Genomic DNA, 72,089 nt, shown 5'->3' on the forward strand with positions numbered 1-72,089 from the left:
ATTTAGTGTTGACCCGTAGGAAATTAGGCATCCTTTACTTCAATGTAAACCAAATTCAGGTTAAAAAGTAACGCAATATTTGCGTTCTGTGGATTTAACAGTGTTAGAAACACATTCCTCAAGGTACCAAAGAATTTAAATGTTTTTAGTCTGATGACATTTTAAACATGGAATGCTTTGATCTGTTTAACCACACCAACCCTATTCTAGAGATGCCCAAAGTGTAGTAATGTTATGGATTGTATAGCTTTGGATTTAAGTGGAGTACATGTTAACCAGCCATGCATTTATTGTAGGCTGACATGCAGCTTGCCTGCTAGCATATAACACCCCAGCACATACCATTACAAGAATATATCTCTGTAACCTGCTTTTATTCCAAGACAGGCCATGGGGGGAGCATTTTGATTTCCCTGCTGATACACCACACTTGCCTTGCCAGTTTGGTTGTGAAAGTATATCTGGGAACAGACCTCCCTTCCCCTGCTTCCTGTGAAGTAAGAGCTTGACATCATAAGTCCACATTCCTTCTAATAACACAAGGGAGTCGAACAAAAAAGACCAGACACAGTGGTCTCAGGGGATGCAGCATCCTCCATGGATTTGCAACCCAAAGTAAAGTTATTATGGTGCCTTTTATTTCTTATTTGATATACTGAATCGCTTCGTGTTTGCTGACGTGTTTACAAGCCAACTTGTAAAATAACACAGACCTACGTGCTAAGCAGTAGTTACAATGAAAAGGCAGATTTTATAAGAAGTTATGGTTGTATACTACATAACTATGGTTTCTTGAACCTACTGATTCAGTTTGGCATTGCCAACACATTGTTATATAATATCTATTCTGATACATAGTTATAAATAAGTACTTTTCTACAAGACATGTCTCCTGCCCTGTTAATTCTTGTCTGATTAATTGTCTGTGTATGGTGTTGCACGCACTCACCCCACCCACTCTTGTTCTGGGCTGAGATGTATTAGACAATGAAGGAGTCATTCTCCTGCCATCTGCAACTTCAGAGGGAACAGATAGCTGTGTAGCTGCTCTTAAAGTACTGTATGTGTGCATGTATGTGTATGGTGTTTGAGTGAGTGTGTGCGTGCGTGTGTAAGTGTATGGTGTTAGAGTGAGTGTATGTGTAGTATGTGTGAGTTTGTGTGAGTATGTGTTGTTAAAGTGTGTTAGTTACAGTATAGTGTATAGTACTAGCATGTGAGGATATGGTGTTAGTGTGTGTATGTGTGAGCATTTGATGTTAGCTTGAGTATGTCAGCAGATGGTGTTATAGTGTGTGTATGTTAATGTATGTGAGTTCCTGTGTGTTAATTTACAGTGTTAGTGTGAGTGTGTGTCCATGAGGGTGTGTTAGTATTTGGCATTGGCATATGCCACTTGGATTACAGGGAACTCCTCTATAAGTTGTTCTAAAAACTACTACAATTTTAAAATACAGTTTCACCATTATCATGTACCAATCAATAACATTCTAACCAACACTTTTCATCTGGGAAAACTGCGAGTTAGGAAAAGGGATGGTGGACAGAGGGAGTGAGTGGGAGCGTAAGGGAGAGAGTAAGTTTCTGTAAGGGAGAGATGTAAGTTTCTGTAATTGTGTATACTTATGTTTGCCAGTGCATATAGGGGAGGGCATTAAGGTTTTACTTTGAACATGGGTTTCTATAATTTCCCAGTGACAAAGGATGGATAGCTAGTTGTAATTAAATATTGAGAAGTTGTATGAGGAGAAGGCATGTTTTGTTGTGAAATATGAGGGCACCCTAATGCAAGAGCAGATGCTCCTCTTTTCTAGGGACTGTTTGGTAAGTATGAGTCTATTAAATCATTATTTATTTATATTCCTGTTCTTTCCTTTTGGCACACATATATTATGTTTTCCTTTTTTAATTTTCTTGAATGCATACTGTATTAAATAAAATTTGAGTTTCTGCATGTTCTGCATATTAAAGTAGTCGACTGGACTGGGTGTTTACTTGGGCCTTGGCCAGGAGGCCTGAGATAACATGCTCTCTGGCACCCTAGTGGTGAAGAGTTTTCTTTTAGTCTTGGGCGGCCTTTAGGTTACAGTGGGCCAGCCTCACAAAGCGTTCTAATTTTATCCAGCGTTCAATTACATAGGTAATAGCCAGCATTTCTACAGACTCATGTGATGCCCTACTCGGGAAAATATTTTAAGCATGGCATCTACAACGTACTCAGCAGCGATGGTGGAAAGGGCAGCAGCCTCTGGATACTGAGTAGCGAAAAAAAAAAAGCCCTACAATAAACTGAGCACAATGACTCCATTCACTAATAGAGAGGGCGGAAGCTGTGCTGAAGGAGCATTATTGGATAGCTGTCCCGTTTACCCTACAAGCAGTGCCCCGCAGTAATAAATACATGCATAACCAGGGCCAGACTGGCCATAACAAGGCAGCCCTGGCACTGGTGATATAAGTGTGGCCAACGGCTAGACATGTGCGGCCGCATGTTACGTTTTTATGGTCACGTAGTACATGGCCAGGCTTATCCAGCTGGTAGCCACACGCTAAAGCGGCAGATTTGATGAATATTTGTGCACTGTGCCAGATGTTCAGTCCACGCTTGTGAATTGGGACTAGGGTGAAATGGCATGTTTTTATATAACTGGTTTAAGCAGAGATACTATACAATACTTCGCTGAACTTTGCATCCAGTAAGGTAATTTGGGATTATGGTATTCCTAGCAAGTGCAAATCAGTGACATCATATTTTGCAAAAGTAGCATTTGTGTGACCTGTTGAGAGTCTCACTCAAGACCCAGGCACACCTTACAAATAGCCCAGTCTCCATAGCAACGAAACACAATGGGGTTTCCCCAATAAACATCACCCACAATTTGAAATACATCATCCCTCCAACCACATGGCTCCCTACGTATTATTTCTCTTTTGAGTCATAAATCTGTGTTTGGGTAAACAAACTTGATTCCCAAGGTTTCATTATTCAGCATAGCTTACGTTTAGTCATTCATTTTTTCCACCAAAAAATAGCACTCTGACTCAGGACTTCATCCCTCCCTTTCAATGCTACTGTATAGCTGCCAAAAGAACAGGGTGTAGCCAAATTCCTTCAGTACTATTTTTTTTCATATAGATTTCTATAATACACACACTCAGGCGCCTCCCTAATTGCATCACAGAAAGCCTATAACTGTATGAGAAGTACAACTATATCTTTATTACCATTCAAAGGTAGCCACCGAGAGGACTTCAAGTTACTGCCAGGTAAGGACTGCTGGATATCAGTATCTGCCAAACTAGGCTTCAAGCTGACACTTGACTAGGTTGATTGCAAAGGTTAATACAAAAATAAAATTATTCTTACAGGAAAGTGTTTTTTTCATTAAAAACTTGCAGGTTGCAAACTTTTGACAGATAATTGTTCATGAAAGCAGATTAATACTAGATCGATAACTAAAAAAATAATGTAGCCACTACAACCGTAGAAATGTTACAGCTTGTACATTGTACTAAACATTTGTTTTAATTAATTCTGGTTTCTTGTTAGATCTAAATAGCTACAAAACAAACAAAATGCTATTTTGCACAAATTTTTTTTTTTTTATGTTGCACTTGTTCAGAACAATATTAAGTAAATATAATTACGCAGCTGTTAAAGTCAGTTTTATTTTATACCATACTGGATTTTAGCATGTCTTCTAAGTAGTTAGTCCTTAATTTACCTGGAGAGTTTATATACATATCAGCTAAAAGATGTCATATAATCAATCCAAGGGCAAATATAATTACTTAACCCCTTAAGGACAACCGGTTGTCCTTAAACCCATTAATGGCAATGCATTGTGAGCTCGTACATGTAGATGTGGCTAATATTATGATGATGGTGATGATTATGCTGATCATAATGATGATGTTATAGCAACTTGGATACACATTTGTAGTTCTGTGACTCCAAGGCACTGATTATTAGTGCAAACCGTAGGCTCCTGCCTTGCACGGCTTTTAAAGAAATAAATAGTGGGGTCACCCAGGACATAAAAGTTGATAGAATGATTGCGTAAATCTTTGCTGTATCAAATGACAGGGAGTCTCATGAGGTTTATTCATGAACCAACATTACTTTGTTCTAAGCAATGTTCTAAATATTTGTCAGGTGGGATATCCATAAAACCATAAACATTAGATATCCTTATGACTGGTTTACAGGGCCATCAATATGGGACAGAAATAAGTTAAGCAACAATGCAACAAGTAAATGCATATGCACTGTATTCTTCAGGGAATTGGATGTGTGCTTAAAATGAACCTAATTTAGAAATATGTCGAGAGCCCTATGGAGTTTTTGTGTAGCTGTGGATGTGGATGTTTAAATTAGAACAAAATGTCCAAATAATTTAAAAGCCCTAAATGCATGATTGTTCCAGCTGGTAGATACGATTCTATGTGAGTACCGGAACACAAAAATCCTAAATCTAAATTGTCTGCACAGTTCTTCTGGTGTCTTTGGCAGGCAAACTAGGTGATAAGCAGACACTAGGTGATAAGCAGACACAAAAATGAATGCTTTAAATAACATAGATCTCACCAGTGCCTGGTATTTGCTTTTGGAATTGCAATTGGATGCCTTCAGTTGCCCAATTCACGATCTATATATATATATATGAATGGTAGTGTATCTTAGATCAGATTTGATTGATCAACTTGATTCTTCTCTTTGCACAAGGCACTTTGATTTTTAAAAGAGGCAGAGGAGATAATGCGTGCAATGAAAATCTGAGTTCCTTCAAGCTATGAAAATTGTATTCTGAATAATTCTGTACTCAAGAAGGTCAGGAAAGCCTGGAGGTTCTCAAAACTTCATGAGGCAATATCGGTAGCAATCTGATCTCATCAACTAATCCACATGTAGGAAACCCCTAGTTTTCTACCTGTTGTTGAACCATACCATGTGTGAACCCAGCCAGCCATATCTCAAAATATTGTATTACCAACATGAAAACTGCTGCATCTGCTAGCAAAAAAATCTATAATGGATCTATATTTAAACACGTGTACTAGTATGTGTGATGGGCCTTTGCAAGTACATTTTAGGGTGTGTATGTGTCAGATCTAGGTGTGTTTGTATATAAGTAACTAAAGAATAATGTGAGACGTAAAAATAGGTGTGTAAGGGATGTGACTTCCAAGGTATTTGCCACTGCCCTCTAATCTCAATGAAATAACACTAAACTATGTACAAACTGGCCTTCCCACTGATACTGTGTTTGATTGGGAGAAGAATGTCCCACAAAAAGGCTGGGTTGCTTAGGATTCTGTTTTGCAATATACAGTGAGTCACATTACTGTGGATGTGCCAGCAGGGTGGAGTAGGCTGTTGAGGTTGCCATCAGACAATAGTTCTAAGTCATTGCATAGCTTAATTGTTCAGCCTCGCTTTAGTTTGCAGAACATATGATGCTATACACTACCCAACATACTTGATTGAAGAGGATGTGTTGGTGTATCAGGAAATCATATTTACTTAATACAGACCGCATGTTAAGCACAGAATGCATTTTGTTATTCTTTTAAAACATTTTGTTGACAGCATTGATTTCCTTAAAATGTAGTTTATTAGTAAAAAAAAAAAGCATTGATGCCTACCACTACCAACTGTTTGCTGTGTACCTAATCATTTCAGTGTAGATCGGTGTTTTTTTCTATATAGTCATTTTTATAATGTTTAGCACCTTCCATTGCTATAGCATTCACAAATACATACATCTAGTATTACTTGTAAGTAAATTGAGGTGAGTCTTGTGAGAATTGCCTCCAACATTTTGAATATTTTTGCAGACTTACAAAATGAATGTGAGCATTGTTTGATTTAATAGACATCGATTTAAATGTCATATTGCGTTTAGAAAACACAAATGAATGTAAAAACCTTATGGATGAGAATGTGGGAGAATGGTCAAAAGTAGGTGTGACTAACATTAAACAACTCTTAACTCAGGAAGCACCCGTTAAAGTTAACCTGGCAGCAGCATGGGGAGTTTCCATGTTTTGAAAAGTTCCAGTAATCAGAAAATTTTACTTTAATTCGTGCATAAATCCACATTATAAAGTTAAAGATGATTTCCCCAGTTCTGGAAAAGTATTGGGAGTGTTATAATGCAGACATCAACATTAAAAAATGGGGGGGGGGGGGGCTTTAGGGGACAGTGTCTCTATGCTGACATCAAATGGGTCAAGACTGGGTGACTAAATTCCTTTTGCCTTTTATCTAGTATACAGCATATTTTAAAAAAAAAATTAAATAAATCCGTTAAAGTTCTTATAATAGTAGTTTCTGGTATGAGTGCCCATTGAAGTCTGGTGGTAGCAGACTCCGGTGGTAGCAGGCTCCTCGTCATTTTGTAAATATCCTATATAGACCCTAGTAAGATGATAGCATATTATATGTTCAAACAAGCACAATTTGCATTTTTAGGTAAAGTACATCTTAACATATACAGCCATTTACAAGTAAATTTTCATTAATTAGCTATTGCTATAGTAGGGTCTTGAACATAGATTTACGACATATTAGAGCTTAATGAGATGATTAAATGTGACAGTTTTACACTACTAGAAAATAATGAAGTATTTAATAGCTGAACTGATATATGAGCTTTTTAGGGTGGGGCCTGAGGAACATGCAGAATCAAGTAAGATTTGAGTTATTTGACAAATTAAACTTGAAATAAATGTGTTGCACTCAATAAAAGGGAATAAAATATTAGTATTACACAATAAGACATGCAGGCATAAGCATTACTGTCCTAGAATCAAATTTAGTCCGGGTTTTCAAAATATCATTTTGCAAAGTAATTACAGGAAAATCATGAACCACAATTTGGTAGTTCTCAGAAAAAGAAATGTGAAATACTTATTGAATGACAACATGCAGCTAGAATGACAACTGCTAGACATGTCTAAAATGCATTAAAATGCATTAAATTGGTTACCTTCCTGGAGGCATTTTGATTTTTCCCTGTGGGGAAAAACTGCAGAGTGTACATTTTACAAAGCAAAATGCTTGCTTCCAGTAATTAAATACCCTGATGTTTAATCGGTTTTCAGCTTCTGCTTTTATTTTTACATAAAAAAGCGTTGCCAGTCTGTACAAATGTTATATCAGGCAAATCGTTAACCATCGCTGGAAACATTAAAAGCTTATCTGCAAATTTGGCAGCCATAGTCACCAATATAAAAAGAGAGAACTCCAGGAATGACTAAGTTCCCTGGTGATAATGGTGATAAGGGTCTGAATCACTGCAGATTTATTCAACGGACTGTAGTGAGCTACAAGAAGGGCCATATATATATATGTATATATATGTATATATATATATATATATATATATATATATATATGTGCCAGAGATACCTCTAGTGCAGGGGCATAGGATTTAGGATTTAGTTACCATGAGACTCCTAGAAAATCAAATCAGCATACTCATTGTTACGTGAATACAACCAAGACATTTTCATTTATCCGAATACATCCTTATTTGTTATGCTTTTGCCATTATATAGGCTATTACTCTATGTATTAGAAAATAGTTTTTAAACTATTTTTTTTATACCGTGTGCTGGAAGAACAAACTGTGTGCTGGAAGAACCACACCCTTTGCAGGCGGACGTGGGCTCAGTCCAAAAACTATTAGGAAGTGTTCTGTGGAGTAACCAGCTGTAGCTGAGCAAAACATATCAAGGGCGTTGAGTTACAGAGTGCAGAGTAAGTTTGTGCCAATACTTGTACCCTAGACATTTCTGTAGACTTTCCATAAGGTGGCTCCAAGTTGATCTAATATTCGTACAGCTCCATTCATCATCACATAGAAATGGACAACGCCTCAACATCATTGTCCTGTTTTTTCCCAAAAAAGTCATTGTGAATGTGAACACAGAACAAACCTTTTATGTTTCTATTGCAAAAAACCTATCAGTTTCTTTTATGTCACATGACAAGTGCAAACATATGAATGTGGCAAAATTTTACAGGATTAAAGAATAATTTCTTTGAAGCATTCACTGGAAATTGTGGTTTTCATCATGTACATAACTTTCATGGGGCAAGAGTTGCAGCAGCCCCAAGAGCCCCAAGATAAGAAATGCGACTGAGCCACATGGCGGCAATGCCCTTGCACCTCCCTGTGCTATCTCCACTTCTGGAAGTTCATATGACATTAGAGGGGCTATCACTGTTTCTAATGTTATATTTAATTCCGACATTGCTAAATACAGCCAACCTTGTGGGATTGTACTTTTATTGTTCAAAATCAAATTATAATTCATTTTTGCCCAGAATTGGCCCTCTAGCTGTTACAGCTGGAAGGTATGATCTATGAAAAACAGAGAATACAGCTGATATGACCCATCAATTGCTAAGTATGGCCTAGTACACGAAATTTCATATGTAATGCAGTACCATACATCATTTATTGTAATATAGTGCATTGTGAGCACGATGTTTATTCTTATTTGAGTCTATTGTGGGGAAGTTAACACTGGAACATCGTAGGCTTAATGCAACATTAAATATTAATATTGCAATCTCTAAAACATTGTGTCAGCATTTTCGTGAAGTGTGTATATATTACATACATAGAAGGAAGCTGTTTTATAAGTGTAAAATCCGTTTTACTGCTGCAGGTTAAAGTCCTTGTGGACAAAAATAAGGTCTTTAACATCTTCAGGTCTGCGGAAAAACAAATAAAATGAGAACCAAAACTCTAAAAATGCAGTTTTCTCATTGTAATCGAAATACTATCAACTATGTAGTGCTCCTAATACCGCACTATTGAGCCACATATAATTTGTTAACGAGGTGTATGTTATAGAAGGTTTTGGCGTTCAAACGGCTATTTGTGAACACCAGTCACCTTTTTAAAACGTTAAATAAAAAAGTGTTATGTGAGCTAGAATCGAGACATTCTGTAATATTTGTCAGCACATCATGTTATACTCCAGCATTTTTTTACTCTGTGTGCTAAAAATCCATTTATAACAGCGCCATTACTTTTCATTCAGTAAAAGACACTTCCAAAAATGATGTGTCTGTTTTCATGCAGCTGATATTCCATAAAAAAACTTTGATGACAATGTAAATCTGATTTCACATATACACTCAACATAGCATTATAGAAACAGAATAAATGTCAAGTGGTATTTGGTATAATTCTTTAAACTGTACCATTATGTTGTATTTTTTTTGTTATACTATTTTGTTGAAATTGTAACCACAATGCTAAATAAATGTACCATGTTCATTCTTCATCACTAACTGCACACCTTAAAAATATCATTTTTAAAGTGTTCTTTTTTTAATGAAAACCACGTTTTGATGCCTGACGTAATTTAGAGATAGATGTTAAAAGCAAAATAATCATTAACAAAAAACAACTTGATGAATGGTATAAGGCCTGTCACAGCATACCATTGAATTATCAATGGAGAGGTTTATGATGCAATAAACAAACAGTTATTTGGCCAATTATCTTCTTATATCACTATGAAATGTTCAGAGATCCCATGAAGCCTGTGGCCCCCTGTTTTTGTTATTCTTTGCCCTTAAATATAATATTAAATAGCCCTGACAATTTTAGTTTTGGAAAATAATGTAGAAGACTGTTGGATCCCTTGGGCATTCTTACCTACTTAAATAAAGTGCATTTTTAAAAAATTTGGCGAAAGCATGAAAAATAGTCATCATGTCTAAAATTAGCGTAACATTTTAAAGCCCGAGGCACCATCCTGTCACTTTAGAGATGTAAGGTTATTATTTCTAGGGCTACTGTAAAATCGTATCGACTGCTATGCACAGAGGATTGAATATTCATCGTAAACTAAAATATAAACTATTCTCTAACAGCAGTCCAAGAAACATCATTTATTGGCAATAGTTTCACACTTCCACATCGTTTCAATAATGTTGTGCTGCCACAATTGTATTTTAATTGCTACAGTTTTAAAATAATGAGGGGGATTATCATAACTGGAAATGTCAGAAACTCACTAAATTAGGTGGCTTATTGACATCTTCCCAGGGCAGGTCTCCCTCTTCTGAGGGATTGGCTTTATAGGAGGAGGGAAAGCCCATATACAAGCTCGTGTTAAGTTGGAGAATAGGAGGAGAATTGGGAAGGGAGTGGCCATGGCTAAATTCTAAAATTGAATTATTTTTGTACGTACTTTTTTAAAATGCAAATAAAGAATAATAAAAAAAAAAATTCTAAAATTCTAAATTTCATATTTGTAGAAGAAATTTGGGATCTGTGTACTGTGTTAGCGGCATGGTTATGCGTGAAAATGCTTTTCAGAACTGGGTAGTTGCAAAATGTTAGTAACGATAAATACACATTATAAATGGAATCCTCTCAATGCAGTTTCTGAAACTAATTAGATTACCATACTTGTGTTTACACCGATATCTTGCATTGATTATGTGTAAAAGGGCTAAGTGATCACATAAAGTGGCAGTCGATGAGCCCTCAGCAATAACATTCCTTGGGATCTGGTGTATTTTACATAAACCACTAAATCACACCATAATGTGGATGTCATTCAAGGTGACAACCCAACAATTGTATATACTATCGCATAAGAAAGTGTATTACCTTTTTTTATTCAACCCAGTGAGCTATAAACTTAAATCACTGTTAGTACAGAAACAGCCCAATATATTTTTACATACAGATGTAGCAGTCATTATTTTCAAGCTAATGGCATAAATACGTATTAATTGTACAAATGTACAGATGAATCCTGTAGATTAGGGGTTTCTCTACATTGTTTCTCTGGCTAGCACCATAAACGCTGTAAGTTGTAACATGTCCTTGTGGTACCAACAAGCCAAGGAATGAACCTGCCATAGCAGGTTAAGACGGAATATGACATAGCCCAACCCCAGTGCCTGTGGCTTAGTATACTACGTGGGATGGGACCATCTGTCTGTCAGTTTCCCACATTGGGGCAGACGTGGGGAGCGTCTCTTGGACATAGGTGAGTTATAGTTTAAGGGAGTGTCTTAGGTGTTGTCAACTTAGCTGATATTGACAGCCATTCCTCTTTCTTGGTGTTTATACATTTTAATACAATGTTATAAACTGGTACTTAAAATCCACCATATATGTGGATAGGTCATTTTTACCCATTAGGTGCACATTAGGGACAAATAACAAAACAGTTTTAAAAACATCTGCTCCCCAGGAGACCACTAAGTTTTATCATGTATTAACCACATTTGAAGTAATGCAGAAAATGATAGAAGTACAAATGATTAGCTTAGTAGTAGTGTCACTCCTAGTGTTTTTATCCTTACAATTTAATAATTAATGTAAAAGGCATTAGTGCCATAACAATTTCTTATTGTTGTAAGAAAAAGAGAAAACAATTGCAACAATATGGACTTCATATTCCATTAGTGCCAGTAACATTTTATTGGATCCTCAAATCCAACATTATTACTAAAAACATTGTTTCATGTCCTAGACAATGCACAATAATTGTTCTTCTTCACACATATCAATTTCTAAAAGACAAGAGGAAATATTAATGCTTAATTACATTTAAAGACAAAATATCCTAGATGGCTTCAGATGTCAAAGAGACTGCATAGCAATGATTGTGGGGCCCACACTGCAGATCCCTGGGTCCTGCAAAACTAAGAGCTTCACACTCTCCATATTTCAATGCTGCACAAATATAAAACTGCGGCGAGAAAGGACACTGGGTAGATCTTCTCCCTATCTATCTACTTACCCGACATCCTAAATCACATTAGATTTTACACTTTTGCTGTCTTGACCCGATGACCAAGAGGAAGGAACTGTGATTCATGCATTTCAGTATTTCCACTTTTTTTTTCTAGATATGGTTATTACTACCAAGATTATGTGGCATTTGAATGAAACAATGTGTTTCTATTATTAATGCAATGGCGTGACAGATACTCAGCCTTGGTTAAATGCATGTTTTCATGGATGAGTCACTGGCATTGATAGAGAAGACTCCACCCTGTTAAGCACATGACATTCAGTACAGAATTCATGTCTGTAAGTGTACGTGTCTTGTTCTTTTTCAGTTCTCAACAGATTTCCATTGTACAATGCAGTGAATGATGTCATTTTGTCCAGTGCCTGGGATTAAGCATGGCTCCCAACCTTTTTTGTATAACTTTCTTTTCGGCTAGCCATCAATGGGGTAACATAAGTGCGTTTAACTTGATTGACCTGTCCAAGTTCACACTTGAACTTCAACTTCTACGGATAACTATGTTTTTCAAAATAGTTATGTGAAAGATTAGGTCTTATATCAAAATGCATCACACAATTATTTTTTTTTTTTAGGTTTTAGGAGGGGAGGGTGCTTAATGTAGGATGTCTGTGGTTTATTTTGTAAAACATAATTAAATAGCCTTATGGGTTGTAGCAGTTGGACATACGTTACTTGTTGATATCAGATTCACAAGTGGAACATCTTTATATATCACTTAAAAATTAAAAATCTTAAACTCGTCTTCTTTTACACTAGTCTCTGTTCCCAAACACACATGGGATAGACTCCAGCCTTAAGGCATATCGTTAACCACACTCAGCATTTCAATCAAAGCCTCTCTTTACTTTTTAACAGTCCACACCCAGTGGAACAGCTTTGGCAGGTTATTGCAAAAGATATTGGCTGGGTCTCAGAAAAGTTTTAGGCTAAGGCGTGTCCCTTCAGTCTTTCTATCTCTTGTGAAAACATGCTCACAAATCCATAGCATCATTATTTCTCCCAGAGCCTTTCCTTGCTGTTCTGTTTAACATTTCCATTGCTGCAAAATGCTGTGTATTGACTAACACAAAAAAAAGAAGAAAAAAATGTGTGTGCTGGTGTTTTTTAGTTATTAGAGTTAGAAAATGAGACATTGTTTCTTTTACGCTCTCAACTGGCTGTCTCTACTGAAACCAGAAAGCATCACTGTGTAAATGTCATGCACATGCTTGGTAACACTCCAATTGAAGTAAACAAAGCAGCAAGCAGTCACATGTCTGCAAACACATCAGTGGTTGTTAGATAGCATATGTGTAATCAATTTAATGAAAAAACAGCTCCCTCTGGCTAGAATGGGAGTTCTTCTGAGCATGTGCAGGAAGCATACCACAGTATGCTCCCAGCTTTCAGTAGAGGCAGCTACAGGGAGGAGTTATATGAGGCAGAAAACATCCAGTTAACTGAAGAATAGCTGCACAGTTTTACATACAATAACATTGTACGTAAAAATAGTGATAGCATGCTTATTTAAAAGACTGTTTCAGTTAGTTAATGGTACGACCACTATACATAATTCTTAATATTGTATTGACACAAATGAATATATATTCATATTCATATATTGTCTGCACTGCTTTCCTCTCATGATGTTTGAAAAACAAATAGCAATTTTGTAGATTCAGATTCTGTAACCAGCATTTTACTTTGGGATATCAATCATAACAGTTTCATGGATGGTTTCAGCTATGTTTTGCCTGTGTCATACATAAACCTCCAAAAACAATTGAACACATTAGTACTGCTTGACTAAAATGTATTCACAAACAATTCTATATGCAATTATAACATGAATTTTATGAGGTAGTCAGCATAATAGAGGTTAGCCTTTACAATTTTGCTTACAATGCTTTTTTATATATATGTTGAATATTGTATAGTATTCTATAATGTAGCATGACGATGTCTGTTACAATCCAAGTGTAATCAGTCCTGCAAATGTTTCCTGTGGACAGCATTATTAACACCCAGCAACATGTCAACAATTGAAATGGATGAAAAAACATCTATGGAAAATATTTTTTGTATTTGACAGGCTTGCTGGTATTAGTCATGAAGGAATTTAGATTTATTACACATAAAAAAAATAGCAAAGGCAAATATTCCTTCCGCTTAGGAAAAATAGCAGAAGAAAATAAATGCACTAAGACTTGGTTCTACTAAAGTAGAAAAGTTTATTCGTTGAAGATAGCTCCTGTGGTATCTTACCGAAACATATGTTCCAAGATCTCTTCCGTAAGACTTGAGGTTGCAGAGAACAATTGAAGTGATTTATCACACCTTTCAGGGCTTTGCTTTTTCAAACCCTACATTAATTTTATATATAACCAGATATATATATATATAGGTAATTAAAGTTGACATGGGTGTTGCCCAGTTGCAGTTTTAGCCCACACCTAGTTAGTAAAGGTAGTGCATTGAGCTTTAAGGTTAAATCAAAAAGAAACGTTGCTAGAATAATTATGAAGCCAAATTGGAAAAACAGCCATCGAAACTAATGGAATGTTTCTACTGCTGCGCCAAGTTCTTTGCCCCAGATTTTCCTTGATAGAGATGCCAGTGTCATGTCACATATTTAAAATGACTGTTTTTTTTTTTTAATTTGGTTGAGAATGCTATACATTCTGCCTTCCTTCTTTGTATGTATCGGAGGGTCTGGTATTTTCACCACTTGAGCTACAGTGCATTATGCACCACATTGTGCTCCACATTGTTGTGCACTCAAATGGATAATGATTGTTTTTTTTTAACTAGTTTTAAGACATAATAGGCTTCTAGTCAAACATAAGTACCACCAGTATGTTTTGAGCTAAAAAAAAAAAATGGTCTTAATGGTTTTATAAATTTATACAATGAATCAAAGGGTAGTGGTGGAGCAACAATGAAGATCCTTACTTTTCAAATTTGGTCTAGAACAAACAAGAACAAGTGTTTATTTTGGATGCATTCCACTATCGAAAATATTACAATGTTCCCACTTAACACCATGAATATATGAATTCATGAATGTATCTATTTACTGAGCAAATAAGATACAGAGCTTACTGGCTGTTGGTCAGTCTAAATGTATTTTTCTATTGTTAGAAAACAGTTAATTGGGAATTCATACAATGAAAGTTCTTATTCTAAGCGTTTCATGCAGTCAAATAAACAGAAAGAATGTTGAGTAAAATATCAACTCTACAGCTTTTATTAGTGGCTACTACCAGGACAATGTAATTGAAGATGGAAGCTACTTGTTGGCACCATTAGATTCAGTAGCGCTTTACAATCAGAGTCGGTAGAATAAAGTTAAAGAAGCAAACTGGTACAAAAGGAGAAGAGGGCCTTGCTCTTGTGAGCTTACAATCTATTCGGTTAATGGGGAAGTGAAACAGTAGACTCAAGTCGGGCATTGATGTTGGACAAAAACGCCTGGTTTGTAATCCCCGTTCCAGTTCATCCCAAAGGATTGGGTTGGGATTAGGGCTTGAAAGGGACATACCAAGATATTTTGGTCCCTGCTTTGCTTCCAACTTTGTGGGAACGGTTTGGAAAAGGCCTTTTCTATTCCAGCATGACTGTGCCCCAGTGCACAAAGCAAGGTAAAAGACATAGATGGATGAGTTTGGGGTGGAACTAACACATTTGGGATGAACTGGAACGGAGATTGCGAGCCAAGCCTTCTCGTCCAACATCAGTGCCTGACCTCACAAATGCTCTACCTCACACAATTCTCACAGAAACACTCCAGAATCTTGGACAAAGCCTTCCTAGAAGCTGTTATAGCTACAAAGGGGCATTTAAATGTATGAAGGGATTTGGAATGCTACAAATAAGCATTGTATATACATCCATTAAAAGTAAAAAAAATCAAATGGTGAAAGTCAGAATAGATAAAATGTCTCTCACGTTAAATCATAGTTTAGATATCTAGTGTAATTAATTTCAATTAAATCCACTTGTAGCTTTGTCTGCTGATCTATACATCAAGACACATACAATAAATATAATCTTGTCATTTTAATTTCTCTGTATTTAGTGAAGTGTGAACCATATGGCAAATGTTCCACATTTTTTGGACTGTGTGGTCTCAGATTGTTCTACCAGTTCTTCTGGTAAACAGATAATCTGATTTTTTTTTTCCAGAGGTGTTGTGGTAGTTTCAATATTATGAAATACTGTATTCTGGTGACATAATAAATAAACAATAAGTAAAATAGCCCACAAACCACAGAGGAAGTTGAGTAACCAGTTTAGTGGTGTGTTCTCTTAAAATAATTAAAAACTAAAGTTAATTCATTTGTCTCACACCAACCATCTCATGTTATCATGCAAGACATTCCTTAAGAACATAGGTTGAAGTTCATTATGGAAGTAACTAATTAAGCCTTAGCATTCTTTGTATGTCAATCATTTATCACCTGGAAATTATGCCATTGAGATGTATTTATATATAGTACTGTGTAGGAAGGAAATGCAGAACTTGCTGAATGTTATGTGTTCATGTTTTTTGGTGCAAGACATGTAGACAAAAATGATTAAGAATTTAATAACTTCAATGACCATACTTCTTTTTTCCTGTAGGTTCTCAAGTGCTGACACTAAGTAATCACCAACATGTTGGTCCTTCTAGCTGGTATTTTCGTTGTTCACATTGCCACGGTGATAATGCTGTTTGTATCCACCATCTCCAATGTAAGTGTTTAAGAAATAGATGAAACAAAACAAAAACGTAATAATAAAAAAGATCATCCAGATCTCCATTAGGGTTGCTGTATAACATGAAAACATGGGCTGCTGTATAACATGGTGGGGCTTCATGAGGTTCTTTCTTACATTAGCAAGCACAACAGACAGGAAAGAGGAACTGGAAGCCAAGTTCCCTTAGGAATGCAGAAATCATAAACCCAACCCTTTTCTTTATTAATGCATTGCATTGAAGTTTATAATAATATTACTGTATCTACAAAGCATGTGTCCCCACTGTTGCGATTTAAGCAAAAAAATCGAGATTTTCAGTCCCTGTCCCTCTGTCGTTCCAAACTCTCCCCATACTGCTGGAAGTGTGTAACATGGGCTAGTTAGGGAGATCAGAGGATCCCCTTGAACTGGACTAGATCTTGGACTGAAGCTGTGTAAATGCACAAATTGCATTCTCAGAGAACTAAAAAAAAAAGGAGACCCATGTTCCTTTCCTTTTTGTGTTAATTTTGAAATGTTAATGTTCTTAATAATTTGTAATATATTTTAGTGATCTAACACATTTATAGAACACCGTGCAGAGACACAAAACCTTTTCTACAGCTCCAAGGGTCAATTTGCACATAAGGCCTAGAAAGTAACACTAAAGAGTCTTCTCTGGGAGCAACATGCTAATATGCCGCCCATAAATTAAAATAAACATACAATATATGTATTAGGTATGCATGGTGTATAGCGTATCCTTTTCAATGTATCTCACTTTAAATTGTGTTGCAACAATAGAGCATAAAGATAGTTCACTCCCTACTGCTAAAGCTATTCAGTTTTCACAAAATGGCAGTAGACAAACTTGACCAGAGATACAAAAAGTAATGTGGGGAGACAAATCAATGCCTACTTTTTGACTAGTCTTTAGATGAAATGAACATTTCAGCAAATATCCTGACTTATACATTGTCAGTTGTTATATCCTATAACAGAGCCCTGATGGTATATTCCTGTAACAAAAAAAAAAATAATGTCTAAAAATCATTTTTTTTAGGTATGGTTGCAAGGTCAACAGGGTGGTTCCCGAGGTATCTGGTTTCAATGCAACAACTCAGAGTGCTCGAGTATAATGAACACCATGAGTGAAGGGGATCGTAAGTTGCATTAATTTTCTCATTAAACATATATTTGGGACTATGGCTTCAATTTATCGATTTATTTATAGCTCCATATACTACTGTTCCAGGTAAACTCCCCATCTGGCAGAATAAAAGTTGATACTGTGATAGACTCTAAAGATGAAATAAGGGTATATCAGGAAGATCTATATAGATAAATCTAAATCTATATACTAGCAAGAACAAGGATGATTTACATGGAGGAAAGGCGATAATAGTAACAAGCTACTGTTAGATCAAGTAAATGTTGCAGTTGCACTATTATTATTATTATCTTTTATTTATATAGCTCCAACAGTTTACGCAGCGCTTAATACAATACATAAATTTAAGGGATATGAAAAGACAAGAATTGACAGACTAAGACAAACCGATACAGTCGGTGGAGAAAGCCCTGCTCGCAAGCTTACCATTCACCTATATAGATTGAGCACAAAAGGACAGTTTCTAAAATAAGCATTTACACAGGCTATTCACAACAGTACTGTCCTTTACCATTGCCTTGTTGATGTTAATAAAGCTTGGGAATTTTCAAAATACTATATGTTCTTGGTATATTAGTGGTATTTTAAAAAATATTAACTTTCTATTGCCATTAATCTAGTAACATAAATGTATCAACAAATACATTGGCATTGTAAAATTGATTGATTTTGATTTGAATTGTATGCGTTCGTAATTTTTCCAACATTTAACGATTCATTTCTTTCTCATTAGAACCGTCAATGAAAGCAGTTGAAGCATTCATGGTACTGGCCATCATCTTCTCCTGCTTCGCTCTGTGTGCCTTCATTGGTCAGCTGTTTACTCTGGATAAGGGAAAGCGTTTCTACATCACTGGAGCCCTTATGCTAGTCTGCTGTGAGTTCCATACATGATCTGTGCTGCTAATTTATGGAGTTTCTATTCATAAATGTCATCAATTAAGCTTTTCAAGCTATATAAATGTTTACCTATGGTTGATGTAAGATGTTCCAAAAGATAACTTGGATTTTAGACATAGCTTGGCTTTAAGTAAACTACAGTTGACATAAATCATTCTTTTTTTTATTCAGGGTTGTGTGTGCTGATTGGAGTTTCTATCTACACTGCTCGATTTTCAAGAGCTGATGGCTTCTACCATGGATACTGCTTTATTTTGGCATGGATCTGCTTTTGTCTTAGTCTTCTAGTGGCAATCCTCTACTTTGTCCTGCGAAAGAAGTAAAGAGCTCCTGACCTCTTTCCCACAGCCTCTGAACATTGTTCTTCAAGATGTCATCCCACACCCCCCCAAACACATACATGCTTCAGCAGACTTTGTCTTAACATCAAAAGGTTGCGTGTGATGTCAAAAGCTGTGGGCAATATTTTTCAGGAAACAAAGTCCTAGAAGAAACCTCCATATAATAATGACAAATCATTTTCTCCTCTAAATATAAACATTTAGTTAAATACCACATATCAATGTTTTTTTTTTTCCATATTTCAGAAATTAAAGTGTTATCCTAAAATGATCTATCTCCTCTACAATGCCTGCACAGCAGAGAGATGCAGAAGCAATCATCTCACAAATAAGGCACAATTATAATATTTGGACCAAAAACAAAGGATATTTTTCTTCCACAAATTATTATAGGGAGCTGCTGCGGAACATATTTGCAAGCACCACTGTTAATCTTTATTGTAACATTTACTTTTCAAGATATTACGCAGCAGTTGCTGTAAATTTATTTTCTAGCAGGCATAATCTTGGTTTACATGTTCTTCATAACAAAATAAGTCAATTGTATTTATTTAAATTGTAGCTCAACAAGTCCTGTCAATGCAGTATCTTGTTATGTGGTGTTACAGGAACACCGTGTGGATTTCTCTCCGTACTGCATGTAACTACAATTGAAAGACATTCCAGTATCTTCAACTAAAATGGATTTGTGTGTTTTTTTTGGTGCCAAAAGTGATTGATGTTATTCAAAGCATGATTATTTTAGAGGAAATACACATGTATTATCTTCTCGTTAAGGCTTATAAGGTATTCAGGTAATATTAATAAAATATACATATTAATATGAATACATTTTAATTGAACGTGTTTTATACTTCCTCTTCTTATCCAATAAAAGTCCTAAATGTTTAGAAACATTTTATTTGCATTTTATAGCTCAGTAAAAGGATCTATCGTTTACCAGCACTTTGGGGAAGTATCGTGTGACAGACGGAGTGGTGGCTACGTAGAATTGTAATTTGAGGGTATATCCTAAACGTATCCTAAACAAGTAATATTAGCTAAATAAGTAGAACAGTCTGTAAATTAGATTAGTAACCTCACTGTCACATTGTTTCTACGTTGCACTTAAGGGCAACTTTTTTGTGCTGTTCCACCTTGAGCAAAAGAAGGACCAGACTGAGACCAAAATAGGATCAGGTTTAGAAAAACACTAGCAAGCTTTAACTTAGTAGCTGATTTTTGCAATTACAGCGATGGCTGATGGTTTCCCTGCGTCGAATTCTATCGTTCCAGGCCTAAGGGATTATTTTATTTTTCGGAATTTGGAGAGCTCACTGGAAATTATTTTTCATTATATTTTAGCAAGCCATTTTGAGGGATAATCCTTTTGCAAACACATAAATATTCCTTTACTCAAGCATTTATGGTCATTGAACCTTAAGTCAGACTACAACATGAAGCCTCTCAGTCTCAGCATGAACGCTGGTTTTAACCTTGTTTGTTTATGATGGGTAAATTCTCTTACCAATAGAGGTTTAATAATAAATATTTATCACATTCTTATATGAGTTAAGTTACTTTTTTCAAGATCCCCCATTACGAACATCGGACACTTCTTCTGGAATGTCTAATTGAACCCTGTTCCACTCCATTACAACATCCACCCATTTAAGTTAAGTCCGACTGTTATTTAGGCAATGCGTCACCCATTTTTGTTTAGGCTTTGCCTACTAGTCTCATATTTTTAAACATTTTAGGGGGGGTCTAGTGCCCCAGACACTTTTGTGCATAATAGCGCATGGGATATAATTCCTGTTATGTGTTTTGGCGTGATTGTTAGCATAATGAGATGTATTTGCCCATTGGAATTATTTTCTTACTGTTATTAGCCAAGTAGGTTAATTAATCCACATATGACTGAAAAACAAGAAAACCCCTAAAAAAAAAAACACATCATTGCAAAGGCTCTTCTGATTATGTACTAGGGTAGGTAGGCAAGGGCTATTTTTCTTCTTTCTTATATTCTAATTCATATTGTATATTTGACAGGGTCTATTGCTTTTTGTCTAGCGGAACAAATATGTATTGTATGCACTAATTGTAAATATTTTGATACCACAGTATATATCTTACTGAAAATACAATTCTGCTTAAAGCACATGGTTGTCTGTTTGTATTTGTGAATTGATAAGAAACAAACAACATCAAATGTGACAGCAGATAAGAACAATTCATCCCATCTAGTCTCCCCATTTTTCCTGATGTATGACTCAGGTACTTAATCATGTCTTTAGATTCAGGATAGCTTAATGTGTATCCCATGCATGTTTAAATGCCCTTACTGTATTAGCATCTACAACTTCTCATATGAGGTTGCTCCATTCATATACTACTCGTTCAGTAAAGTAAAACCTCTTAATTACATCTTAAACTCTGACCCTCTAGTGTCTTAAATGTGACTTGATGTACTGTGCATAAACCCAAATAAACCATTACTGTGGGTGTATATTATGAGACATATTTTTTCCAGCGAGGGCTGGTATCATCTGGCCCAGTGAAAAACCCAGCCAATTGACCCATTAATGTGTCGATCTAGACATATTGTAGTTCTTGTTATTTTCTAAACACTCTTTTGTTGAACATGCAGTAAAACATGCAAAAAAAAGCTTCTGAAAGTAGCTAAGAATGTTCAAACCCCAGAGGGAAATTGCGTCCTTTGCCCTTCTGAACACACACACACAGAAATTTACTTATACACACATCACAATACTAACATACTTGCACATACTAACATACACACTGACGTTAAAAATACAAAGAGAAACTCCAGACGCTGAAAGAGTTAAACACAATAATATATCAATATAATAATAGAGATTCATTTATAAAATAAACAATAGTTATGTTTATAATAGTATATAATAATGTAACGTTATCCATTATAAATATACTTTATTTTGTATCCCTTTTTTGTGTTTAACCTCTTTCAGTGTCAGGTGTTTTCTTTTTTTTGCGTTTTGGGAAGTTTCATGCAGGAATTTTTTTTCTGAATATTCTTTATCCAGCACTTCTATATTTGAGTTTACACACCACCCAGTGGACAAGTAAAGCCAAGTGGCAACCAGGCTCCCTTGCCCCTTGAGGGAACTAATATATACTCTAGAGCATACACACTCATCATTACAGACAGGCACTAAAACATTCTCACTCTGCCATTACACATCACTTTCATTACATCATACAGATAACATTCCACTACCTTACGCCTATGACACATCACATATCACTCTCATTTCACCTATCGCACATAACACATCATTCCCATCTCATGTATCAAACATACCACCTCACTCCTTCACATCTATCACATATCACAATTCCCTCCCATCACAACTATTACTCATACATCACAACTCACTCCCATCACACCAATCACATATCACTTTCTCAAACTTTCCAACTCCCATGTGACATCTATATCTTACTGGAGCCCTTCTTTACAGCCGCAATATTACCATGTGGTAATGTATTATTACGTGACCCTACTTTCCTCCCACCCTCGCCAGTGGGCCAGTCCAGTTTAGACTAGCCCTGTTACAGACATAATATTACCCAGAAGTAATAGATTATTTTCTGTATTAAGGAGACAGCTAGAGACTGGTCATCAATTTTTGTCCCTTGAATCTGAAAAAGGAGTTAATTAGGAGGATATCCCATAATCACTCTGCTTCTTGATATCTTTCATTCCATTTGGATGGGAACGCCTAATCTCAGGATTAAACAGAAAGGCCTTGATTTGTTTGCCCAAGATTATGTAGACAAGACTGAAACATGTGCAGAGGAAGGCGGCAAATCTCCTCATGTAGAACACTTTTGATAATGTTTAGCCTCATGCAGAAATATGTAGGAGTATTTTAGGCCATTAACACGTTCCTGCCATAACAAAAACATGTCACTGTTAAATGCTTTAATATATTGTACATATTGCCATTGCACTTCTATTTAAAAATATAAGTCAACAGAACCAAAACACATGTGAAATAACAATGGCGCTGTTCTGGCCTTTCATAAACCTAAAATAATGCACGGGATGTTAATTACTCAAGGGATGATGTTAAAAAAGTGGATTTCATTTTAGCAGTTGTGCCTTCACAATGGATTGCTATATTGTTATATTTTAATTTTATTAAATATTGTGTTATTACTGTTATTATTGTGTTAAACAAAAACAATATAAAATGTGTGCAGGTACAATATAAGACCATCTATAGTTTACATTCACACACATACTTTCTCACTCGCGTACATGCCTTTTTCCCTCATACACACTCACTCCCTCGCATTCATGCTCTCTCTCACGCTCAAGCATAATTTCTCCCAAGCTGCTGTGTGAAGAATATATACTGGTTTAGAGAGGCTATTGTCCCCTGCACAGGCCTACCCCCCCCCTTGATATGCTCCAACAATGAGCAATAAAATAGCTCTCATGCATGATGCTACAGTGTTACCTAAAATCCATATTGGGGACCCTTAAAGAAGGACACGTCACAGTTTTCACTAAATACCACAATGTATTTTTAGCTATAAAATAAGCATGCTACAAAAACAAAACATTTGCATATTATAGGTTTACATACAATATGTAAAAGACACCGTTAGATGCAACATTGAAGGTGTATACTCTGAACACTATTTTCTGAACACTAGCCACTGAAGACCTACCAAAAATACTAAATAGAAAAAGTGCCAGTGTGCTGAAGGTTTGGTATATTTTATTATAGTATAGTATCAGTCCTGTGGATGTTTTTACACAAGTGCACCATAGTTTTGATCTGAAAATAGGTTATTCATTTAGCAACATGTAACAAAACACACTATGCTGCAACAAGGGATTTGAAATTGCCCTGAAATGCAATATTAACCACCTGAAAGAACGAACCTGTCATCAGAAAAGTGTTTCCTTCACAGCAAAGTATAAATGTGTCCATTTGCTCACTCCAGCCATTAGAATCTGTGGTTTTGTTATCACTAGCCATCTATATACAATTTCACAAATATAAATCTCCAGTTTTATTATTTAGTTTTAATATTGTCTAGCAGTGTTCTTCGTCCATGGATTCTTCTACATCCTCGAGATCCATTGAATGGTCTCTCAGTAGGACCTTTTTCTGAAGTTCTGAGTAAAAGTCCACACTTTCTGACACAGAGTGAATAGGTTTTTCTCTGTAAATGCTCATCTCTTTGTGATTAAGGAAGCAGGCCTGTTCCTTTAGGCTACGCTCAAATGCCTTTTGGTTTCTGCGGAACTCCAGTACAGTTTTGGTATATGTGTTAAGTGTAGTGACTGCAGAAGCCATGCAGCAGGTGAAGGACGCCCAAGCAGTGCTAAAATAACAGAACAACTAATTAGGCAATTATGGTTTCCGAAAAATACAAAACATGGTCAGCCTAAGAGTTAGCAATGGAATTTTGTCTCTTATAAAACTGATACTGGTACTTACTAGAAGGCCCATCCGTAATCCCAATAATGTGGCCTCCAGTCTTCTGGACCAAGGCTGACTGTGGCTTGAAAAACCTGAGTATACATCATATGGGCCACCATTCCAAGAAGGCCTGTGGACAATACAAGGTAACTGAATAGTCAAAAAAGTAGAAGTGAGACAAACAATACCATGCAATGTTCCTCACTTTGTAAATCCAATCAAGGTGCAGGAAGTAAGCAAAACCATGGTGGGCAGTAGGCTGAAACAAAGGCCAGACCTTCACTCACCAACTCTCAAAACCATTTAGGTATGGTAATGACCCAAAAGCCCCATGAGGTACAGGTCCCTTTAATCAATATCTGCACGACCTTAACCCTAAAAGTGCTAGAACTATAGTATAGGAGTACTATGTTAAAAGCATGGTATCATTTAAAAAAAACACCTTGATACATGTCTGTCAAAACTGTCAACAAAGTCAGAAACAGAGTAAACAGAAGAAAGATGGTAAAATAAAATATTGTTAGTAGAAAATATTATTAATAGAAGAAATTATTATATATAAAAAATATTGTAGGATGATGCTATTTCCCAGCAGCCTCATACAAGCAAATATGACAATTGCACTGGGAATGCAATGTGAGCCATATGTTTGATTGGCTAGAAATGATATGCAGGATAATCACAACAGAGAGATCGAAACAACCAAGATAAGAGGCTGGAATGACCAATCATATACTATGACAAGCCACAGACAAGACAAGGGGTGATTCCACACAATAATAGCAGCAGTGCAATGGGTAGACTTGAATCAATGTCACAGGTTAAGCCAGAAATCAATCAGGAACAAATAGCAACAGTGTCAGGGAGAATCTGGTGACAAAGTCCAAGATCAAGCCAAGATGTAATATCTCAGAGGACCAATCATATGTGTGCTTACTGACAGCCATCAAAGCTAATGTCTTCTGTCAGCAACTCTGCCTCTCTCCTTGGTGAGTTGGAGAAGCATATATTCTGCCTACTTCCTGCCTACTTTGCTTTGATCCAAAAGAGGGATAAATCTGGGCAGCCTGCCCTGGGAAGCTCATCATCAAGTGGTCCCCTCTATAGTCAGTTAAAACCTCATTGGGATCTCTACTCAATCTAGCAATACACTATAGTGGAAAAATAAAACCAAAATGTAAAATATGTTTAAAAAGAATGCCCTTTACCCCTCCCAGTACATAATAATATATATACACCAGAGTAGGTGGGTGTACCTACACACTTACTTTTCTATAACAGAAAGTTGAGAGTTGCCTGGGTACAGCTTTCTAATGGTGGTTGAACGTGAGCATGGGCTTAAGAACCCCTACAAATCTGGGGGAATAGCATTCTCCTCAATCCTGTCCCTGAGTCTGTCATTTCACACCTCTTTTTTAGTGCTCCCTAATCATGCGCCGGTTATTGATGCAGAGCCCGGGGGTATGATGTCATACCTCACGCTTCCTAATGTTGGGCCGGTTAGAGGGGGATTGTGATCTCCCCAACTAATCCTGGAGGCTGCAGCTGCTAATTGGGTGGCTGTGCGCCCCCTCATAGCTGTGCCCTAGGTGAGTGCCTCTCTCGCCTCACCCTTCCTACGGCCCTGCTACTTTATCTGGTGGGGATTTCTCCATTACCTTTCACAAGTCTCTCTTCTCCTGCTTCCAATGTGCTCTGGACAGAGATAAGAGAGGTGCCTGGTTAAAATATACTCCTTGCCAATGAGTTGGGGACAAAGGATCTGTATTGGCAGAGGTACACATCTTCCTGAGTTACAGGGTCTGAAGTGTCCATAGAGGAGTTTCATTAACATGTTGTTAGAGAGCCCGGGAACCAGGCGGACACAAAATGGGCAGAAACAACACAAGGGCAAGGAAGAAGTGAACCCTAGCTTTTCAGAAGGGGCTGGCTGCGGGCTGGATCCAAAAGGAGAGTAGCCATGGTAACTAAGGAGGAGAAGTTATCAGACAGGTGAGTAACCCTGACAGGCTGTTAATAAGCCTTCACCAGTAACTCTGTCAGAGAGCAAAAAAGCAGCTGGACCATAACACATGCATCACACATAACACAAATGCTATCAAAACTATTATCATAGATCCCTAAGTGTCACAAAATCACTACCTTATATAATGTTAATGAGAACCGGAGGCAGAACATGAATGTATGAATGAATAACATACTGGGACCAGAGCTCAACTTGTAAATAATTGATGACATTTATTTTGCTGAAAATACTGTTTACATACAATATTAATGGAAATGAAAGCCTTACCTAAAAGTGCATAATTTAGCAAAGATATTCATAGGATAAAACAAGTAGTATTTTAATACTGGTTTCTAAGAAAATATCAGACCATTTTCTTTGTATACTATTCAAAGTTAATTTGGAAATGGTAGATTTGAATAAATAGTCCATAAACTATTTCCCCCATATATGCCGCTCTGCCTCCCTCCCTCTGCCTCCCCGATATGCCTTATACCTCCCTGGTGTCTAGTGGGGGCAGCCAGTGAATGTCTGCGCAATGTGTGTAGACAACCTCCTCTGTCGCTGGCCAGCACTTCCGCTGGGGCTTCTATGATGGAGCTCCGGAAGGTCATGTCATGCCGGCACTCGGTCATACAAGCCCCAGCGTAAGTGCTGGGCAGAAGCGGAGGTTGTCTGCGTGCATCTGAGTGGAACCTGTCCTGTGAAACCGCTGTATAGTCTTGCCCACTGTGCTGCAGCTCGGTTTCAGGGTCTTGGCAATCTTCTTATAGCCTAGACCATCTTTATGTAGCGCAACAATTCTTTTTTCAGATCCTCAGAGAGTTCTTTGTCATGAGGTGCCATGTTGAACTTTCAGTGACCAGTATGAGAGAGTGTGAGAGCGATAACACCAAATTTAACACACCTGCTCCCCATTCACATCTGAGACCTTGTAACAAGTCACAGGACACCGGGGAGGGAAAATGGCTAATTGGACCCAATTTGGAGATCTCCACTTTGGGGTGTACTCACTTTTGTTGCCAAGGTTTAGACATTAATGGCTGTGTGTTGAGTTATTTTGAGGGAACAGTACATTTACACTGTTATACAGGCTGTACACTCACTACTTTACATTGTAGCACAGTGTCATTTCTTCAGTGTTGTCACATGAAAAGATATAATAAAATATTTACAAAAATGTCAGGGGTTTACTCACTTTTGTGAGATACTGTATATTTAATTGTAATGTAACACTGTGATACACTTGCACTGGTGTTCTAGCTTCTAGCTCCATAAATCACGGGTTGCACTCCTTAAATCTGATGATGCAAACATGCCAGTTGTAATGGTAACATTAGATTCTTATTCATACCTGAAAGCACTGAGGAGACAGCAGCAAATGCATTGAGCTTCAGTCCACAGACTGGGTTTGCAGTATAACACATTTCCAGAATTAGAAGTCCAAAACTAATTATTAGCAGGGTGATGTAAGCTAGTTCAGACCCTAATGAGAGCCACAGGATACCTGTAAGACAAATTATAACAATGACAATACCTTCACCAATTTTGCTTAGCCAGTGAGCTGCCATAACATGTTCACATTTTTTACACAAGAGAATAAAAGCAACTTCGACAATTTCTTAAATCATTTTATATCATTTTTATATTATCATATCATTCATACAGTATTCTTCTGACAAACATTTTCATTGTTGTTGTAGCCCACCACTATGTCAAAGTATCCCATGTTGGCCAAGTATTAAAACTCTTAAAAGTATTTTGTAGTGGTAGTAATATGGTTTTATGTGTACCTCTTTCAGCTGGTGGAGTTAATTCCAGGAAACTACGGCACTTTTCATCTGCGCAAAAACAAAAACAAAACGTAATACATCTTGAGATAATAAGCAGTACAAAGAAACACATTATATTAACATTATCACAGTACAGTCAAATTAGGTAAGGGTCCTCCTAATATGCTGGCTGGTGATACAATCCCATAAAATCAGTGTTCTTCTTTAATCAATATTCTGCATAAAATCAATATACTACCAATGGTTACATTGAAAGAAAAAAGCCTTATGTGGGCCAAAAAAGTAAGTACCCAGTGGATACAATATACAAGTAAGTGGATGATGTGACTCACAAATTACTAATATTAGATCAGTAAAAGTAACCTGCTAATCCTTATTAAAAAGTTAGTAAAAATAAAAAGAACTAACACATCTACACTATATGGACAAGTATTGGGACATCCCTCTTAATTATTGAATTCAGGTATTTTTAATCAGACCCATTGCCGCAGGTGTATAAAATCAAGCACCAAGCCATGCAGTCTGCATTTATAAACATTTGTGAAAAAAATGGGTAGTTCTGAAGAGCTCAGTTAATTCAAGCTTGGTACTGTGATAGGATGCCACTGTCACGTCTGCCCACACCAGAGGCACTTACTGTGGAAATTCTTCTGTCCAGAATATGACCACCAAGGGAAAAGCCCTCGGTAGGATAAACCAGGACTTAGAGGATCCCAACAGTAAGAAGGCTTCCGTGGAAGCAGGTAAGTATAGGTACTGAGCAGAGATAGGTTCAGGCTCCAACAAAGGACAGGCTTCACAAAGATGTTAAACATCTGGATGCCAATAGGTTTACTGCAGGGAGATCATGTCAAACTAGCGTTAAGAGACCAAGGAGAAGCAGTAGACATAACCTATCTATATTTCAGTAAGGCAATTAACACTGTCTCTTACAGAAGGCTTATAAATACATTGCAGTGTTTGGGGTTGTCTGATGTTACTAGTCTTGTTACTAGTAGGTTACCTCAAGGATCAGTATTGGGAGCCGTATTTTTTAGTATTATTATTAGTGATATTACAAAGTCCCTTAATGGTAAAGTATATCTTTTTTTGCAAATGTTACAAAGATCTGCATCAGGGCAGACATGGCATATGGTAAGTGATATAGCTGCTGTAATTTAATGTTGGTACATGCAAAATAATGCGTGTAGCAATGATGTAAGAATATACTGAGGTAATTTAAATATGAATGACATAGGCATAAAGCTATCTTCAATCTAAGACAAGACCAAGGACTGATTAAGAATAGCTTTACGCCTATCAATGCATAAAGCTATCCTGAATCTAAGACAAGACCAAGGACTGCTTAATTTCTGAGTCTATACGTCAGAACAAATGGGCAGATGACATGGGTTGAATGGTTCTTATCTACCAGTAAATTCTGTTTCTAGGTTTTTATATAAAACAATATCCCATGATGAAGTACATGGCCATCAAATAACTACAATCAAGATTAAAAAAAAAACACTGTGCCTGTTTTGCGTTTTGGCAACACTAATGGTGGCTTTGTGTAAAAGCTCCTCATTTATTTAGCTTTTCATGTTGTTTATTGTTTTTTTACTATATCGCAAATACAAATTCTGTTTTAGATTTTACAGTTCGTGAGAGACATCATGTATACTAGCAATGGTTAACCTTTTCCTTTCTCCTCCACATACACCTTTTCTTTGCGTAGGAGGGGCTCTTCCTCCTTTTCTACTAGTCTTGAAATACTTAATTCAATTTTACATACAGCATGTTCATTCGAAGAATTAAAAACAGGAGTGAATAACAAGTAAAGTTAACTCTTATTTTCATGCACCTGGCTGACTTACTAGAGAGTGCTTGTATATGCTACAGATCAATAAAGATCCTGGATCAGCTGGGATTCATCCATTATTTTCCTAAAAAGAGAAAATGTGCTGAACCTAAAAATCATATACCGTATTGGCTCGGATATAGGCCGCCCCCGTATATAGGCCGCACCCTAAAAGTTTGGTGCTTTTTTAAAGAAAAAGTTTTTTTCTTTAAAAAAGCACCAAAAAAAAACATGCTGCCACTCTGTCCCCCCCCGAGATATGCTGCCACTGTCCTCCCTCCCCGAGATATGCTACCACTGTCCTCCTCCCCCCCGAGATATGCTGCCACTGTCCTCCTCCCCCCCGAGATATGCTGCCACTGTCCTCCTCCCCCCCGAGATATGTTGCCACTGTCCTCCCCCCCCCCGAGATATGCTGCCACTGTCCTCCCCCCCCCGAGATATGCTGCCACTGTCCTCCTCTGCCCCCCCCATCTTACCGGAGCAGACTCCCGGGTGTGTTGCGGGGCCGGCGGGGGACATCTACGCAATACGCGTATATACGCGTATATACGCGTTGTATACGCATATTGCGTAGATGTCCCCCGCCGGCCCCGCAAGACATCCAGGAGTCTGCTCCGGTAAGTCGGGGTGGGCAGAGGTAAAACGCATCGTGCGCACGATGCACTTAGACATCCTCCCGTGCCGGCACCAAACCCCCCCCCCGTGGGAAGTGCTGGCAGGGGAGGCTGTCTGAGCGTATCTGGGAGTAGGATGCAGGTCCCCTGCACCGCTGCGGGGGATCTGTATCCTAACCCCGCTGCCTGCCCGGCGCCTGGGACTGCATGTCCCGGGCGTCGGGCGCTAGACCCCGAATATAGGCCGCACCCCCACTTTAAAGACTTAAAGTGGGGGAAAAAAGTGCGGCCTATATTCGAGCCAATACGGTACTAGAGAGTTAACATCCATAATGCAAAAGCTATTGGAGAAATTGGTCTCCAGGAAATTGTTCTATGCAAGAATGTCATTACTAATGATCAACATAGCTAGTTATGTGAGTAATATGCCATGTCAAAGTCTTTTCGAAAGACATGATAGTTGAAGAAAAGAAAGATGAATAAAGAAAGATGGTTGCTGATAAAGGAACATTTTCCGATTATAAACTATTTTCAGTACAGTACCTGAAGGGTCTATCGTTAGTCTTATTCCATTTAATTTATTTATCAATAACCTGAAACAATAAAAATCAATAGCTAAATATTGGTGGATAACCGAACAGGGTTTTGAAAGGCAATTCAAGAATCGGAAATGGATGCCATATCCCTGCAGAATGATTTAGACAACATGAGAGGCTGGCTAATAAAATGGAAGACGTGTTTCAACATTTCAAACATGCAAATTACAATAGGATTTGGAGAAAATATACATATATGATGAAATATACATGTATTTTCAAGGACATTACAAAGGGATCTTTTCATTCGTATAACTTTGTACAGAATAATAGGCATTTTCTGAGCTAAGAGGAAAATATTTTTAGTTAGTGCAGATATGGAGTGCTCTGCTAAGTGAAGACGTATTGGCAGATTCAGTTAATACTTAAAAGAAGAGTGGACAGGCAATTTAACTTAGCAAATGTTATGCTGAATGCATTTTTGAGCCAACTAGCATATACTCACAAGAGAGTAGAGTTGATTTTCCAACTCATATATTAAACCTCTTTAAAATACCTTCTTAAGAACATATATATAGTAATCAGTTGACAAAACTGCAGCTCTATACTTGTCACTTCCAAAATAGATTCTCTGCTTCTCTCTATGGTTTTGGTGAAAAAAGGTCTGATCAGCAGATATTCCTGTTTGAGCCTCAATGGTGGATAGACTTACAGATGAATATAAGTAACATGATAACTTCCCTACATTTAATGTCACTGCAATTTTTGCCTATTAATAATATAACTGTTTTTTATTAAATATTCACCACAATCTTAGCATATTAGTGATTTCATGTAAAATACTTTGAAAGAAACAGTTGCAGTTGCAGCTGCATCCTGCCTTTTGGTTCATATTTATTGTACTGCTTGCGCAAGGCTTGCATAACAAACCTGAGATTGGGATCAGTAGTTGACATGCTCTAGCTTGAACTTTTGTAGTATATCTTTGCAGGACTGCACCTACGCCTAGTTCCGTAACAACACAACAAGGAACCCAGGTATCATCTTATTCAGGGACCACAGCTAATGCAATCTTACAGTCCTCTCCACTCCCACAGGTTTTATACCTATCAAAGAGTGGGAGTGCAGCGAAAAATGTGAAAAAGTAAAATAGTAATAGTACGTAAAATTGAATTAGTATAGTATAGTGGACCAATAATATTATTTAACCCCTTAATGACAAAGCCTGTACATGTACGGGCTGAAAGTAAATCTCCCATTAGGGTCCTCTTTAGTGGCCGTCAGGAGAAAAGGGGTATGTCGCGAAAACAGGACGGCCATCCCTCTAGATTTAGAGTCCGTAAAATTGCTAGTAAAGACCAGTGGGAAAGCGGACACCAGCACCTCGAAAGTGAGTTTCTTGCTGTAGAACCACAGACGGGATAGCCCGTCTGAACACTCAAGATCTCTTTGCGGAGGTATTAAGACCTCGAACATTAAGGCTAAGGACCACCAGGAGCCGGGGCGAGACATGTTGAGAAGCCCAAGAAACTTGAAGGGGAGAGCCAACGAGCAGGATAGGAGGGGTGGGAAATAGGGAGACGGTAAGTAAAGAGCGGGACAAAGGAAACTGAAAGCTTAGACGGAGGGAGAAGAAAAAAAATAAAAAAGGGGGGGACAGGTGGGGAAAAGGGGAGGTAAGCAGGGGCGGAAACACTAAACAAGAAGCTAGTCGCATGGGGCCGAAGGAGCGGGGGAGCGCGGGTAGCATAAAAAATGTATTTTCTACGCTGCCTTGTCATTAACTGCCCCTTGTGTATTTTTGCCCCCTTGTGTACTTATGCCCCAGCCTTGCCCCCTTTACTATTGATTAATGTGTGTGTCCCACAACCTTGTGTATTGCCCCCTTTGTGCATTTATTCCCCGACACCCTTGTGTATTAATTTATGTGATGCCCCAGCCAACCGCCTCCCTTGTGTATTGATGCCCCCACCCCTTTTGTATTGGTTAATGTGACCAACCTCTGCCATGTGTATTACCCCCCAGCCACACACACACACCCGTTTGTATTTTTTTAATGCCATAACCCTGCTCTCCTCTGATGTGATGACCCTCCCCTTGCCACGAGGAACACCTTCTGTGAGCCGCCCCCTCTAACGTCACCTGTTCAAAGCGGCCGCCCGGTCGTGAAGTTCAAAGCAGCTGTCATGCGGTTGTAAGACCGCCTCTGCCGGCCACCTAATGGAAATTCCCCTTAAGCTGTTCACGCTGGCCGCACCTCGAAGTCTGGCGGGCCGCATTTGGCCCGCAGGCCACACGTTGGATGCCCCTGACCTAAAGTGTTTACTCATAAAGAACTATTGCAAATGCTTACAAGCTAGGTACAAGCTATGTTTCCCCAATTGACAGAGTGAATGTGACTCATCCTTCATGGGAGTGTGAAAGGAACTCAAGGTGTAACAACTCTGCTGTCAACTTTAATTGCTAGGTGCTATTTTTTTTTACTTGGGCTTGATTACTTAGTTTTGTGAACAGGGGTTTATGTGCTTACATATGTGAAATACATGACATTGGTATCTTCTTTCAACATAATGACTAAGCTCAAATAACACACAAAAGTGCATGCTGTCAAGGGAGTTGCAGGAGACTTGTTGCTTCAACTCGTCTGAATTATACTGTATATATATATATATATATATATATATATATATATATAACAATAACATAGACATTTTAATATTCGTGAACATTTTCTATAGCAACAACCGCTATAAATTCTCACATGAAAGTAAAGTATTCCTGACAAAAATATAAATGGTGGATGTTATTTTTGAGAAAGGTTTGGGCATTCAACAGTGATTTCCTCTCCCCGATTGGAGGATCAGAAAGATGACATCACAGCAAGCGGCACCATATTCCCCTCAGTTCACCTGAAGGCAAAATTACGGCGCTTGCAGTGACATTCTGTCCCCCACTTGGAGGATTGGGAGAGAATGTCACCGCAAGCACTGCCATATTGCCTTCAGTTGGTACTTTCGGTGATGTCCTCTTCCCCGATTGGAGGATCGGAGAGCACGTCTCCACAGCACCACCATTTTGGCATAAATGTTGCGGATGAAGAAGGTTATGTTGCGGATGAAGAAAGAAAATATCAGATTAAGGATTGAAGATTGAAGATAGAATGGAGAAGAGAAGGGAGAAGAAAGAAGATGCAGAAGAAAATGCAGAAGAAGATATGGAAGCGGTACTTGTCGGCAGAAGCGGAAGTGGTCGAGAAGGTAGGAAAACATTTAGAGACTGGAGAGAGTGAACGAGAATAAGAGTGTGAGAGAGTGAGAATCAATGTGGGCACAGGGCAACAAATGCCCCCAATTTTCTGAAGAACCAAATGGGCAGGGAATGAAAAAAAAAAAAAACGAAAAATGTGTCTGAATAGTTTTTGGCATATTTGTATATGTCTACAATGCATACTAGCTTTGAAAATGAAAATTACTCATTTTTGGTATCTCACCTGTTCCAAGTATGTTTTCTTCACAGGAATACCAGATCCCAGTGTGAAAATAACGAAATGCAAATCTGTCATCTCCTGTCTCCCAGCTGTAATGGACTACATCCTGGCCAGAGGCATTGGTGCTTTCTAAAGCTATAGGGACCACAATGCACTTGGTGGCTTTTCCAGTGCCACAAAGAGGCTTTGGTACTTTCTGGGTGCCTTCACACCAGTAGCTGCTGAGGAGGGATGTGGCAGAGAGCGCCAGGGCTATCAGATTGAGGGTTGCAGCCAGTATGGCACGACGCCAGTGAACAACTTCTGTCAGCTCCATCTACAATAAAAGGTTACAGTTAGAATCCAGGAAAGTAATTAAGCACAATAGTTTAACTCTTGTCAGGGATTAGACATATTTTCATTCTGGGAGGCAAGGCAAATTATTTTATTAGGTTTAGACAATCTTATAAGCTTTTTATACCTTAATTATTTATTTACAGATATATTTTTATATAGGTTATATATATATATATATTATGATGAACTATTCATCGAATCATTTGATAGTGAAAATACAAAAATCCAGAAGGAAAAATCAAAAGCAAGCTATGGATTTCAATGTAGTGCAGCTAGAAACCCTTTGCCGGCATCACCCTCCTAGCAATAACATTTGTTCCATTTTTCTTTGCTTCTTTAAAAATACAAACATCCTGAAGTATTTCTCCATATATGGTGAACCAAATAGTAATTAAAATTAAACAATTTTTTACAGCTCCCATTAACCCCTTCGTGACAAAGGCTGATTTTATTTTTTGTACCCTTCGTGACAATGGCCGTTTTAACATTTCTGCGCTGCTCATGTTTAGCTGTAATTTTATTATTTCCCGTTTACTGAACCCACACAAGTTATATATTGTTTTTTTCAGGACAAGAAAGGATGACTTTGTTTTGATTGTATCATATTATTTACTATTTAAAAAAGTATAAAATATGGTAAAAAATTTAGAAAAAAATGACTTTTTCTAACTTTTAGTTGAAAATTCTTTTACTCATCTATAAAAGGTAATGAAAAAACCTGCAAAATAGATTCTACTATATTAGAAATACCCAATGTTGTTTTGCTTTTTTCTGCATGTTATGGGGCACTAAGTACAGGTAGCGTTTTGCTATTTCAAAACCTTTTTTCCAAATCTGGTAATTCTTCCCCCATGTGCCATTTCGGGTATCTTTGATGCTGGCCAATGCAATTTACCCAATAAAACCATATATTTTTGAAAACTAGACAGCCCAGGGTATTTCAAATGCTGGTATTTTAACCCTTTGCATGCACACATTTTACCTCCAGAATTTTTTTCAAAACTTGCAGTAGTATTTTTTGTGTGTATTTTTCCCCACACACCTACTTTGTGTATGAATTTACAGCTCCTGGTATGTGTCGCTGTCACACGAAACCCCAATATGTGTTCAGCAACATCTCCTGAGTACAGTGATGCCCCACATGCATGGGTTTCTCGGGTTTTTGGGGAACTAAAATGCCATATTTGGGACGTGTGTATTTTTCTAATAGGAAATTAGATGTGTGGCCATCCTTTCCCCTGTGTTAATTGGGACATTGTTGAACCCGGCCAATTCAATTTATCCCATCAAATCATACTTTTTTAAAAAGTAGACACTATTACTTTAGAGTATTGGCTACCCAACTTGTGTGTTTATTTTTGAAAAACAAGAATTAACAAAGTTTCCTAATCATAATTTTCAGGATAGATTTTTTTTTTATTATTCTATAATCCAGAAGGTGTTAGGGACTCTTCCTTTAGGGAACGCTCCACACATGTCATTCCGTATAAAAAAAAAGGCCCCCCTAATTTTGTCCAAGACGAATGGCCAGGAAGCGAAATTTGTAGCCTGAAAACAATGCGACAAAAAAGAAACAAAAAATGGGCTTTTAATAAGATGCAAATTTAATCCAGCATAGTAAGGATTTAAATATGATTCGACCTGCAAGAGATTTTATTATGTGACCTCATAATCAACAAGATGGGACACATATGAGCATGAGCTGGGCCAGAAAGTGAAAGAAAAATAAATAATAATAATATAAAAGAGTAAATGAATGGTCTTAAAAACTCAGATGAAACAGAGACAGCAAGATTTTTTGTGATACAGCAGCAGGGGAAGGTGAGAAGGTAAACTAGGAATGCAGTACTTGAAATCACTACTGGATGTTGACTATTTCATACCTCCCAATAGTCCTTTTTTGCAAGACAGCCTTGATTTTCAAGTGGGAACATGGATCAGCTGAGGAGATCCTCTGATTTTAGTATAGGTTGTTTTATATATTTCTATGATTTTTTAAAAAAAGGCTAAACTCCTCCTGAAAAAATGATGTATAATTTGTGTGGGTTCATTAAATATGGAAAAGGGTAATAATGATTTAATAAACCCAGGACCAGATTCTCAGGGCATGAAAAGTCTGGAAGCAGTTAATTTAAAATCCCTGCTTGTATACACAAATCAAAGCACTTCTGGGCAGCCAATAAGGGTCAAAGTCATTGATCTATTACATTTAATTTAGCTGAACAAGTTGTAAAAATGTGCCCAGATTCCTTGTATATGAACTTAAATTGATACATGACAAATATATAACCTTTACAAATAAATTTAAAACACTGAACAGTATCATCATGTTACAACTGTTTTGCATTCATGTGAGTAGTAGTTTGAATATGTGTACATATAAATAGAATCAAATGTAAATCTTTAAAATAAATGTAAGAATTGGGACATAACAGGACATGAGTAGTTAATGTGACAATTTGACTTAAAGAAACAACAGGTAATGGGGGCCCTGTTCAAACAAGCTTATATACTATGTCAATGGGTGCAACAAGCAAAATAGACATTCCTTTGCTTGGCATATAAACATTTTCAATATAAAATGTATAAGCATGTAAATGAATAGGATAAGCCGTGTTACGGGATTCCAGTCCTTTCACCCAAAAGCCTTAAGGCACCATTGGAATGGCTTATTCCAACATATAGATGCTACAAGGCACTTACTGAGGTTGTTTTCTGCAGGTAGCGGGCAGATGCTGTAACTTCTGAAGAAAGATGCATGACTTGTGCAAAGATGATAACACATTAAAGAATTTCTGTTTTGTGTTGCTGAGCTGATAGGAGCTGTATGCATAAAGCATGGATGTCAAAAGAATGTCTATAATACATCACTGTGTCCTTCTAATCCCACTGCCCAAGCACCCACCGGACTCATTGCTGGGAAATCACCAACATCTGCTGCAACGTAATGGAGGTTCCTAATCCACAACACAATCAAGTTCCAGCTGTCGCTGGATAAAACCTTCAAATTTACTCAGATCTCACAATCTGTATATAAAGATTGCTAAAGGAGCTACTATTATTTTTTAGTCAAGAAAGCAGTGTAAAAAATATAATATACGGAAGTGTAATAAAAAATTGATCATTAAGTTAAATTACGCAAAATTATCGGTGTAAAAAGTAGGAACCATGTGAACATTGTAGATCCAAATGAATAACTTACTATGGAGATTTGTATAATATCTGAGCAAACTTAGCATGAGTATTTTAACACCATGTACAGTGTGCCGGTATCATAGTTTCTCTGGTGTAAATGTTCATTATATTTTGTAAAAAATAGATTGTTTTTGTTTACTTAGAACATAAGCTCCCTCAGAAAACAGTATTTTATCTATTTTTAACACATTAATAGCATTTCTCCTTATATGTTATGTTCTCTTTTAACAAATCTGCAGGTTGTGTATAAAGCAACCTCTTACTTAGTTTATATTACAGTAGGTTTTCCTAACCTGTTCTCTACCTGGTGCAAAATGAGGTCATTACATACTAGTCATTACATAGTTATATAGGCTGAAAAAAGACATGCGTCCATCAAGTTCAGCCTTTCCTATACCTGTTAATTTGTTGCTGTTGATCCAAAAGAAGGCAAAAAAACATAAAAAAAAACCCCAGTTTCGCTCTTTCCAAATTTGTACTAACCAGGGGGAAAAAAATCCTTCTTGACCCCAAAATGGCAGTCAGAGGTCTTTGAGGACTACTCACCATTGAATTATGCATTATTACAGGGCCAGCTCAGCCCTTCTCGCTTATGAAATGCCAATACTGTCAAGTTTCTTAACTAATAGAGAAGTAATGTAATGTAACTACAACATTGTCGCAAACCTTTAACTGCCTCTTCCTTTAGTGACTAAAAACAATATTTATCCTTATTCTAAAACTCATTTTTTTCTCCACGCCTCATTTATTATTATTGCAAAATGCTCTTTAATCTGTAATGTTACTTAACAGTAACTGGGTATAATCTGTCTGCAACTGAACTGGGGCAACCTGCCTCAAATTCCATACAAACATTAGCAAAAATAGTTGTATCAAAATGCTAAACTTCTTACAAGCTCAGTTTTAGATGTGTCAGGTTAGGAACTTGTCATATCTGAGAAGAAGCTGCAGGCATGGTTGAATATGTCTTTTCCAAACTAGACAAATAAACCTCAAATCATGTCTGTACACTTGGTGCCAATAATAATGAGGAAGAGTTCATGTTTTTTTTTTAAATGCAATTGTTGGCAGAACTTCTAACATCGCAGCACCTCCCTATTAACTACAAAATGCAATCCACAGCACACGCAGCATGTACTTTCCTAAGAAATAGGCTTAATGGTATAAGGTCTTAGTGACATGTTTAGCACAACCGTAGTCCACTCTTTAATCTGTTTGTACATGTATTATATCACTGTAATATTACTGCCTTAACCCCTTTACTACAACAGTGGATGTAGGGAATATGTCACAAAAAAATAAACCAATAACTTATCCCCTACTTATCGTCCCCACGTAACTGTGCCCAAATGGAAATGGGAATCCACTTTATGCAGCAAGGACTTGCAGGGTTTGTTGAGCCCCAGTTTGGTTCTCCTGCCACAGTATCTTACTGACTGGTGTGTAAATTCAATGTTAAGTCATGTTGTGTAAGTTACATATGTTATAGGTCACTGTTTGGAAAATATGTTGTGTTCCTACTCTGTTATAACACTTTGTAACTTAAAGCAACATTAGACGATGCTCCCTCAGCGCTAAAGACCAGGAGATGTCTTGTAAACTGCTAGCTCATTGGTACCGACCACCTTCGGTGTTGTCACGCTACCGACCTGGGTCGACGGACGAGTGCTGGAGGTGCGGAGAGTCCCCGGGCTCTCTCCTCCATCTCTGGTGGAACTGCCCCCGTATTGCTCCCTTCTGGTCCGCCGTACATGCCTGTGCTCAGTCCCTCACTGACAAGGTCCTCCCCTTCACCCCGGAGTTCTACCTCCTACAACACATGACATTCTCCTTCTCCTGGTACAAAAAGACAGTTGTTAGGCACCTGATCACGGCCGCTAAGGCCCTCATACCTCTACACTGGGGTGACCCCTCCCCCCCTCCATTAGGGAATGGTTCCTCCGGGTGGACAACAAGCGCTCATTGGAGGAATTGGCCCTGTCTGCTTTAAATGCGGTTGTGAGATATCAACACACCTGGTACCACTGGCTGGCCTATGCCTCTGGCCCCCACGCCCGTTCACTCCTGTCCCAGGCGCCTGCGGACTAACTTACAGCTCTTACGTCCTGTACCCCTGCCCGACCATGATGTAGCGCCCTGGTCCACACCCCCAGTCCTCTCCCTTCCTCTGGCCCCAACAACCCCCCTTTTTTTTCCCCCTTGTGTTTCTCCCTCTCTTTCTCTTCCCCCGTGGCCTGCCTTCCATCACACGCCACTCTTGACTCTGCCCGCTCGACCCCCCATTCTCTTCTCTGCTGTTATGTGGGCCGAGTGCCCGTGCAGGGATTCCCCTTGTCAGGCTGCTCCGTTACTGGCGCCTTTACGCCGGTAGTTGCGCTCATTTAGCACTTAATGCCACTCTCCGGCCGTTCTCTTGCGCCCTTCGTTGATGTGTACCAACTTGGATGTCACCGTTTTTGCTTCCCTCCCTTTTCTTTTCTGTATCCCACATATTTGAAAAACTCCAATAAAAATTGATTTACCCTAAAGCAACATTAGAGGCATTATTCCTGGTGCTGTTAAATACACATTTCCCAGAAAAGGTTCTTTAGTCCTGTAAATGTTTGTATATTTGCATTTTTTTGCCAGCAACACTTTGCACGTGACACAAAAACAGGCAAAAACAGGTAATGATAGGTTACCACAGAAACATTTCTGTGTTGTTTTTATGTCATCAAACCTTTAACCGAAAAACCCAAATTGCATATTTGTTCAGGTCTGTTTTGTTACAAGACGCAACAATAAATGATTTGTCGAAGTGTAACAGCAATTTTAAAGTAAAGTCTTTATGCAGGGAAGTTGTTTTGTACTGGTGCTCGGTAGATGAGATGATGTTCATGAAGGAGGGTCATGAGTTGTGGCTGAAACTAATGTAAAAGAAAGTAACATACACATATACCAGAGATTAATACATTTATTAAAATGGAATGTTCCTGAAAAACAATACCTTCTAGAACATTGTAATTCTTCACTGTCAAATGAATAACAACCATAGACTTTTACATCTTTATGACACAAAAAAAGGTTCCTAAGTGCAAGCAATATTTTTGAAAAACAGAAACGACTTGATCTCCAAGCATTATAGAGAGACTGCCTTTAAAACACCTTAGTGTCCATAAAATGCCATATATCCTCAGGAATAAGTGTATTTTGATTCATGGCTGAAAATGCCAGGTTATGAAGATTCAAATGCCTTGGCCTGAAGGACAAATCATCTCCTGCAGAACAAGATGTAGCAAGTGGTTCTGTTCAGCAGCTAATAGAGGCCTGTAAAACAGTAATGATAAAAGCAGCATGAGATCAAATCATTCTGGAAATGTGCATGATGAGTTTGAAACTATGTTATATTCTGTTAAAGCACGGTCTATTAACACCATCTAAAATAACAGATCTGGATCATAACCAACACGATATTACAAATCCCTTGATTTCCATACATGCCGTTTGGTTTGTGCCATCAGAAATATCATGCTGTAGACTTTTGTATCATCTGCATCATCCTTGAGGTACCCCATTAATAATAACAAAACGTTCCTTTGAATATACACTTTATGTAATTTATTTATCTATAATGGACAGTGTCAAATTCCTTAGTGAAATCTAGACAGACTATGTACTGCTCCTCCGTGGTCTATTATCTTACTCAGTAGCGTACCTAGCAGGGGATGGGGGGGGGGGCGGTCCGTCCCGGGTGCCGCTCATCAGGGGGGTGCCACAGGCTAGGGTGACCACATGTCCCGGATTGCCAGGATCCCTGGCAGCCTCGTCACTTTTTTTTTTACGTGGAGAAGAGAGAGGGGCGCCTTCGTGAGGGCTCTAAGGCCTCTAACTCCATCGCAGTGTTGGCATGTCATGCTGAGCGCCGGAATATGACATCATATTTCGGCGCTTAGCAGTGAAGCAGTACAGCGGCAGAGCAGGAAGACGGAGGAGTCATGCTCCCACCGCAGAACTTCTGGATGGTAAGTCCAAAACCTTTAACTACAAAGGGGGAGAGGGTAGATAGTGAGAAGGGAGGGAGGGGGGGGTAGCAATCACACTCCTATCATGCCAAGTCCGCTAGTATATGCTGGAATATGGGTATTCCTAGGCATGATAGGAGTGTGATTGCTGTTAACAATCATATATATATATAAATATTGTTATTTAATTTTTTGTGCTATTTTGCTGTGTTACATACTTTAAATAAAAGTGTGATATTTTATTTTATGCTGGGGGGTCATATTCGGTTTTGGACAGGTAAATGCTGCATTTTCAGTTACAGTCCAGAATTTTCGTTTTGGGGCATCGTTTTGGCTCAATGTATAGTGATAGGGATTACGCTGTACCACCGTCAATGTCTGCCTCAGTATATAGTGATAGGTGTTATGCTGTACCCCCGTCAATGTCTGCCTCAGTATATAGTGATAGGTGTTATGCTGTACCACTGTCAATGTCTTTCTCGGTATATAGTGATAGGTGTTATGCTGTACCCCATCAATGTCTGCCTCAGTATATAGTTATAGGTGTTATGCTGTACCACCATCATTGTCTGCCTCAGTATATAGGGATAGGTGTTGTGCTGTACCCCGTCAATGTCTGCCTCAGTATATAGTGATAGGTGTTATGCTGTACCACTGTCAATGTCTGCCTCAGTATATAGTGATAGGTGTTATGCTGTACCCCCTTCAATGTCTGCCTCAGTATATAGTGATAGGTGTTATGCTGTACCACTGTCAATGTCTTCCTCAGTATATAGTGATAGGTGTTATGCTGTACAACCGTCAATGTCTGCCTCAGTATATAATGATAAACAGTAATGCTGTACCACCTTCAATGTCTGCGCCAGTATATAACAATAGATGCTATGCAGTTTTAAAGTGTTTCGGGGGGGGGGGCACATACAGGATCCGCCCCAGGTGCCAAATACTCTAGGTACGCCCCTGATCTTACTTACCTATTCAATCAGTCAGTTTGACAAGATGTCCCTGCAGTAAACCCATGTTTCTTCTGATTTTGCAAGCCATTTATATCCAGATATATAATATATGTTTTGTTTAGCATGGTTTCCATTCTCTCTCTCTCTCTCGCTCTAAATTGTAGTTTTATGTTAAACCTCTCAATCCAATAGTACACTGTCTGTATCATTGGGAGTGAGAATGCCCCCAAACATTGACTGTGCCAAACCTACATGTACCAACATCTAACTAGCAGGGTTTGAAATGTACCATGCTGTCTCTCTATGGGCACTTACCAGAGTTCGACCTGCAGGACTTTGAGAGATTCTACATCATTTTCTTGGCATGCCATCTGTACATAATAAAAATAATGGAATGATTTAACATGAACACCATACACAAATATAAATATATGAGGCTTAAACACAGTGGGTGTGCAATCCCAGAGAAAATAACACTCTTGGCTTTTTTTTGTTCAAACATTTCAACAATGTTGTGTCCCAATGTTTTGCTGCTCTTCTCTCCAAACATTTCCTTACACACCCACTTAGCTGTGAATAATGTCTCTCTCATTGAACTTCCTTAATTCTCGCCTTTAAGAAACCTCCCTAGCTGCACCTTGGATATAAAATTTTTACAACACATTTTTGCACAGACCCTGAAGCCCTCAGTCCATTAAACACTCCCTGAGATCTCTACAGGCAAGACACATCCCACAAGCAATTTAATTGAGATGATTTGTACTCATCCTTCACATTTAACTGCAAATACCTTCTGCTTCCTCTCCCACTAATCCTTTGTAATTACAAGATCTAAAAAAGCAGAGCCCTTAGCACCTCACTACATATGTCAAGTGTCCTTTTACTAAGGCAACCTCACTCAACAGTACTAATCAGTGAATTGGTTCTTTATAATTATTTAACCGTTTTTACAGACTACATTCTTAAATCACTACTTGAGTATATGTCACAAGCCACATTAAGAACATTTCAAAACATAAGTAGCCCACACATCCTATATTTTGTATATTTTTTGAAATAACAAATATGCTATACAATTTAATCAGCAGGCACTTACCACAACTGACTGCAAAAGTAAAAACACTTCTTCTGTCAAATAATTCACTGTTTAATGGAATACAGCAAGATATACATTAGTCTTACAGTCACAACATGAGAGGCATACTAAAGATGCTGTTTTGAATTTAAAGGGACACTCCAGCCATCATATGCAATTTCATGTATATGAGTCTGTAGCTGTCTGGTCCCTTTTAATTTTCATTTGGTCAGCTTTGCAAATCCATTGGGGGATTCTGCAGATTCTCCAAGCGCATTTGCTACTTTTCATATTCCTACTAATTTAATTGGAAGTACTTTATTGCCACTTATCGACAGCTTAAGCAGCTAATCAGCATCAAGAAATTTCAGATCACGAAGGAAGAAATATGATTTTATTTATCAGATATTAGGCTGTTCCCTTAACACTTGTAAAGCTTGTATAGCTAAATACAGCATTTGGGGGGGGGGACTTTAATCAGGAAAAATGTATTCTCACTTCAATATTTGCCTGCTACACTTGTCATGTGCTTCATTAAATATTTCTGCGCTGTTTCTATGAATAAACTTTCAGAGAAAAGAATAATGTTGATTCTGCTAAGATGTAATTATCATACTAGACAACTAGACTTACTTTGTCTAGGTGGAAGAGCAAATTAAATATAAACACTATATGACCCAAAGTATGCAGACAATCCTCCTAATTAATGAGTTTACATATTTCAGCCGCACCCATTGCTAACAGGTGTATAAAATCGGTGTATAAAATCAAGCATGTAGGTATGTCATCTCCACAGACAAACATTGGTAGTCGAATGGTTCGTACTGAAGAGCTCAGTGACTTTAAAAGTGCCATAGGATGCCACCTTTGCCACAAGTGAGTTTTTGAAAGTTCTGCCCTGCTAGATCTGCCCAATGGTCCACTTAAGTGCTATTATTGTGAAGGGGTGGCGTCTGTTCCAAACTGCCTCTGGAATCTAAATCAGCACAACCACTGTGCATCAGGAGCTTCATGAAATGGGTTTCCATGGCTGAGCAGCTGCATAGAAGCCAAAGACCACTATGTGCAATGGCAAGTGCTGGCTGGAGTGGTCTAAAACACACTGACGCTAGACTGTGGAGCAGAGTTCACGCATCACACTTCTCTTTCTTTTTTCTGTAAAGTTTGGTGGAGGGGGTAATGGTCTGGGGCTGTTTTTCAGGGTTTGGGCTAGGCCCCTTAGTTCCAGTGGAGGGTAATGCTAATACTACAGTATACAAAGACATTTTAGACAATTGTATGTTTCCAACTTTGTGGCACAAAACCAGGTCCATAAAGACATAGTTTGAAGAGTGGAGGAATTTGAGTGGCCTGCACAAAGTCCTGAACTTTACACCATTGAACACCTTTGGGATGAATTGGACCGCTGACTGCGAGCTAGGCCTTCTCATCGAACATCAGTGTCTGAGCTCACAAATGTTCTGCAGGATGAATGGGAAACAATTCCCAAAGACGCACTTGTGGGAAAGCCTTCCTAGATGAGTGGAGGCTGTTAAAGGGGGAACTTCATATTAATGTCTATGTTTTTGGAATAGGATGTTCAGCAAGCTCATATACGTGTGATTGCCAGGTGTCCACATACTCTTGGCCATATAGTGTATGTGTATATATATATATATATATATATATATATATATATATATATATATATATATATATATATATATATATATATATATATATATATATACATACATACATACACACACACACACACATAAATATACACATATACATATATACACACATATATATCCACATTCCAACAACATTTTGAATCAGAGAAACAGAGACATACAGTAAGAGGAGAACCTACATGTTGCATAATGGCACTTTTGCTGAAGGTGGATCACAACATTCTTTACATGGCCCTCAAAGCTCCTTACACTGTGTGTGCAATAAATGTATTCTTTACACACAGTAAGAGAAAGAATGCATTTCCTATCATGTCTTCTGATCAGCGCTTGGGAATCCAAAAGCTCTAAGCAAAAACTTTATGAGGACCTACCATTACTGTGGCTATCAAATGCCTCCCAGTCATATTTCTCCAGAGTTTGTGCATGCTCAGGTAATAGTTTTTGAGGGGGAGGCTGAAAAAAAATGTTGTTTTAGAAAGCATAAATGTCAAGATAAGGTAGAATATCGGGGTCCATAAAACTCATATCTCCTATGATCATCAATCTTCAAGATTAAATGCTAATCTGAATACTTTGCCAGTCATAATATCAATTAACAAGTATGTTTTCAAACAGCCAGCATATCATGGTTCTACCATACCTAATTTTGTCAAAGTAGATTTGTCACCAACATAGGTGCTTGAATTAGTGTTATCATGTACAATCCTGTATTTGAAATGCAAAATGGTTAAGCAAGGTTCAACGTTTGTTTGTTTGTTTACTAAATAGTGAACTGAGGGAAAGTGAATTGAACCATTAAATTTCACTGATCCTAAATTCTGAAGGGTAAACACTTGTAGGAGTTGCCCTGTATAATACATTGTTAAATTGAATCAGTAAGCTGAAACTCAAAAAAATACCCCAATTAAGTATTATGTATCACCATATCAGGCCATTTGCAGAAGAAAATGGGTTTGGCTCTTCAAAATGCATACCGTATTTTCCGGCGTATAAGACGACTTTTTACCCTTGAAAATCTTCTCAAAAGTCGGGGGTCGTCTTATACGCCGGGTGCTGAAACTTACCAAGCCGGACTGGAGAATCTGCAGCGCATTAGCATGGGCGTAGGAACCGGGGGGGACAGGGCGGATCCCCCCAGGAAATCATGCAGGGGGGACCGATAAAAGAGAAATCCCCCCCAGGGCTGTAAGACTTCCTATAAAACATCTTGCTTAGATCCCCCTCCGTTTACCCTAGCATTGTCATTTTCAATTTGCGAGTGTAGGGCTATTAAAAAAAAGTTGGGGGTCGTCTTATACACCCAGTCGTCTTATACGGCGGAAAATACGGTAGTTAAAGGGACATCCCAGCCATAATAGGCAATTTAAGGCTCTGGTGTTAGCTGTAGACTCCTGCAAAAAATCCTTACTTTTTATTTAACTTTTAAGCTGTGAAGTGCTATTTGTATGGACGTATTACACTGAAAATACCAAAAATATCAATGCAGATACACAAACATACACACATTAAATATTCCCTTTGGGCGGGAGACTTAGTGTTTCCTGTCACGGATGATATTCAGGAAAAACATTTTCATTCTTTCTGACTATTTTTAGGCAGCAAACGTATTTGGAAAATAAGTAATAACAACACAGGAGGAAATGATATACATACTGCAAAGAATGGTATAAAATTCCACCCTGTTGTACCTGTTGTAAAGTCTTGTGATTTCTTCAGGGGCCATTGAAGAAATGCAAGCAGCATAGTGGCTGTTACACAGTAGAACAGAGTGCCTGCACATGCACATGTTTACTCACTCCTAGCAGTGCTCTGAAAAATACCCCTCGTCTTATAATCGAGGTCGTCTTCTAATCAGCAGCGCTGCAGGGGATCTGGATCCTCCTGTCAGGTAACCTCAGCTGCTGCCAGCACTTACAACGGGCGTCTATCACCGAGCGCCGGCAAAAGTGCCGGCAACAGCAGAGGTTGTCTACGCGTATACCTTCACCGGCTGCCAGAGAGATTTCCCCGCAGCGCTGCGGGGAATGCTCTTCTCTGCCAGCTGGTGAACGTCCGCTCGATGAACGCAGACAACCCCCTAATATAATATATAATATAACTAAAAGGTTTAAGCTCAATAAATTGAAACTCTCAAAAATAACAGCAAAAAGAAGGGATTTAAAAAAAAACTAAACTAGTTGATTGTTACCTGTAGCAGCATAAGGAGAAGAACTCGTGAGACCTCACACTTTACAATGACATCCAAGAATGCCCCTGTAAACAAAAGGTACATTCACAGTGCTATGAGACATGATCAATCACTTAATTATGTTTCTGCTTCAAATCACAGAAGATTTTTTTGTTCTAGTGTCAGTCTAGTGTCAGTCAGACAGATTGATCTTTTAACATGCAGACAAACCAAAGACTTCCACTGCACTCTCTGTTATAGGATTTTTTACCCTAGCATTGTCATTTTCAATTTGCGAGTGTAGGGGTATTAAAAAAATAAAATAAAAAAGAAGGATTCACATCAGTGAAAGGAACATTGTATATTTACATTTTTGGGGAAAAACAACATACTGGTGCAAAATAATACGCTGCAGAAAAGAATAGAAAACTAATATTTAACAACTTGCAGTATTTAACCTCACATGGACATATACATAGCATAATATACATCTTTCTAACTTCCTTACCCACTGGTAGGCTGTTTCCTGGGGTGTGAAGCCCCTTCTCCTGGGCAAGAAGTTGCATCTCTGTGAACACTGCAAGAGCACCATCATAGTCACCTGCAGCACAAGACATGGATTTGTGGAATTGTATAAAATAATAGAAACTGCTTCTCCAATAGACAGTGTGTCAAAGATAGTGTGCCAATGCTGAAAATGCATATCCTTGTTGCATTTAATTTTTTTTTCATATAGTAAAATCACTGAAACAGAAGTTGTTTTATGTTGTAATACATACCCACTTACCTCCGAAGAAGCCAGTACTGGCATCAACTTTTTGGTGTAAGTTCACAACATCAGGCAGAAAAGCTATGTTGCACCTCCTTATCAATATCATCTAATTATCAATGTGTATATTTTATCCTGGTGCATACAGAATTCCTTTTTTATAACCTTGTTAGACACAAAGCCATGCACTGACTATGTATTTTGGCAATGCAACTCATCATCAACTATCAGCCCTAATTCTAAAGGTTAAAATGTAAAATGTATTATTATATATTTAAAATACCAGCATATATTTCAAATGCTGGTATTTTAACAATTTCATGCACTAATTTCACCACCAAAGTTTATGGTAGTAATTTTTTGGTGTTTTTTTTCACACACATACTTTAGGTATGAATTTATAGTTCCTGGTCACTGCCAAACTACAGCCCAATATGTGTTCAGCAACATATCATGAGAACAGTGTTACCACACATGCATAGGTGTGTTCGGTTGTTTGGGACTAAAAGGTTATATTTGGGAGATGGATTTTTAATTTTGACATCTGGTCAGTTTGCGCCTATGCCCTATTTATGACATCTTTGAAACCACCCAATTTAATATATTTTTTTTATTTGAATTCACTGATCACATATTGATTAGTGAGCTGGGCTCCACTGGAGAAATCCTCTGGCAACTCTTATTTTGAATGGATGCCTCCATCTTGTTAGAGGCAGCATGTGTCTAACAGGTGGCAGTTTGAACCCCTCCTAGGAACGATCAAATGGGGCTTCTGACTTTTTCTTTTTGTTGACGAATGCCTCTATATAGAGACACTTTAGCAACACTGGCTGAGCTTAGGAGGCAACCAACGCCGCCATAATTGAAAGGCATTTAGCCTTTCCATATGAGGAATACGACCGCTCCTAGGAGTGATCGTATGGGGTCTCTACATTTTTTTTTCTTGGTGTTGCTGGATGCCTCACCTTTTGCGCAAAGTAACCTCTTGTGAACTACCGCAAAACGGCGGTGCTTCCAGGCACATTTTTTTGCGCAGTTTGCTTTTCAGAAACTACCTAGCATGAAACTTGCAGGGTTGGAAGTGAACTTTCAGACAATCTGACTGCAGCAAAAAACGTTGGGAGGAGAGTTGTGGTTTCAACTTCCCAAATTCCCTATCGGTTATTAAAGGTTATCTTTAAATACCTTTTCTGCATTAATGGCAGAGCTGGCCCTGGATAATGTATGATTCAACCTGGGAGGTGACTTTCATGAAATCTCATTAACAATCTCCCTTGCCGGGAATTCCCACATCGTGCAGACGTGCCGGCAGCGAGAGGTTGTTAACGCTTGCATCGCCGCAGCCGGTGAACGTCTGCGCGATGTACGCTAACAATCTTCCTTGCCGGCACTTCCCACGGCGGAAGTGCCAGCACCGGAAGTTGAATACGCGTACTGCGTAGCTGTCCCCCGCCGGCCCTGCAAGACCCCGGGGAGTCTGCACCGGTAAGTCTGGGGGGGGGGGACCTCTTGGGGGCAGGGTGGCAGCATATCTCAGGGGGGGATAGAGTGGCAGCATATCTCGGGGGGGCACATCTCGGGGGCAGAGTGCATATCTCAAGGGGGATAGAATGGCAGCATGTCTGGGGAGGGCAGAGTGGCAGCATGTCTGGGGAGGGCAGAGTGGCAGCATGTCTGGGGAGGGCAGAGTGGCAGCATGTCTGGGGAGGGCACAGTGGCAGCATATCTGTTCCACTAAGTGTTTTTTTTTTTTTTTTCTAAGACATTTTTTTCTTTAAAAAAAGCACCTAACATTTAGGGTGCGGCCTATATTCGGGTGCGGCCTATATCCGAGCCAATACGGTATATTTAAAAAGCAGCAGGTTCTAGTATTCTTTCCCAGTCAATAAAAGCTAGATGGTATATTAAGTAAAATCAAGCTTAGCTGCTACGCCTGTGGCAACTACTTACGTGTCATGATCTTACAAGACGCCACATATCCTAGAGATAGAAGACACTCAATAGGAACTTGCGTTTGTAGCTCTGCAGCTCGCTGAAAATACACCATTGCTTCTCCCAGTTTATTCATGTCCTAAACAAGGTAGAGAGTAGATTGGTCTGAACGTGCCCATATTAGTGATTTTGGCTTTGGTGGAAATGTACACTACAGACAAAGTAAAATCACTTTGAGGAGACAATAAGGAAAATGTTCTTATAAGTTAAGTGTTAAACATAATTCATCAAACGGATGGAGGGCAAGGGCACTGGGGAGATATTTCACATCTGATAGTTCCAATTTGATTATTGAAATATATGGCACAGGTCACTTTCCATCTTTGTGCCATATTCCATCTAATTGGACCCCTGCTAGATCAGTCCCATCCTACTTCAAGCATGTTACCCTACTTTAAATTTTGAAAAAGTCCTTCTTGGACCTGACAGATCTGTCCAACTACCATCCCATCTCTCTACTTCCGCTCGCCTCTAAGATTCTTGAAAATATTGTATACGTCCAAGTTTCCAACTCTTTACTTGACCCTCTTCAATCTCCACTCTCAACATTCTTCTAATGGCCACTGCTAAAGGTGCTGAAAGGTGATTTGTTCATTACTTTAAAAATTGTCCCCAAGTTCACTAAATATAAATATGTCCCTGGCTGGAGGGACATTTTTAAACATTTCATGTGCTTTTGTTAGTTTTCAAATTGCTTTTTTTAAACAGCTTTACAGAATCTGCTGGCTCTATATATGTAAATACTCAACTGTTGTACAGATAAAAATGCATTACTGGTGATTTAATATTTTTAATTTATAACTGATAATATAAAAAAGTGCTGGTTCTGTACCTTCAATGCATTTCCTAACTCAAGGCAAAGACTTGCTGCCATCACCGGCTGGTTTAACTCAATGTAAACCTATAAATAAAAATAAAGAAAAGCATTGGTAAATTAAAAATGTCTACCTTGTGGAAGTCCAATTGGTAAAAGGATGGATAAATACTTCAGATCTTTATAGCACCAAATTGATATTCAAAGTGTGAAGACAGTCTACCCTCAAAATACTCATGTCATGACAGCTTTAGTTGTACTGTCATAAGTGAGCTAAACGCAAAGTTAATAGCTAGTAAAAATATATTGAGCTGCACAAATTAAAGTGTAGTCTATAGCACAACTGGTTTAACTCATGCTGAAAAGTTAAAATTTGCTTTTTGGGCTTGTTGCAGGCTGATGTCGTTAGCAGCCTCCGTATTTTATTATCATCTCTGCACCAAGCTAACGGGATAGGACAGTATATCCAGGCACTCAGCAGTAAGGATGGCAGTGCAGGGGCTGGTGACGCATCCCTGGGTTATGCATGGGGTAGTGCAGAACATAAATACGGCCTATACGGAAAATAGGTAATTTAGAAAAGAGAAAACATTGGAGAAATGGGGAAGAGATTGTGGAGAAAAAGGAGACATACATCTAGTGAAATAGAGGAGGCAAAACAGAGAAAGGAGAACATAGAGAAAACAGAAAACAATACAGAGAAAGAGGGAAGAAAGAGAAAAGCAAGAAAGGATTAGAAAGCAATGAGAGCAAAAAGACAAAAGAGGAGGAGTGAGTGAGTCATGATAAAGGAGATAAAAGGAAAGGAAAGAAGATCAAAAGAGAGAGGAAATCCTCTTTACTGACAGAGTAATGACAGCTGCAAAAAGAAACACAAAGCATAGTTACTAAAAGCTTTTCTTCAGAGAAAGTAGCAAAAATCTGCTCACAGACTCTCTCCACCTATCCATGCTGAATGTCTTTCTCCGTCCACATGCTTTGCACCACTTTATGGGGCTTTGCTTAGAGCATCAATCAGATGCTTTCACAAAGGCTCACCTATCCCATTCTACCGATTTACACTACCTCTAATCCAGCATTTCCCTGGGATATAAGGATGTAAAATCTTGGACAGGTGGTAACCTTAAGTAGGCTGCCTGCTAAAGTAGAAGCAGTCAGAAAAGGGAAAAATGGTATTCTAATTTTTTAAATGCCTCTAAAAGTGGAATGGGTGTACTTATCTGCATGCACTAAAATGCACTCCATGGACTCCAATGTGCATTTTACATGGAGGAGGCTAAGGTGTTCCTATTTCTTCTGTCTTACTTTTCTACTGGCCAAAACTATAGAAATCTTACACAAATGCAATGTGAAAAAGTTATGTTGAAAGGTTATATTTTCAATAGCAAGGTTACTTTTGTGTGTGACAAAGAATCCATCTAACTATTCACAGGATTTAATCCACTAGTCGGCATTCTTTACATTTCAAATAACCCACATGCACACGATGTCCATCCAGTTAAAAACACCAGCATGCTACTTTTCACACTATTGAAAGAGCATTTGGAGGAGTTTCAAACTGCCAGCATGTATATTTTCACTCAGCTTAAACCTTCGGGTCACATCTGTTCATGCTAACAAAACCACCACATGTGATCCAATTTAAATTTCAACTGGATTTATTTTCTTCATTTTGGCAACCTTTAAGCTTCCAACACGTGTATTTTTTTCTGTTTTATATGAGAGAAATCTACATCCAGTAAAATGTTTCTACAAACCACCTTCTCCAAGTTTAAACTGGCCACAAAGTGTTTTTTTCCCCAAATCAAGGATATCTTAAGTACCGTATTTGCTCGATTATAAGACGACCCTGATTATAAGACGACCCCCCAAAATCTAAATATTAATTTAGGAAAAAAACAAAAAGCCTGAATATAAGACTACCCTATAGGAAAAAAAGTTTTACTAGTAAATATTAATTCATGTAAACAATATTTTCATATTTAATAAAAGCTATGATTGAGAAAAATATATATTTTTTTATTTCCTTTTATTTGCCAACCTGCCCCCCCAGTTATGCACATCTGCCCCCAGGGTTGCCACTCTGCCCCCAGAAATGCCTTATACCCCCTATTTGCCACTCTGCCCCATGATATGCCTTTTAATCCCCTATATGCCAGAGTGGCATATAGGGGGTTAAAATGCATATCATGGGGCAGAGTGGCATATAGGGGGTTAAAAGGCATTTCTGGAGATATATATATAACTGCTAACAGCAATCACACCCCTATCAAGCCAAGGCAGCCAGTACATGCTGGAACCTAGGATGATAGGAGTGTGAGTACAGCCTCCCTATGCCATGCTACCACCACCACCCTTACACATCCATACTAACACACACTCATTCACAAACATTTAAATACTCATTCATTCCATTAATCACATATACACACACACGCTCAAACCCCCCAGCCCCACACCCCCTTACCTGAACTGCTGATCTCTCACTCAAGACTTCTGCAGGGGCCCGCTGTGCGTGCAACTTCTCTGGCCCCGCCCCCAGAGGAAGGAGGGGGAGGCAGAGTTTTGTGACACGCAGCTAGCTTCTTGTTCTCCTGCTGCTCGCGTCCAAAGCCCGGTAAGTAGCATGGCCCCACCGGACATTTTGAGGTCTGATTAGTAGACGACCTCGATTATAAGACGAGGGGTATTTTTCAGAGCATTTGCTCTGAAAAAAACCTCGTCTTATAATCGAGCAAATACGGTAATTTCACACCATTCGTTTATTTTCCCATCTTCTTTTGTAGCTTCTAATCGGTAGTGTGTGCCACCTGTAAGCCTGCGTTCTAAAGGTTGATGTTGTTAGGTACGGTGTAAACCTACTGCTAATGAAAGTGTGTTCTGAGCTTAAAAAAAAAAAAAAAAAGTACTTATAAAAACAGTTACTTTTTCCATTGAAACCAGTTAAGTAGACAATAACAAGTGCTGTAATTTGATGTTAAAAAATTAGTTAGTGTTAATAGGTCATAGAAACATAGAAAGTGACGGCAGATAAGTACCAGTAGGCCCATCCAGTCTGCCCAACCTCTGAGTACTTTCCTTTAGTACTAGCCCTTATCCTATAGCTTGGCCTTATGCCTATCCCATGCTTGCTTAAATGACTTTACTGTATTAACATCTACCAGTTCCGCGGGAAGGCTATTCCATGCGTCCACTACCCTTTCCGTAAAGTAATATTTTCTGATGTTACCTTTTAAACCTTTGCCCCTCTAGCTTATGGCTATGTCCTCTTGTTGTGGTAGCATTTCTCCTTTTAAATAAACTATCTTCCTTTACCTTGTTGATTCCCTTTAAGTATTTAAATGTTTCTATCATATCCCCCCTGTCCCGTCTTTTTTCCAGGCTATATAGGTTAAGATCCTTTAACCTGTCCTGGTAAGGTTTATCTTGTTATCCCTAAACCATTTTAGTAGCCCTTCTCTGCACTTTCTCCAACATATCTATATCCTTCTGGAGATACGGTCTCCAGTACTGTACATAATACTCCAAGTGAGGTCTCATCAGTGATCTGTACAACGGCATGAGCACTTCCCTCTTTCTACTGCTAATACCTCTTGCTATACAACCAAGCATTCTGCTAGCATTACCTGCTGCTCTACTGCATTGTCTGCCTGCCTTTAAATCCTCAGAAATAATTACCCTTAGATCCCTTTCCTCACACGTTGAGGTTAGGACAGTATCAAATATTCTATTCTCTGCCCTTGGGTTTTTATGCACCAGGTGCATTACTTTGCATTTATCCACATTAAATGCCAATTTGCCACAGCTCTGACCATTTTTCCAGTTTACCTAGATCGTTTGCCATTTGGCTTCTTCCTCCAGGAACATCAACCCTGTTGCAAATTTTTGTGTCGCCAGCAAATAAACATACCTTTCCATCAAGACCATCTGCAATATCACTAATAAAAATATTAAAGAGGTCCATGGCTCACTGACAATTTCAAGTCAAGTAACATTGCTTTTGACTACTGGTGTGTCATAAAATATCAAGAAGGACCCTCTTGTACATTTACCAGTTTCAGCAGCATGCCCATTTTGAATTTGCAAATCACAATCCTACACAAATATTACGCTTAGCCTCCATATTTGTATTACTGTGATACAGGCATTAGAAACATACAATTTGATGGCAGAGAAGAACGATTCAGCCCAACAAGTCTGCCCATTTTTCCTGATGTAAAGACTAGGACCTTAATCAATTATTGGTCTCATCTTAGATTTAGGATAGTTTATACCCACCCCACACACGTTTAAATTCCCTTAGTGCATTAGCTTCTACCGGGATACTGTTCCACTTATCTACCACCCTCTCTTTTCAATGAACATTTTAGAGGAGCTTCACTAACCTTGATAGCAAAGCTGTAGCAATTAATGGCAGCTTGCAGGTGTTCCTCAAATCCTGAACTCTTCAAACGATGAGTTTCCTTTTCCTCCTGAAGGAAGAGGCGGGCGGCCTCTGTCAAAGCCATGGCCTCTCCAGGTGCATTGAATAATGTCTGTTCACATCTTTCACAGAGAGGTGCAGTTTAGGGATCAGCCATCACATGTTTCAGGAATATGACAAATAACAAACTGACGCAAAAAAAGTGAACAAATATTAATGTAATCTTACCGAGCCATGGCCAAATTACAGAAACCAGCATACTGAAGGCAGTCTTGTTGCTTAAGTTCTTTAGCCAACTGCCCTAAAAAGTGAAGAAATACACAATAAGGAGCTTACAGGACAAATCTACTTATTTCACCCTTATCAATGCAGACCCTCATAAAACAAATTTAAGAAAGTAAGACAGATAGAAATGAAAATGAGCTCTCAATAAAAATTTTTACCTTTTTAATTTTTGGTAAGGTAATTTTTTATACTATATATGTACAGTATGTTTTGTAGGTTATGTCGTTTTAGATTTTTTATAGGATGCACTTCATTTGCATGGGAGGTATGCATCGTTTAAAATTTGAGATCTTTAACTAGGTTTGCTGCCGCGTTAACCTAGGTTTTGGACACAGTTTATCTATGAGGGGGTTTAATGGAAAACTTTAATTGGTTAATTGACTGATAAGATGGATATATATCTGCCAAGACAGAATGTGTGATACGCACAAGAGTAGGCCCAATATGAAGGCGAAATTTGTTCTTTTCCACCCAGTGTGACGTCAGATGCTGACACACATCAGGAAGTGAGGTTTTGAGCGGCATCACCATCTTTCAGATGGACTTTGCAGATGCTTCAACGGATATTACAGCTGGGACTTTCTGTGGAGTTTACGCATGCTTTGTGAGAACCAGGCAGTTGTCTCACGTGAAGTAAATGTAAGGTGTTTCCTTTATCTTTCTTTAATTTAAATATATGTATGCATTTATGCAATTAGATGTTTTTTGATATTTGAGCCTACTGAGATCAAGGGAAATCCATATATTTAGTACAATGAAATATGCTGAAGACCTCTAGCGCAATAAAACCCTAACTGCTCTCTCCGTTCCTCTCATGACCTGCCTCTCTCACCGCTTCTCACTCCCATAATTTATGATTTCACACAGGCTGTACTTCTCTATAATTCCCTTCCCTGTTCCACCAGACTTTCTTCCTTGTACAAAAGCTCTCTGAAAACCCACCTTTTTGGAGAAGCGTACAACCTTTCCTCCTAACACTCTCAGCCATCATCCTAATCAACCCATCCGAATGATCGATGACCTCAACAGATCATCCGGACCCTATCAACTCATCCTCATCCAAGCAGTCCTCTCCTATGGTTTCACTTCCCCCTCAACCACCGACTAGATTGTAAGCTCGCAAGAGCAGGGCCTTTAGTACCAGTTTTGTTATTATGTGTGACTTTAAAGTATTCCAGTGAGTGTAACAGCGCTACGGAATCTGCGTGCACAAAATAAATGTAATGTAAGGATTGCTCTTTAATGATTATCACCCATTCTTGTGTGTGACCACCTCTTTTTGTTATGTACCCATTATACACAAGCACTAGTAATTAATGTCTCTTACCAAACTGCTCACTGGCTTCAGCAACATTGGGTTTTCTTAAAAATCGCCTGGTGGGAACAAGGAAACTGTAGTAAGACAGTGTTATCAACAGAAAAACTTATTCCACTACATAAAACTTGCAATGGTAATACTAAAAAGCACCATAACTATTATATATTTAAGCAATGTTTCCAATCTATTTGAAGCAAACCTAAGCCACAGTTATTTTGTTGGGTTTTTTTTAAGATAATATCATTACCTCTACCTAAATGTTTGTTAGTCTCGTAAATATAACAGTAATCCTTATCAAGGTTCATAAATGTACCACATCGAACTTCATACTGCCAAAGTGACAGCTCTGAGAATTATTTGTAAATGATAACTTGATAATGACGGTGAAAATCGAAAAATGTGAATGAATGCACACATTAAACGTGGGTAGTTATGCAGTTAAATGACGGGGCAGAACATACGGGGCCAAGAATTACAAGTAGGAATAAACACAAAAACCATGGGGCGAATACATAGATATATGTCCTCACTTCTTCAACTTGTTTGACACAGCTTTATAGCGTAGCAGAAAATCCCCATCAGCCGCCATCCTTTAGAGCGTATGACAGCTCATTTACTTCCGGGTACTGTCAGATTCTCGTTGCAATAACACAGCCATGATTTGGCTGTCGGTTCGAAAAATATATTTACTTCCGGGTCTGCGCGTATCTTGTAAAATGATGAGCGCTGTACGTTTTTGGGGGTTGATCGCCATCTAGTGGAAATCTACGGGATACATCTTTGACAAAGAAAACGTAGTCATGGTAACAAACGACTGTACAGTTCGACTTCGGTAGGTGATAAATAATATTTTTTTCTGTGATTTGAAGTGTATTTATTTGAAGTTAACAGTACTCTTAACCTAATATATCAGTTTGTCTTAGTCTATCAGTTCTAGTTGTGTGTGTACTGTAAGAAGGGCTGAGTAAATTGTTGGCACTATAATATGTATGATTAGTTCTTGAATAAATGCAAACTATATAAATAATAATAGTTATAAAGTATACCTGCCAAGTGTGTCATTGTTTAAGAGCTAAGAAAGAGTGCTGGGTATGAGCTTTTAGTGTTTTACAATAGGGTGACCAAACATCCCCAATTAAAAATTATGCTCCCGGATGCAGGGCCAGGTTAACGTTCGCTTCCACAGGGGCCACTGCATACCTCTGTGTATACCGCCCATGGAAAGCAGAAACCCAGCAGAGTCAGTCAATTTACATCACATCACATCACATGATTCTGCTCCATGTCCTGCTTTTTCTGGGCGGTACAAGAGAATTTGTCCGCACAGTCTGCGAGCAACAGAGAGGGAAGCAGCGGCCCCTGCGGAAGTCTGCAAGTTCAAGGGGGGGGGGGTATAAACAAGAATACGTGATTAAGGGAGTGAATATCTGTGAATGAGGGAATGAGCATCTGAGAGTGAGTGAGTATCTGTAAATGAGTATATGAATGAGTGAATGAATGTTTGTTAATATATAAATGAATTAATATGTATGTTATAGCAAGTGGGGGGATGGCACAGGGAGGCTATTTGAGGCTAGGATGCCACATGGAGGCTGTTTAAGGTTAGGATGCCACAGGCAGGCTGTTTGGGTGCAAAGATAGAAAGGCCCGTGCTTCCAATCTGGGTGCTGGGCAGGTCCTGTGCATGTAATCTGGATGCCAGAGCTGACATCATACTAAAATGGGGGGGATATGCAAGGGTGTGGGGGTGTTAATTCACAAAGGGGTGCTTGCTGGGGGCATCACATAAATCAATAATAAAGGGGGGGCTGGGTGGTGGGATAAATATACAATTTCAGGTTAGCTGAGGGCAATATACAAGGGTGTGGGGTCATTAGGGTGACCACATCTGCCATGTTTTCCAGGACACGTATAACTTTTACATATTGCTGACCAGCCCAGATAAAATGCTGCCCTGCAGTATGGGGGATGTATAGGCTCATGGAAGGAGCCAACTAGTCAAATATACTTTCCCCATACTTCAGGGCAGCATTTTATCTGTGCCGGCGGCATCAATAAACAAAGGGGCAGTGGGGGCCATTATATAAATAATAATGTACCGTATTTGCTCGATTATAAGACAACCCCCCAAAATCAAAATATTAATTTAGGAAAAAAACAAAAAGCCTGAATATAAGACTACCCTATAGGAAAAAAAAGTTTTACTAGTAAATATTAATTCATGTAAACTAATTTTCATATTTAATAAAAGCTATGATTGAGAAAAATATATTTTTTATTTCCTTTTATTTGCCAACCTGCCCCCCCCCCAGTTATGCACATCTGCCCCCAGGCTTGCCACTCTGCCCCATGATGTGCCTTTTAACCCTCTATATGCCACTCTGCCTCCAGAAATGTCTTATACCCTCCTATATGCCACTGTGACCCATGATATGCCTTTTAGTCCCCTGTATGCCCCTCTGCCCCATGATATGCCTTATACCCCTATATGCCACTCTGGCATATAGGGGGTTAAAAGGCATATCATGGGGCATATCAGAGTGGCATATAGGGGTATAAGGCATATCATGGGGCAGAGGGGCATATAGGGGGTTAAAAGGCATATCAGAAATGTCTTATACCCTCCTATATGCCACTGTGCCCCATGATATGCCTTTTAACCCCTATATGCCCCTCAGCCCCATGATATGCCTTATACCCCTATATGCCACTCTGGCATATAGGGGGTTAAAAGGCATATCATGGGGCTGAGTGGCATATAGGGGGTTAAAATGCATTTCTGGAGGTATATATATATATATATATATATATATATATATATACTGCTAACAGCAATCACACTCCTATCAAGCCAAGGCAGCCAGTACATGCTGGAACCTGGGGATGTTAGAAGTGTGATTACAGCCTCCCTATGCCATGCTACCACCCCCACCCCCCTTACACATCCATGCTATCACACACACACACACACACACACACACTCATTCACAAACATTTAAATACTAATTCATTCCATTAATCACACATACACACACACGCTCAAACCCCCCACCCCCTTACCTGAACTGCAGATCTCCCACTCGCAGACTTCTGCAGGGGCCCGGCTGTGCGAGCAACTTCTCTGGCCCCGCCCCCAGAGGAAGGAGGGGGAGGTAGAGTTATGTGAGGACTGTGCTAGCTTCCTGTTCCCCTGCTAGCAGAGACGCTGCTCGCGATCAAAGCCCGGTAAGCAGCACGGCCGAAGCAGAATGAGGTCTGATTAGAAGACGACCTCGATTATAAGACGAGGGGTATTTTTCAGAGCATTTGCTCTGGAAAAAACCTCGTCTTATAATCCAGCAAATACGGTAATAATGAACAAAGATAACACTCACAAAAGAAAGGTGCACACTAAATATGTACAAATAATGTAATTTGTGGGGTTCCAAAGAGGTATATTCCAAGTGGATGGAAAGTGCTTCCGTTTGCAGGTATAGAATAAGGTGCAATTTTATAGATATATTGCACTAGAGATTCCAATAAGGTAAATTCCAAATGAACGTGAAGTGTTTCCTATGTGCCCTATGTGTGCAATCTGCTTGCCAGGGCTGGCCTTTGTGGTTTGCGACCTGTGATCTATGCCTACAATTTAGGGTTTCCATGCATGATTTATTAGATCCATACTGTCAACTCTAGACTTTTGTGTTATTCTACCTGCAATTCTATGTTTCCATGTGTTATATGTTTATTCCATACCTGCAAATGCAGGCTTTGTATGTATTATTCAGTTGATCTCTGCTGTGTTTCTTTGTGTATGTTTGAACTATACTTGAACTACACAGGTGTAGCATAGTGAAGGAGGGGCCAAAGGGACTCTGGGGTTGATGACCAGGAAGCGGGCACCAAGGGGGAAGAACGCACCACAGACATGCAGGCAAACTGACACTCAGAGGCTGGGGACAGGGAGGTAAGTCGATTAACACGAATCAGGGGAATGCTGGTGGAGGGTATGACTAGGAAATACCGTATTTGCTCGATTATAAGACGACCCCTCAAAATCTGAATATTTATGAAAAAAAGAGACAGCCTGACTATAAGATGACCCTATAGGAAAAAAGTTTTACCAGTAAATGTTAATTCATGTAAACTATGTGAACAATTGTTTGTTAATAAAAGCTACGATTGAGAAAAATATTTTGTTTTTATTTCCTTTTTTTTCAACCTGCCCCCCCAGTTATGCACATCTGCCCCCAGGCTAGCCACTCTGCCCCAGAAATGCCTTATACCCCATATATGCCACTGTGCCCCATGATATGCCTTTTAACCCTCTAAATGCCACTGTGCCCCATGATACACCTTTTAACCCTCTATATGCCACTGTGCCCCATGATATGCCTTTTGACCCCCTATGTGCCACTCTGCCTCCAGAAATGCCTTATACCACACTGGCATTTAGGGGGTTAAAAGGCATATTATGGGGCTGAGTGGCATATAGGGAGGTATAGGGCATTTCAGGAGGCAGAGTGGCGTATAGAGGGTTAAAAGATATTTCTGGCGGCAGAGTGGCATTAAGGGGGTTAAAAGGCATTTCACAGAGCACTCTGCCTCCAGAAATGCCTTATTCCCCCCATTTAACACTCCCTCCCCTCCCTCCTCCAAACTTACCGGTGCTTCTGAGTCCCCCGGTGCTTAGTGCGGGCAGCGTGTAGAGCTCTACGCACTTGAGCGGAAGTTGTCTACGCGAATCGCGTAGAGCTCTACACTCTGCCCAGACTAAGCACCGGGGACTCAGAAGCACCGGTAAGTTGGGGGGCATAACACAGGATGATCCAGGCCCCCTGCATCTGAGTCCCCGGTGCTTAGTCCGGGCAGCGTGTAGAACACTACGCGAATCGCGTGGAGCTCTACACGCTGCCCGGACTAAGCACCGGGGACTCAGAAGCACCAGTAAGTTGAGGGCGGGGGGCATAGTACAGGAGGATCCAGGCCCCCTGCATCTGAGTCCCCGGTGCTTAGTCCGGGCAGCGTGTAGAGCTCTACACGCTTGAGCGGAAGTTGTCTACGCGAATCGCGTAGAGCTCTACACTCTGCCCGGACTAAGCACTGGGGACTCAGAAGCACCGGTAAGTTGGGGGGGGCATACACAGGAGGATCCAGGTCCCCTGCATCGCTGTTTGAGGTCTGATTATAAGACGACCCCGATTATAAGACGAGGGCTATTTTTCAGAGCATTTGCTCTGGAAAAAACCTTGTCTTATAATCGAGCAAATACGGTAAAGATAGAGGCGGATGATTGATGCAATCAATACACCATACACTTGCACCTAATTACATGCACACATACACACCCTCTCCAAATACGATACACTTACACATGCATTTATTTTTTATTTAAGTTGTAGCTTTTGTAAGAATATTTATTAAAAACAGCATATCTGATAATCTGCATGCTTCAGGGGTTGCATGTGTTACATAGTTAATCTGTTTCCATGTGGTACTCATTTGATGAATACACACAATGTGGAGTTTGCATGTGATATTCAGTTGATCTTTATGTCTCCATGTGGTTCTCATTTGATCTATAGCCACAATGCAGGGTTTCACATGTGTTACCCAGTTGTTCTGTTTGTTTACAAGGCAGTTCTGCTTTATGACATGCCAAAGATATTTATTATTATTATTTATTGTTTTATATAGCGCCATCAAATTCCATAGTGCTGTACAATATTTGCATAATTTGATCTATAAAAAACACTGATGTATCTCCTCCCTTGTGTGTTTGAATGTTACACATTTTTTATCTACTTCCTACTATTTAGCACCATGCAATAACGAAAACAAAATCCCAGTAACTAGACGTTTCGGTTTATGTTTGATGTATGTTATTGCGTGATGAAATCATACGACATTTGACTTGATTTTAATGACAATAACTAAGAAAATTCCCAGATGGAAAAAAAAAAGAAACACATACGCTCACACACAAGGCAAGCATGCAAGGCAGTTACCAGCTAAAAGCACCAAGATTTTGTTGTTGGAGCGGATCGTTATTTTTGGTTACTTTGACTCCAGATATAAACTAAGCGTGCTGCATTCTCACCTTGCTATCATACTATACTAAGAAAAATAACTTTGCACCATGAAATGCCACAATAGCGGGACCTCTGTCTGTACAGTGCTAATTTTCAGGATAATACCAGGTTGGCTACCTGGTTCCTTTTCGGCTTTATTAGCCTAAAAACCGTGTAAAGTTAGATAAAATCTTTGGGACCTCAGAGGTCTTTCCTTCAGATGGACTTTACCTAACTCGGCTATATCCACCATTCATGTGATTCAGGTATGCTCGGCCATGCACCCAGCCTGAGACATTAGCTTACATTAACTCAGAATGACTACTACCCAAAAGCAGGGGACTTGGTTTGCTTCAGAAAATCTGCCTTGTGTTTGCCAGTTTGTTATCCTGATATATATATATATATATATATATATATATATATTTACAATCATTCTGCAGAATTTGTTAATTGTGTAACCTCAGAAAAAAGAAAACACAACATACAATGCATATTTTTTATTTCATAAATTAAAGATCAATATACAGACAGCACTAGATTTACATAATAAATTCACATTTTATAGATGCAAATAGAAAATAGGCTTTCAGCATTTAGGTGCACACTTGACGCACTTAATCAGGACTTGAAAAATGTGAAGCCCAACATATAATCTGGGCTGCAAATGATCACTGGTCTACTTGCCAGTGACAATTAGGAATATTACACATACCTTTTGTTAATAAGGCTACCAAACTTTTACCACTTGACTAGTTTAGCAGTATTTTTCCAGGCTTAGTTATAATTAAGATCCCAAAGAGTATGGCTTGCACAGTGGAAACCTGCTTTAGTAATGTAAAGGTATCTTTAATTTATATAACTAGTAAAATGAGCTATTTAGCAAGTTTTTCCTCAAAAACAACCACAAAAATTGGTAAAGTTTAGCATCCAAAACTACAGAAAACAATGTTAGAGGTGAAGTTAAGAAACTGACCAAGATCTAAAACATAATATTATTTTGAATGATGCCTGGCATAATTTCAGATATATGATATAACTAGTACAAGCTATTTGTTTTCATAACAAGAACATGCAGATATATCCATTTTATTAATGTAAAGAGATGAAGGCTACAGGTAAACTGACACCTTTACACATCTAAGGTTTAAAGGCGCTGTTCCACCTAGTCTGATGAATGTGACACTTTTAAAAATAAATTTAAGCTTAAAAAGAAATAAACAAATGACAAGATAAAGTAAAAACAACATCTTAAAGGGGTGGTCTAGAGTCACATGTAGACCCACCAATGAAGAATGTGTATTAAGAGTACTTTTAACAATGTTTTGTTACATGTAAGGAAGAAGCTGCAGCTCCAGAGAAGCAGAACACAGAACCCTCCACGATCCGCTATTAATGCCAGTTGTGGCTACTTAATCACTGGCAAGAAAGGGGTCCCTTGAAATCAATAGCCAAATGCATCTCCTGCAAGCCAAACAGCTAAGAGGCAAGGTTAAAAAGACCATGTAAAATTTAAAGGTGACTCTCAGCTACATTACAGTGCGAATGATGGCTAAAGCGTCCCTTTAGAATTATAGTCTTTTCTTAACTGGTACAGGTCTACCTTTTTATTTGGAAATATATTTGTAAAATCACTAACCTGGGGCTGAAGGAGAAATGTGCATTTTTAGCAGTTATCACACAAAGAAAACACAATACATGTGAAATAATTACATCTGAAATGTTTAAAGTATATAAACATTACAAACCATATAGTGATTAGATTTAAAACACATCCATTTGACAGCTTCACATCCTATAATCAGTCACTAAAACAATAGATAATATGTTTCTGGATGATTTTCCAGATACAATTGATTCTGCTTGAATCTAAAATGAATCATTAATAAATATGAAATAGTACCATTTTCTGTTTATAAATTATACAATAATAAGTACAGGTGAACACCAAGAAAAATATAGAAAACAGCACAAAAAGAGACCAATTATACATAACATCACATTTGCCAGGATAGCAGATGTCCATTGGTGCATGTTGGGGAGATCTCACAGGTGAAAAAAAGATAACAAAAATTTTTTTTTTACATCACATTCATTTACCTCTTCAATCTGTTGCAACAGTGAACAAGTACAGTGTCCATTAATAAAAAGGACACCTCCTCTGTGAGGTTTTGTGGAGCGGACAGTTCTTTTCTCACACTTCTCACAACTTCTACACTTTTAATCTCTTTATAAATTATGTAAAAATGAAATAAGAGTTTTGATTACCCTGTGAAGTACAGTAAAATCTTTTTATTTGAAAAAAGTGTCACTGTAAAATCACTACTCATGACGTGATCACTGGCAAATACCTCATCATACCAGCTAAATTGTAACAGAACCCCTTGCAGCCCAAACGTCACCGCTGACAAGCTCACCACCGGGCAATATAAAAATAGGCCACGCTCGCTCAGTCCCCGCACACGGTGTCTAAGGGCGGAGATATGACCTTTGGCCTTTGCTCAGAGGCAACCAGCGTGTCAGGCTGTGAGGGAGCGGGAGAGCAGGTGGCTGCGAAGGGGTAGAAGAGCTGGTGACTTAGCCTATCTGAGAAGATAAAACAGAGGGACAAAAAAAGGTTATGTATTGATCAATGAATTACAATGTTAAGACCAGAGGCTCGCAGGAACCTAACCCAGTATTTCACCAAGGAGCAATGGTCCAGTATTCACTACTTCAGTATTTACGGCAACTTCATAGAACATAATTACAGCAAATAATGAGAATTTACTAGATGGAAAAAAGAGAGTGTGATATTCAGCGCTTGAAACAGAAATGCCAAATATCTGGTATAATGACACGACTTAAACAGGTATAATACCTCGGTGCTGCAGACCCAACACACTGACCACAAGTGTGCGAAAGATAGTACACAAAACAGAAAAATAAGGTGCTGCGCAAAATTTATAAAAAGCACCACAATAAATGTGAAAATTAAACAATACTTACATTTATCAATGAAAATTCACTGCATCAATACAGTTCATGTACATTTTTATGACATGTTATAATTGATGACTTGGATAAATGACTGATTCCTTAATTCATAAAAACCCTGTAAATGCTTTTAGCTCAAGTACTTTTTTTTTTTAAGTAGCAGCTATACAAACAAATATAACAAAGATAAAACACAAAACATTTCCCTAAAAAAACCCTTCAATATACGCAATTACAATATAACGTTAAAGATCTAAATAATATTAACTGAAGCACTTCCAGATGTATATTAAGTGCATCTATGTACAGGATTATCTAATTCTATACAACAGATCTATTTACAGAGTCTATGAATGTGAATTATTCCTAACAATATACTGTAAAGTCTCTTTAAGTCTCAACATATTTTATATCAGAATTTAACTTACAAGGATTTATGGTAAATTAAACTATGAGCAGTCGACTACAATGCATGTTTTTGCAAAGAAATATATTTTTAAATGGACCCAAAATATTTAAATGAAGGCGGCAGAACATAAAAAGAGAATAGTTGGCAAAAGGTAGTAATGGCTTACAGTTCACATAAAGAAAACTGTATGCAGCATGACATTTGTGTATACCTTTCCTGACACTTCATTAATGCACAGGGACATTTAAAGTGATAGGTGTATGAATGTAATGTGTTACATTCCCGCTACTTTGTAAATGAAAAGCTACTTTCCAAATACATTAATGCACAACTATTCATTCAGATCACGACTCTAATGTCTGACTGCCATCAGTGACAAGCTAATACTGATCGAGGGAGGTTTTTTATGCAGTAAAAAGCCGGAAATTTTACTTCAACTTTAACACTGCTTAGTAAATGTATCCCACCATATACATGAATGAATGAATGGGGGGAATTTACACAATCTGCGGTAAATTCCAATGAAAGGTGCTGGCATATTCACCACAGGGAAAAAAATAGGATGAAGACACATTTTTAACTTTGCTACTAGTAACCAGTTCATAGTTGTTTATGAAATATATTTTAAAGATTGCCCAAGAGAATGATGCAGCAGACATCACTTTTAAATAATTAATTTAGCCCCACTCAACTAGCAGGTGTTCACTTAGTAATATATTTTGGCTCCCTCATTTTCACAGGAAGGGTGTTAAAAAAAAAAAAAAATTAAAAATAAGCAATGCACTGACAGAAAACATATTTCTGAGTATCCGAAATGGTGGTGAACAATATACAATAAATCATAAAGATGAAAAGTGGTGTCTTTCCCGTGTATAAAAGAGTTTGTAGTTGTGTCATCCTATGATTACATATATTACAAGCTGGAAAATAAAGCAAACTTGGTTCCAATAAATGAAAAATCTTCCTTTGGGAGCCAGCTACTGCACTTGTTTCCATTGTTCGGTTTGACTATAGCTGAGATAGACAGTGAAAGGAAACAAAATTGAATGATGTCAGTATCTACAATGAGTGCATTGCATTATCGCCCACAACCACAGCATCTTAAAGAGTAAGCATTCTTATTGGGTATCATTATCAAATGGTAAGTCATAAATCTTAAAATCAGTATCTCTTTAAGAATGGGATTTAAGATACAGTGGGTATAAAAAGTCTACACACCCACTGATGACCCACAATAACTAAACAACACTAGTTTTCTACTTTGGATTATAGCGAGTTCTCTATTCTTTGGAACATTAAAGGGCAATGTATGTAGATTACATAGTCTTTATTTTATGACACAATCAAAGATGTAAAGGTGACAACAATGGAAAGCAGATGAATGTAGTGTAATCTCACCATTTGTGGAATGTTGCTGAACTTCAGCCTTGTAAGAATCTTCTTTACATCTTCTACTTGAGGCCTCATGTTTGCATTTCCTACAGGCAGAGCTAGACTGTGAGACAGAGCCCACCTTATGCTCAGTTGGTGGACTAAAAGATCTTGAACCAGCCTGTCTGATGAGCCCAACACCTGATCTGCTGTCAGAAGTGTGAGGAAGGCATCCTTTTCCAGCTCTTTAATGCCAACTAATTGAACGCAAGTAACAAAAAAGAACGCAGTTCAGTAAGATACTAGAAAGCATTATATTTATAATTGATTAAAAATAACAAGCACAAACCAAATTCTACTTGATACAATGAATAAAGTTTAAGACAGTGTTTAATCCATAACAATTTATAAACATATTTAAGAACTTTCCCAACTATAATTTGAGATGATGTGAGACAAACATTAACACTTAACTTTAACACTGTAGGCTGGCATAACATATTAATTGTAATTCACTCTACCTCCAGAAACCCATCCTACTTGAAGATCTTTTGGCAAAAATGTTTTATTGTATTGCTGGTGAAGGACACATGTGAAGTGGATGATGAGGGAGTGAGTAGGTTTATAGGTGGCTTACTGGGGTTGACGCTTTATAATACATAATGAAAGCAGGTTAAATAATCTCCTTTCCTACAAACTCTTGAATTAGAGATTACACCTCTATATCTGGAAATTAGACTGGGTAGCTGGGTGCAACAAACTACTATTAAGATTACAGAAGGTTCATAAAGTAATGCTGGTTCAACAACAATCCTGGTCTGTGCCAATACATCGATATTTGCGATGGGATCCAAATCAAAACCTAGTATATGTGTGCATCTCACAGCATATATCTCACATTCACAAATAGATGTAGTCATAAAAGGAGACTTGTTTAGAAAAAAATAAATGAAATCAAACTGCCAGCAGATGAGTTGATGGAAAATAGTTTACATTTCTAGGTTTATCTTAGAATTAGGTATCCACAAACATCACATAAGCACAATAGGAAGTAGCGCTTTAACTAAGGAAACATTTTTACCCACACATGTGCTAGCATTTTATACCTGGAGGTGGACCTTGCCATATGAAAACAAATGGCTGCTATACCTTGCTTGCTACTAGATATTTATCCACAAGACTTACCAGCAGAGGCTACAATGGTTGTGCTAATGTTGAAGAGGTCCAATAGAACACCTGGATAGGTTGGGTGCAGTAGATAGAGGTGCTTGTTCCACTGTTGGTTGACTCCTACACGTGGAACCTGTTGGTTAGTAAGGCGTGTGAATAGTCAAAGGTTTGATTTTTACACATTATGCTCAAAATAGCTATTGTGTTTTAACCAGACAACATTTCAACTTTATAAAAGCAATCCTGAGTATTAACATATAACTGAATTATGTGTTTGTAGTAATGTTTGTAGAAATTCCCTCAATCCCTTTCAGGTTTTACTTACAGAGTTATTAGATGTAGACACTTCCCCTCCCCAGAAAAGGAAGACAGACTTTCCTTCTGGTGTCAGAACCGATGCAGCTTCGGCTTCCTGATGATGCCAAGAAACCTCCCATTCCCAAAGCGATTCACCCGAGGTGCCATCAATAACAACGACCTGAAATAAGATGCAAACTTGAAAAATATCAAAACAGAAGCCAACAGGTTAAAACCTGGTTGTAACAAGTTACATAGTTATATAGTTATAAAAAGACATGTGTCCATCAAGTTCAGCTTTTCCTATGTCGGTTAATTTGTTGCTGTTGATCCAAAAGTTAATGAGCTTCGGCAGGTCACTTACCTACTATAGAAGGTAAGAGACTTAGTAGCTCATAGTTGCATAAGGGTTAGGATATGTGCCCCCTTTTAGCAACTATATGTTGCCTGGACTGCATAGATATATATTTTTTGGTCGAACAAGAAGGATATTTAAAAGGAAGATACACCTTAAAGTGTATGCACTCATATTTAAAGGTGCTGTTCCACTTCGACTAGGTATAGTTGTAGGTCAGACTGCTTTGATTTAATACATAAAGGAGGGCTGTGGAAGAATAACAGGACTAAACCTTTTAATGCAGTTTTTTAAGTAACAGGGAGCATTGAGGAGAAACATAAGTTTTCATGTAGATTTATTTTAAACCCCTTTACACGATGCAACACTTATCTGATCATATAGGTGGAAAAGCACTTTCAAAGGGGCTATAAAGAAACTTAGCATTCATTACATGAAAGGAGGGATATAGGCCAGTTTAATCAACTGGTAACTGGCACTGTGAAGCAGATGATCAATTCTAATTATTGGGTTCTAAATAATGTTGCCTATAGCTCTCTTTCCACGACAGCATGTCATTTATTTCTGCATTATACTCGTATTATGATACTGTTGGATTCCTATTTCAATAATGGAATGGGTTACATACCTTTTTTGAATTACTGCTCTGACTCTGCAGTAGAAAATCCAGGTTTCTATCATTGTTAAAATAGCCAGGCTGGGGCAGACTATAGCAAGGAAGAAATTATTATTATTTAGCTTCATAGAACATGATGTATGAAAAATACATCTGGTAAATGTGATGCTATTGATAACACATGATTACATGGATGATTATGCCACAACTGTTTAAACGGATCTCTGTGTTACACTGTTATAATGAGCATGTAGGAGCGGGTATAGGACCAGAAAGTGAATGATTAATACTTTTTGAGCATCATGTCATTCATCTCTGATTTTGATGAGAGGCCTATAAGAAGCTAGAAAAAAGGTCTTAGTCTAATTAGTACAAACCTACTAATGTTGCTAAGGTTGAGGTCCCATCTGTGCTCCAGATCGTGTCCTCGTAGCAGGGAAAGACCATTTTTTGTGGTGACAAGCAGGTCACTACAGTTACTTCCCAAAACATGCATGGTTTGCAGGAACTCCACCCCAGCACTGTTAGAGAAAAATAATTTTGTAAACTTGACAATATGCATATGCAGTCCATGGTGTAATTGTGTATGTAGGAGTACACGCAAATGCATATAATTCAGTTACTGAGGTGTTTAAAAATGGTCATAATGCATTTTATACCTGTAAACATTTATCAGCTTGGAGAAATTAACTGTTCTTCGTTTCTCCCAGTCTGGTTCACTTTTCAGTAAGATGCTTGGGAAATTATCGCGGTTATATGCCTGTGCATAAATGTCTCTTAAAGAGACAGCTTGGACATTCCCTGGGGAGAAAAAAAAACAGATTTTTAAGATCCATTGCTTGAAAATGAAATTACTGCTTTTGATATGTCATAATATGTCATGATATGTCATCAAACCAGCTGATCACAGTTACCAGTGGTTCAGATGGCATATGGACTTGTCCAAAGTGGTTAAACTTGTCACTCCTCTTTTGGACCATCCTCTCTGGGTTTCACCAGCCCAATCCTGCACCCGTCTGCTCTGACCCAATCCTTTCTGCCCCCTCTGCCTGCTCTCTGATCCTCCTTCCTCCTTCCCCCACTACTCTGATCGGCATCTTCCAGTGTATTCTTCCATTATGCCACAATCTATGCCACAATCCATATTACGCATTCACTACCTTTGCAATCCAGTGTAACAGGC

The 72,089-nt window shown here is 38.4% G+C and overlaps 4 protein-coding genes across 4 annotated transcripts in view; 1 reads left to right on the forward strand and 3 right to left on the reverse strand.

Annotated features, from left to right (window-relative positions):
- The first annotated feature begins 3,158 nt into the window (after positions 1-3,158).
- Positions 3,159-19,760, forward strand: EMP1 (epithelial membrane protein 1). Its single transcript, XM_053469103.1, has 5 exons — positions 3,159-3,267; positions 16,408-16,518; positions 17,567-17,666; positions 18,408-18,551; positions 18,746-19,760. The coding sequence occupies exons 2-5, from the start codon at positions 16,441-16,443 to the stop codon at positions 18,895-18,897; spliced, it is 474 nt and encodes a 157-aa protein (XP_053325078.1). The 5' UTR covers positions 3,159-3,267; positions 16,408-16,440; the 3' UTR covers positions 18,898-19,760.
- A 3,642-nt stretch (positions 19,761-23,402) lies between these two features.
- On the reverse strand, positions 23,403-37,754 carry GSG1 (germ cell associated 1). The gene is made up of 6 exons (XM_053469110.1): positions 37,695-37,754; positions 34,659-34,971; positions 28,179-28,226; positions 27,740-27,892; positions 24,399-24,510; positions 23,403-24,282 (listed from the first exon to the last, which is right to left on the reverse strand). Exons 1-6 carry the CDS (start codon positions 37,749-37,751, stop codon positions 23,991-23,993), a joined length of 975 nt encoding a protein of 324 aa, XP_053325085.1. The 5' UTR covers positions 37,752-37,754; the 3' UTR covers positions 23,403-23,990.
- Positions 37,755-41,121: 3,367 nt separating this feature from the next.
- Positions 41,122-58,320, reverse strand: LOC128500061 (40-kDa huntingtin-associated protein-like). The gene is made up of 12 exons (XM_053469087.1): positions 58,193-58,320; positions 57,672-57,718; positions 56,288-56,360; positions 56,022-56,181; positions 51,655-51,723; positions 50,781-50,901; positions 48,570-48,662; positions 48,083-48,147; positions 46,266-46,347; positions 44,240-44,286; positions 43,459-43,514; positions 41,122-41,492 (listed from the first exon to the last, which is right to left on the reverse strand). Exons 1-12 carry the CDS (start codon positions 58,249-58,251, stop codon positions 41,411-41,413), a joined length of 954 nt encoding a protein of 317 aa, XP_053325062.1. The 5' UTR covers positions 58,252-58,320; the 3' UTR covers positions 41,122-41,410.
- Positions 58,321-67,858: 9,538 nt separating this feature from the next.
- Positions 67,859-72,089, reverse strand: part of FAM234B (family with sequence similarity 234 member B) — a 12,838-nt gene continuing 8,607 nt past the window's right edge. Inside the window, exons 7-13 of the mRNA XM_053469061.1 lie at positions 71,566-71,707; positions 71,284-71,427; positions 70,919-70,997; positions 69,964-70,116; positions 69,654-69,771; positions 68,496-68,725; positions 67,859-68,111 (exon numbers count right to left, since the gene is read on the reverse strand). Coding sequence (XP_053325036.1) covers positions 68,106-68,111; positions 68,496-68,725; positions 69,654-69,771; positions 69,964-70,116; positions 70,919-70,997; positions 71,284-71,427; positions 71,566-71,707 — 872 coding nt within the window. The 3' untranslated portion in view covers positions 67,859-68,105. The remainder of the gene's footprint in view (positions 68,112-68,495; positions 68,726-69,653; positions 69,772-69,963; positions 70,117-70,918; positions 70,998-71,283; positions 71,428-71,565; positions 71,708-72,089) is intronic.

Source organism: Spea bombifrons, chromosome 6 (genome assembly GCF_027358695.1).
Source record: "Spea bombifrons isolate aSpeBom1 chromosome 6, aSpeBom1.2.pri, whole genome shotgun sequence".
Classification (NCBI taxonomy): domain Eukaryota; kingdom Metazoa; phylum Chordata; class Amphibia; order Anura; family Pelobatidae; genus Spea; species Spea bombifrons.

Coding starts and splice junctions, on each gene's coding strand:
- LOC128500061 (XM_053469087.1), bottom strand. CDS start 58,251: ATGGCGGCTGATGGGGATTTTCTGCTACGCTATAAAGCTGTGTCAAAC. Junction 48,663..50,780: donor GTCTTGTAAGATCATGACAC/GTAAGTAGTTGC, acceptor CTTGTGCTGCAG/GTGACTATGATGGTGCTCTT. Junction 41,493..43,458: donor GTCCTGCAGGTCGAACTCTG/GTAAGTGCCCAT, acceptor ACTGTTTTACAG/GCCTCTATTAGCTGCTGAAC.
- GSG1 (XM_053469110.1), bottom strand. CDS start 37,751: ATGCATCTTTCTTCAGAAGTTACAGCATCTGCCCGCTACCTGCAGAAA. Junction 28,227..34,658: donor AGAAAACATACTTGGAACAG/GTGAGATACCAA, acceptor GTTTTTGCGCAG/ATGAAAAGTGCCGTAGTTTC. Junction 24,283..24,398: donor GATTACGGATGGGCCTTCTA/GTAAGTACCAGT, acceptor CTGTTATTTTAG/CACTGCTTGGGCGTCCTTCA.
- EMP1 (XM_053469103.1), top strand. CDS start 16,441: ATGTTGGTCCTTCTAGCTGGTATTTTCGTTGTTCACATTGCCACGGTG. Junction 17,667..18,407: donor CACCATGAGTGAAGGGGATC/GTAAGTTGCATT, acceptor CTTTCTCATTAG/AACCGTCAATGAAAGCAGTT. Junction 18,552..18,745: donor AGCCCTTATGCTAGTCTGCT/GTGAGTTCCATA, acceptor TTTTTTATTCAG/GGTTGTGTGTGCTGATTGGA.